General features: G+C 34.6%; 8 protein-coding genes across 8 annotated transcripts; 5 read left to right on the plus strand and 3 right to left on the minus strand.

The window, feature by feature from the left end:
* Positions 1–187: 187 nt before the first annotated feature.
* LOC143591012 (uncharacterized) lies at positions 188–2,049 on the plus strand. The gene is made up of 4 exons (XM_077071339.1): positions 188–244; positions 1,310–1,447; positions 1,561–1,733; positions 1,825–2,049. Exons 1-4 carry the CDS (start codon positions 223–225, stop codon positions 1,915–1,917), a joined length of 426 nt encoding a protein of 141 aa, XP_076927454.1. The 5' UTR covers positions 188–222; the 3' UTR covers positions 1,918–2,049.
* Positions 2,050–4,149: 2,100 nt separating this feature from the next.
* Positions 4,150–7,220, plus strand: LOC143591013 (small ribosomal subunit protein uS17-like). The gene is made up of 6 exons (XM_077071340.1): positions 4,150–4,251; positions 4,369–4,409; positions 5,103–5,203; positions 6,065–6,209; positions 6,798–6,887; positions 6,966–7,220. Exons 1-6 carry the CDS (start codon positions 4,240–4,242, stop codon positions 7,054–7,056), a joined length of 480 nt encoding a protein of 159 aa, XP_076927455.1. The 5' UTR covers positions 4,150–4,239; the 3' UTR covers positions 7,057–7,220.
* Positions 7,221–14,176: 6,956 nt separating this feature from the next.
* LOC143591008 (squalene monooxygenase SE1-like) lies at positions 14,177–18,732 on the minus strand. The gene is made up of 8 exons (XM_077071334.1): positions 18,384–18,732; positions 16,918–17,029; positions 16,634–16,808; positions 16,368–16,536; positions 15,943–16,161; positions 15,571–15,850; positions 14,499–14,773; positions 14,177–14,418 (listed from the first exon to the last, which is right to left on the minus strand). Exons 1-8 carry the CDS (start codon positions 18,630–18,632, stop codon positions 14,308–14,310), a joined length of 1,590 nt encoding a protein of 529 aa, XP_076927449.1. The 5' UTR covers positions 18,633–18,732; the 3' UTR covers positions 14,177–14,307.
* A 6,496-nt stretch (positions 18,733–25,228) lies between these two features.
* On the plus strand, positions 25,229–27,206 carry LOC143591014 (uncharacterized). The gene is made up of 4 exons (XM_077071341.1): positions 25,229–25,429; positions 26,406–26,470; positions 26,561–26,622; positions 26,715–27,206. The coding sequence occupies exons 1-4, from the start codon at positions 25,247–25,249 to the stop codon at positions 26,717–26,719; spliced, it is 315 nt and encodes a 104-aa protein (XP_076927456.1). The 5' UTR covers positions 25,229–25,246; the 3' UTR covers positions 26,720–27,206.
* LOC143591017 (uncharacterized) lies at positions 26,776–28,977 on the plus strand. Its single transcript, XM_077071343.1, has 5 exons — positions 26,776–27,935; positions 28,018–28,159; positions 28,245–28,355; positions 28,431–28,522; positions 28,611–28,977. Exons 1-5 carry the CDS (start codon positions 26,776–26,778, stop codon positions 28,807–28,809), a joined length of 1,704 nt encoding a protein of 567 aa, XP_076927458.1. The 3' UTR covers positions 28,810–28,977.
* A 2,967-nt stretch (positions 28,978–31,944) lies between these two features.
* Positions 31,945–35,879, plus strand: LOC143591009 (heat shock 70 kDa protein, mitochondrial-like). Its single transcript, XM_077071335.1, has 6 exons — positions 31,945–32,150; positions 33,501–33,574; positions 33,651–33,729; positions 33,817–34,383; positions 34,459–35,079; positions 35,150–35,879. Exons 1-6 carry the CDS (start codon positions 32,076–32,078, stop codon positions 35,762–35,764), a joined length of 2,031 nt encoding a protein of 676 aa, XP_076927450.1. The 5' UTR covers positions 31,945–32,075; the 3' UTR covers positions 35,765–35,879.
* A 366-nt stretch (positions 35,880–36,245) lies between these two features.
* On the minus strand, positions 36,246–39,726 carry LOC143591010 (glutamyl-tRNA reductase 2, chloroplastic-like). Its single transcript, XM_077071336.1, has 3 exons — positions 39,435–39,726; positions 38,047–38,288; positions 36,246–37,538 (listed from the first exon to the last, which is right to left on the minus strand). Exons 1-3 carry the CDS (start codon positions 39,676–39,678, stop codon positions 36,417–36,419), a joined length of 1,608 nt encoding a protein of 535 aa, XP_076927451.1. The 5' UTR covers positions 39,679–39,726; the 3' UTR covers positions 36,246–36,416.
* A 6,117-nt stretch (positions 39,727–45,843) lies between these two features.
* LOC143591011 (heat shock 70 kDa protein, mitochondrial-like) lies at positions 45,844–49,255 on the minus strand. The gene is made up of 6 exons (XM_077071338.1): positions 49,181–49,255; positions 48,180–48,250; positions 48,014–48,092; positions 47,349–47,915; positions 46,643–47,263; positions 45,844–46,560 (listed from the first exon to the last, which is right to left on the minus strand). Exons 1-6 carry the CDS (start codon positions 49,253–49,255, stop codon positions 45,943–45,945), a joined length of 2,031 nt encoding a protein of 676 aa, XP_076927453.1. The 3' UTR covers positions 45,844–45,942.
* Positions 49,256–71,252: the final 21,997 nt, after the last annotated feature.

Consider the following 71,252-nt stretch of genomic DNA (forward strand, 5'->3'; position numbering starts at 1 on the left):
ATAACGTGCACCTGATCTCTAACCAAACAATTTTCAAATATAAAAAAATCAAATTCAGACCTATCGTATTCCCCAAGTCACAAATAACACAACCTGATAAGCCCAACGTACAACCATACGAAGCAGCACATCTTTCTATTTAAAGACACCCACACTTAATCACAGTTTCACCTAATCCTATTTGTTGTCTAATCTCCTCTCTCTCTCTAGAAATCAATCAACATGCCTCGCAGAAGCTCCGGTGGTAAGCTTCTTAATGCCTTTTAATCTCATAACATTTAATACGTTTGTTTAATTTACGGATCTGAGTTACGTTACTGTTTCATTTCTAGGGTTTTTTTTTGTTATTTTACCCTGTATATGTTAATTGTAACTATTTGCTGTGTGATTGTTTGGAATTGTTATTGTTGACCTAAGATTATTATTATTAATATTGGGGTTTTTTTAGGGTTAGGGTTTTGGATTTTGATTTTTTTTAGATTTGTGGAGGTTTGTTGCTTGTGGTTGTTTAATTTATGGTTAATTTGTTGTTAAATAGCTATGGAATTGGTATTTAGGGTTTGTGAAATTAAGTTGTTTTGTAAGAGGAATGAAAGCTTAAGTTTTGAAGCTGGAAAACAATTATTATGCTGATATTTTGTGTTTATGTTAACGAGTAATGTTTTTTTTACTGTTGAATACTTGATTATCTAGGAGCTGGTGTAAATGAGCTGAGCTTAGACTAAGCTTGAGCTTGAGCTCGTGTGCAGCAGCAGCTTAAACGAGCCCGAGCTCGGTTAATGCTTGGTTATTTTTTAGTTTTTATTGATCCGATTTTGTGTAGTTTGCGAGTGGCGTGGCCTTTTCTTTTATTCTGATTGTTGATATCATTTTTAGTGCTTTGTTTATGCGTGCTGTTTTTATTGGGTTTTTAGTTCCAGTTATGCATGTGAACGAGTTTTTAAAATTGTAGTTGGTAGTTTGTGTTATTTTTTACCATGGGACTTACGTTTTTTTAAACGGATATCGTATCGTGGTAGTTAGTATGACACATTAATCTCAAAAAATAAAAAGAGTAAAGGGCTTTTAGGGTTGTTAACAATCAAGAGAATAAATTTGAGTTTAGGGAATAGGAAATGCAAGTAAGCTGTTAAAAGTAGTGAAACATTTCCATTAAATACCGGTGAATGCAAATACTTGAATCACTTTGTTTTTTGTATTTGTGGATGTTATGTTACAAAGGCATCACATTACATTTGTTTTGTTGTGTTCTTGTTATCTGTTTTGCCATTATCTATGTGGTGTGAAATGCTAACATTCAAAATTGCAGGAAGATCAGCCCGTGCACCTGCTCGTGCCCCAGCACGCAGCCCACCAGCACCTGTCAACCGTGCACCCCCTCCAGCCCCTGTTCAGAGCAACAGTGGTGGATCCATGCTCGGAGGCATTGGTTCAACCATAGCCCAAGGTACACTAACTTTACATTACTACATACAATATGCACTTGTTACTTGTTAGTTAACAGTAAGCCAACATACGCATGTTTCTTTGTTTCTTATTATGTAAATTTATGATTTGTAGGTATGGCTTTTGGTACTGGAAGTGCCGTTGCTCACAGGGCTGTTGATGCTGTTATGGGACCTCGTACTATCCAACATGAAACTGTTCCGGCTGCTGCTGGTCCTGAATCTGCTGTCCCAAACACCAGCTCTTTCTCTGATGCTTGTGGCATGCACTCCAAGGCATTCCAAGATGTATGCTTCATTTTTGTATATTTAAAGGTTTTATTTGATATGCATTGGATATTTATGGTTTGATTTGTTTTCGTTTTTGTTACTTTCGCAGTGCATTAACAGCTCTGGAAGCGACATCAGCAAGTGCCAATTTTACATGGATATGCTGGCTGAGTGCAAGAGGAACTCAGGTCTTGCGGTTTGAGTGCTGAAGTATTATTGATTCAACTTTTGGGTATTGATGCATTCGGTGCCTAGAATTTTATTGTTCGGTTGTTGGGAATTATGAACTTGAAATATTTTGATGGCCAGTAAAGATAATGGATGTTGATGATAATTATCTGTTTATTGGATGCTTTTAGCATGTGATGTATGTCATGTTCTCAAATACTTTTATCTGCAATATGGCATGTTATCTTTTTGTTTCATACTATGAATTGCTATCTTCAAACCCTACGGTAGCGAGTAAAATGTTTGGTTTGGTTTGGTTATTATTGGGAGCATTATGAGTTAAGTTTCCGGTAGGTGACTCGTTTACAGAACTCAAGAAACAATGAATACTTAATATGGTGTTTTATACAACCTTTTAAGGTTAGGTTATGAGTTGATGAGATGGGTCAGCAGCTGAATACTCCTTAGCTTAGTCCTTCCTACATTAGCAATTAATATAATTTTCTTATTTATATTGTTAAGAGATGGGTTTGTTTCCAACCATCTTTGAAGTTGTTAATTGATCATGAATCATTTTGTGTTTTGGCCATCAATACCGACTCTTATCTTTTTGAAAACCTAGATTAGATTATGAATTCGAGACAATTTTTTGTAAAAGAAATATTTTCTTGCACATTTTACTAACACATGGGAATATAATAACATTTGTTTTCTTTATATACGACTTATAAAAGGTTCACGATCATGTGTTAAAGTTTGAGTTTTAGAATAAATATAATGTTTTTCAAGTATCTTTCGCTCTCTTAAATCTTAAAAACCTTTTAATATGAGGGCTAATCTTTGGCTTATTATTCTAATTATTCCATATTATTTTTCGTGTAGTCAGGTTTCCTGTAAGCAGTCGGGTGATATTAATTTATACATGATTTGTATGGTAAAATATCAGGCAAAGCATGTTACAAATTGAATCAAAAGCTTAAAGTGCAACAACCACGTACCATAATTGAAAACAAATGTTGTTGAATAATTCCCATGGTTAATTGATACAAGTATATTGTCATGCCGACTTATGATAACGTATGGCTCAATTATTTTCTTACTTGTATTCCAGTGTTCGGTCGATCATTATTTAATTCCGTCTCTTAGAACTATAGCTCACCCTTCTCATTATTTCACTTAGGGTTGACGAAAACATACGTGACGAGTATCGGGCTGACGCGTGAGTTTGATAATTTTATTTGCCTGTTTGGGCACACGTATGATATTAGGCGATGCTCGACGCGATTACCTGAAACTATATACCTAATTGTTTTTAATCCTTATTTATATTTTTCCAAATTCTTCATTCTAATAGTTTTATTATGTGGAAAAGAAACTTATATATATTAGGATATGCATTTGTTTGAAATTATTCATATATTGTATGCTATTAAGTATGAACTTATTTTTTTTTAAATTTATCATATTTTAATTACTGTATTGTTAAGAAAATAAAATTCAATAAAAAAAACTAGAATAACAAGGGAAAGTTGTATTTGAAAATCTAAGCCGTCTTCTTCTTCTTCTTGTTTTTTTTAACAAACTATCGAGAATACATAATACCTATGAATATGTATAATACATGAGGGTATGTATACCTGATACCCAAGAGAAATAACCAGGGCGGCAGGGCCGTCTCCGAGAATTTAAATACCTCGGTCGAGCAAAAATAAATAGACCCGTATGCCTTAATGAAAATTTTTTATTTGTTATCGTACATGGATAAAACTTTTATCGACCATTTATTATAAGTAGAAACCATTCTGAGGATGTATATATCTCATAAATCATTGCAAATAACCTTATTTTCAACACCAAAAAACATACATATGTAATATGTATAAAAAAGTTTGTGCTCCCGAACCTTGTGTGCCCCGGCCGATGGTGTGACTCGCACACCCTCTGAGCCTCCCCTAGAAATAACACATATTAAATATGTTCAAACAATTCCAATCAAAAGGTACTAGCAAGTAGCTAGCCCATGTACCAGAAAAACATCACCAAACACGCCACAACATTAACAAACACCCTTAATACAATAATAATTTGTATAATTCACACCAATATAAATTTGAAAAAAGGTTTTTATGTGACTAAACATTAATAATGGTAATTAAGCATGAAACTTAAAAAAGCAATTAACAAAACCCCAGCCCAAAAGAATCACTCAGTCTAACAGAAGCCCATTAGGCCCATTTTAAATTCACAAAATCCTTAAACAAAATGAATCACTAGGGTTTACTTCACACTTGCAATCAATCAATTCATCGTCTTCTCATTTTGCCTCCGTAACTGAAACCCTAGGATCTCTGCAACTATGGCTGAACAGGTTAATCCATATATTAAGTCCTCAACTTCATCTATCTATCTATATATATATATACATATGTATATATACACCTTCAGATCTTAACATTTTGTTCTTAATTTCTGTTTCAATTGATAGACGGAGAAGGCGTTTTTGAAGCAACCGAAGGTCTTCTTATGGTAATATTAATAATAATAATAACTTTATGTATCTGTTCAAATTATTGAAATATGTTAGTCGAGTTTATTTATCATGTTGATTGATTGATTAGTTACGGTAGATTACGGTTATGTGATATTATATGAGTGTAAGTAAGTTGAGCCGACTGGAGCTCAGCTCCTACGAGAACTCGAGCTCGAGCTTGAGCTCGGCTTGTGAGTTGGTTTTTTTAAGCTATGGATTGGCTACATTATTATTTATTAATTATTAATTAAATTATACACTTGTTTAATTATATCAAGTCTAGGCTTGAGCTAGAGGTGCACAAACCGGTTCGGTTTGGTTAATAAAAGTCAAAACCGGTTTATGATTGGTTTTGGTTCGGGTTGAAACCGGTTTTTTTATCATGTTACCATCGGTTTCGGTTCGAGTGTTGACCGGTTTGGAACCGGTTTTGATGGGGAAACTTATAAACTTGATTTGAACCTACGGTTTCAATCGGTTCAAAACCGGTTTCTACATAATCGGTTTCAAACCGTTTTGGTGTCGGTTCGACTTTCGGGTCGGTTTATTTGCCCACCTCCAGCTTGAGCTTGTGTAGTGTGAAATTAATACATTTAATTTTAGAAGATTTTAAAGTTAATAATACTTGAGCCTAAACGAGCTATCCACACAAGGTCCGGGATAACTAAATGAGCTTTGTGGTGTTATAGTTCGAAGAAGAGTGGGAAGGGAAAGAGGCCCGGCAAAGGTGGGAACAGATTCTATAAGAGTGTTGGTCTTGGATTCAAGACACCGAGAGAGGCCATCGAAGGTAGTGATTACTAACCAATTATTCTTATTTTTTTTAATTAATTGTGTTATTCATCTTTAATTGTCTTGGCTTGTCTTATGAGAGATCGAGTAATTGTCTCGGCTCGAGCCACCTTAATGTAACTAAAGTTGGCTGGTGCTCGGCTGGGCAGTTTGAAGTTATTACACAAAATTTTAAAAGAGTTTACATTTCAAAGTACATTAGGTTTGACAAGCCTTAAGGATCTTTTCATACAAGGCCTGTGGCTGGATCAATAACTAAACAAGCATTATTTGAGTCCTGTGCTAGATAATGGTTAGCTTATTTCTAGCTTTTTATCGATCTGATATTTAATAGCTTGTGAGATTACTACTAGTCGACTTGTTTTTAACCCTTGGTGATTCTTAAGCTGTTCTTGTTTAAATGTTTAATGTTTGCTGTTTTTATTACAAACCTTAAGTGACTGGAACTTAAGTGACTGGAGTCTGTGAATTGTATTGATTTAGTTTCAACAAGTAATGAATTCGTTGATTTGTTGCTGCTTTGTTTTTGTGTTTATGAAGTTTTTTTAATCATGTATCATGTGAAACTTTTGCAATTGGTTATGCTGCTAACTTTTTTTTAGCTGTGGTATTTTGCAACATTTTGGAGTTCTGTGTGAGTTACTTGATTGTTTATGAAAAGTTTTTGGGACTTTTTTTACGAAGTGATTTTAAGAGTCTTGATTATTTGTTTTTTTATTTTGTTTTTTATAGTTTTAAACAGTTTATCTTAGGGTTGTTTTACTTTTTTGCATTTGATAGTATGATAGGATGCCACGTTTTTATGGTTTAATCTGGTTAATGATACTGAACTTGCTTTGGAATCCGTGACTATTATTAGGAACTTACATTGACAAGAAATGCCCTTTTACTGGTGATGTGTCAATTAGAGGACGTATTCTTGCGGGTACATGCCACAGTGCAAAAATGGTTAGGACCATCATTGTTCGCCGTGACTACCTTCACTACGTCAAGAAGTATCAACGGTAGTTTTCAGATCTTTAGTTGTAGTTTTGATATACTTTTTGTTAGGGGTGGGTTCAACCTAATTTTTTTAATAATTCACACATGGCAAGTTTATATCAACCAAGTCATTTTGTTCATCTTCTTATATTGCTTTTGTAGCCGTCATGGGTCCACATATACGCTCTTTAGTCCCACCAGACTAGTGTAATACATATGGATTTCTAACGGACCCAATACCATTCATATTGTTTATGCTAGTTTGGTGGGGTTAGGAATGTTGCTTTTGGTTCCGTAACGACTGTAAAAACGACATGTGAAGTAGAATGTGATTATTTAGTTGTTATACGCATCTCACGTGTAAATTTTCATGAGGATAACGTTTCAGTGTGTTTAAAAAGTAAAAACAAAAGAAATATTAAAATTCGGCAAAAAAAATTATAGTTAGAAAAAAATGTTAATAGGTTGATTGAAAAACACATTCATGGTTAAATATATTTCAAATTACCCATTTTGGTAAAAAATATTATTTCTTCATCAACACTTTTATGTAAAAAGGTCGTGAGATTGTCTATTTTTAATGTTCATGCTATGTTTTGTTGTTAACACAGGTACGAGAAGAGACACTCGAACATTCCAGCACACATTTCTCCATGTTTTCGTGTGAAAGAAGGCGATCATGTCACTATTGGACAGTGCAGGTATGTTCTATATTTTACAAGTTTTATAATATCTGGCACTTGATTTGATTTTGAGTTATTATTTACATATTTGTTTAGACCATTGTCCAAGACCGTGAGGTTCAACGTGTTGAAGGTGATCCCAGCTGGATCTTCTAGCGGAGGGAAGAAAGCGTTTACTGGCATATAAGGAGCGAAGCTTATTAGGTTTTGCAAAAAAACATTTCATTTTGATTTGCTGATTTTAAAGAGAATGTGGTTTGATTATGTTTTGTGGTTCATGTAGACTCTAGTCTTGTTTTACTTGTGACATGGAAATTTTTCATTTTATGCGACGGGTGACATTTCATCGAAAAGTGTAATGGTGGTTATTAGTTGCTTACATCTCATGGTGCGTATGTGGTGGCTAGATTCTTCGTGTGGCTTTTTCACATTCGAATACCATTAAACAAGATCGAGCTCTCCATTTCTAAAAATGTTTTCTACCTTATGAACCTCGAGACCACAAAGGATAAACCGTGAGATTTGTAGCGTACCAAAAAATAGTGAGACTTAAAACAATTGGTAGTATGAACCGAATTTTGTATTGAAAGCATCAGTTTGCTGCTGGTATCGTTAAAAATCTGAAACCATTAGATGGTCTTGATTAGAAAAGATGAAAACTAGATGGTCTTGATTAGAAAAGATGAAAACGACTACCAGTAGTCAATGTTCGGAATGGTAATGGTTTGAAACACTTTAGGGACTGCCGATACTAGGCACAAATCTGAAGCCGATACTGGTTCGGAATGGTACTGGTATGAAACACTTTAGGGACTACCTATTCAGTATATACATGTTATCATCCGATGAATCATAAACGTTGGATGATACAAACTATGACATTGCCGATTGTATTTTGTGTACTTGGAATTTGATGACACAATTCGACATTTGTTGCTATCAAAAGCCACACATCTGGACTTTTGTTGCTCTCCATTATTGGGTAACTTCTGATCATCGCCCACCATCGTCAAGCTCCCCTTTCGTGCATCAGCCACCATCGTCAACTACATCAACCGCCACTTTTTCATTAGACCAATATTTATGTTTATGTTTGGACGTTTATAAAAATCAACATCTTCGTGTTCAAATATCTTCGCTCGTTAAAAATATTAAAAAACTTACACATCTCAATTGAAAGAGCCCAAATGTTAAAAAATATAATGAGCGTAACCAATGATATATCGGTATTTAATCAAAACCATAGTTATTAAAATCGCAGCGCCTGGCCGCTTAAGCGTTTTCTTTGAGTGAAACGGTGGTTTACCACCTTCCTTAACTACATGCGTTAATTTAGGAGAAAAGTCGGCCCTTGCTTTTTTTTCTGCTTGATTTTTGATTTATTTGACTTTATCACTTAACCCATTTAAACAACTTACCTAAAATTAATTGGGTTAACATAATTAAAGAACACAATTAACAAATCTTGTGAACGATTCTCAATTTCTCATAAATTTAATTATTTGAAGATGCATCCTTTTCAATTTTCATAATTAAAAGTTTAATATAGTGTTTTATTTACTAACTAGGGTATAGACCCGCGTGACACGCGGATGGAATTACATGTGACTAATAAAAATCAATTTAAACATACGTTTAAGTTAACATACTACTTGTTAATATTTGTTACAAAAGTATTATAAAATTACATTAATGTCTTAAGATTCAAACTTCAAAATTACAATTACTTAAATTAAACCAAACCACCAAAAGACATTAACAAAAACACTAACCATGTTCTTTGATATCAAAACATCATCAAAGTCTTCAAAAGTTATACCAACATAAAGTCCCATTTTCTAAACACCTGAAAAGTTATAAAAACAACACAATATTCATTTAAATTAAACCGAACATAACAACATGTATAATAATTAATAAAATCTAAGCATTACAAAGTTGTTATGTCCGACCTACATATGTAAAGTTCATAAATATAGTTATTAGTTGGTATAAAAAGATGTTGACAATATACTGATATTTTTAAGTGTATAAACAATATCTAAAGCATTAATATATTACCTTCTCCATCATCGGACAACAAACTTTCGGGATAACCATCATAATCACTTTCATAGTTTGCACATTCGGCTAACCATTTAACCTTCAAACTCACCTCCCTTTCCAACTCAAGATGTGCAATTTGTTTTCTATGATTAGATAACTTCAACATATCTAGCTCTCTCAACAGGAACAAATCATCACATGACAATAGTTGGTGTTACCGAATCTATAGTTTTGATATCATAGAAATCTAAGTGTAAAAAAAATATTTAATAAAAGGCCTATTATAGAAAATGTGCAAAAATGATAATATAACTAAGGTGTTACCGAAAAAGAAACCTAAAAAGCACAAAACTATATCTTTTTAGATATCACCCAACCTATACTTTTCATATCATAGAAAGCAAAGGTTATTGTAAACAAAATTTAATTTGGAATATGAATTCGGTTTGTGACACATAGAAAATGCATGGCAGTCTCATTATTAAGAGATTATATATACAACAAAAACAACAATAATGAAAAATAAATCCAAACAGAAATATAACCAAACATTCAAATAAGGATAAATGAAACTAAACAACCAAGTTGCAAAGATAGTCACTCCAAAAAACACATGTTTAAAAAACCAAACATAAATTATCCAAAAGTAAGAATAATACTTAAGATGTCAAACCAAACCGAATCAATTTCAAACCAAAGTTTAACCGCTCACTTAGCATCCTTCTCCAACTTAGGAGTTAAAATAGTTGCACCATCACATGCTTCATTGGTCTTCCCAATCTCTTCACAAGTCTTTGGCTTAACCTTAGTGAAAGACATGCTAGGTTGATCGTCAACTTCAAAAACCTCAACCAACTTTCTCTTAAGTTTATCGTCAGAAGACGTTGAAATTCCTTTTTGCTCATTTGCCACATCCTCACCATCAACATTTGAATTTGGAGTCTGGTTATCCCCAATATCTGAAATCTGTTATTAAAAAAGTAATCAACATCAAAAATTCATGTCACAAATGTTAACTCTTACCTATATATATAAGTTTGAAGTATCATATTTAAGAAACATATATACCTTAACGGAAACCGAATCGGATGATTGAAATTCTGACATAGATGCTCCCAATGAAACAGAATTAGAATCGGTTTGCTGAAAATTATAAGGGAAACAAAACTTTGTGTTAATGGAAATAACCTTAACTATAAAATGAATCATGAATTAAATAATTACCAAACGACTATGCTGCCTTTTCTGCAATTCAGTGAGAATATTAGTGTCATCAGTAAGCTTGTTTATACCATAATCCTCCACACTGTTTGTGAAATTGAACTCTGCCACATCGACAAAGCAGATTTCTTTTCTAAAAGACAATCCAACTCAGGAGGGAATCCAACATTTTCAACCTCATTCTATAAAAAAATATAAGTGACAAATATTGTTAGTAATTCAAATTGTGAACAATTATATATAATAATAAAAAAATTATAGTAATTGAAAATAAACCTGCTTTTGAGAGTCAATCAATTCAGCTGCAGTTTTGTTGATCAGCATCTTAGCATCTCTATCGAAGAGAGTCAACGACACAACACCAGTAGAATCTTGAACCCTTATCTTTATCTTGAATCTATATAATTTGTAAAATAGGTTAATAGCAAGCAAAACATAATATTGAATATTTTGTAAAAAAAAATTGAATTTGTTTTAAGTAAGTACCTAGGTGTAGGAAGAACACCTAACACATTGCATCTTTCTGTTTTGTATTCATATTCAGTTACACCTTAACCAATATTTTCCATTAGTTTACGGCTACAAGTATTACAGCCAATGTAATACCACTCTGTATCTGGACATATGGCCTTAATTGTACCAAGGATAATTATATTATTAGGCTGCAAATAAGTAAAAAAAAAGGTTATATAATATAATCGTTTAAATAGTTAATTTAATAATTAACTTGCAAATATAATGGTACAAATATCACAAATGTTAAACAAATCTGTAGCTTTCAAAAACTCATCATCAACAGAAGAGAGCATCTTGACTGGAATCGGTTTACGAATAGCGACATCATTGGCAATGAGCAAATCAAACAAACTACATATTAAAAAATTAGACATTTAATAAAAAGTAAAAGGGCTAAAATTTAAATAAAATAAACTAATGTAGTAAACAGAATAAAGAAAATAAAGAAAACAAAATAATATACCGGTTTTTGTATTCTTCTATCTCAAACAAATAGTCGTTAATGAACAAACAGCTAACATTAAAACCAAAAGAACTAGACACATAGACTTTCTCTACAAAAATTGAATATTAATGAGTGATTAATTAGATTAACATGATATACTTATCTTTCAATTAACTTAAAAATAGTAAACATAATTACCTTTACCATCAGAACCGGTGTAATACTTAACCCTACCAAACTGGAGAACAATAACGGCATGTGGTTGATCAAAATGATCAACAACATATTAGAGAGCTCGGATGCATAATGATCCCAAAGCGTGAGATACACACAATTTCCACTACAAAAAAATAAGTGTTCAGAATGAAGATAAAGTCGTTTATTTAATTTTTTTTATTAAACTATATAAAAAAAGTGGTACCTTAAATCACATAACTCCATTGTACGTTTGTTTTTGTCTTTGACATTTGAAACATTCGTCTTGAAGACATGAACCACATGACCAATTATATCTAAAATAAAGAAATTAAATAAATTAAGTAATAAATCAACTGGAAATCTAAAGAAACTAAATAAATTACCAATCGTGGACTTCAAAGAAATTTCCTTCTTGATTACGGATTCAAATGAAATCATCTTAAATCCAAACAGGCGACCTTCAAACTCATTACATGGATTAACATGAGTGTTTGGTCCAAACACTAATTTATTTGAACAATCAATAATTCTGTAGTTTGATCCATTTAAACCAACGCTCGGATTAACTATAGTAAGAGTTGAACTTTCCTTGAGGAATATTTTGAATCGGTAGATATCCTGTTTGTAAACTGTGGCTTGGATACGATTCTCCTGTCAATAAAGAAACAAGAAATTATTGAATAATAAAAACTGCAGAAACTATAACATATATACAGATTAATAAATACACACTTACCTCTTCATCCATTAAAACCATTTCGATCAAAAAATCCCCATTCACATTTTTGTTATCTTTTATGCTCCAAAGTCTCAGAACTCTAACTTTAAGAGTTGATGTTGATGTTTTGAGAACATCAATCTGATTCAGCATGGTAAAGTTCTGAGCTTCCATTGTCATATGCTTAAAATGAAAATATAAAACTTTTAAATAAAGTGGCCGAAAACTAAACACAATTATCAAAACTGTTAAAGCTTACATGTCAGAAAATAAGAAAGGGGATATGATTATGAAAAATGAATATGTGTTTAGACATTATACAGTAGAATGTAGAGAATTTTAATTTTGTTAAACGTATTATGATTAGAAAGTTTCTTAAAATAAAATGGAATATAATCAATGGGTTTATTATAAATATAATATCCAAAAATAACCTATTGTTATATACGGGATATTGAAGCAAATTTGAATATAATCATTTTTGAAATTTTATTGTAAATTCTAATTTCAAAAAATAACATAGTGTTTCCTAATTTAATCAACCGATTTCTTGTATTTCTTTTAAATTTTAAATTTCAAATTTCAAAAAGTTAAAATGGAAGCCTCGACAGATTAGAATTTCTTAAAATTATAATTACTTAAAATAAGTTTTACTATAATCAACCGATTTCTAAAAAAACAACCTTACTAATTAAAATATTTCCTTAAATATAGTCATTTTAGTCAAAACTTTCAATATTGTGAATAATAATTTGAATTTGAATTTGAATTTACATTGAAGTCAAAACGTAAACTAATCATGGAAACAGTTAGGTAAATTAATTTTTCTAATAAATCATCGAATAAATTATATTTGGAACATGAATGTTATAATTTAATATGAAATTTGAAATTTAATAGTAATTTAATAGTAAATTGGCCTAAAAAAATAAAAACGTGAACGGAAATTGGTCGAGAAAAAATAAATAAATTAGGACAACAATTAACAAGTCAATTATGAAGAAAATATTTAAATTCCATATTAAATTATAATATTGCCCGGAAATTTTAATTTAACAGTTTGGCTGGATAAAAGTCAATGATGAAAAAATTTAAAAAATGGCCGGAGAATATCATTAAACATAAAATTACGTTTATAACAGTTTGGCAGGATAGATGTCAATTATGATAATCTAGATCTATAAATAACAATTATAAAATCCATTCGAATATTCATCGGATCTTATTCCGGTAAGATTAAGTATCTAAAGGTTAAAAAATCGTATGTTAATTACCTTTATTATGTTGACCGGATAATCGATCTGTTATACGAACCATCAATTGCGAGCAAAAAACCTTATCACATCTCGTATGACAAAAGATGATTTGACCGGAATCGAAACGATTGTAGACCTTTCCACAGATGAAATTGAAGTATAACATGGTCAATAATTGAGAAGTCGGAATATGAAGGCCGGAACTTTAGTGGAAGAGTAGCGGCGAGTTAAGTTTGGTATGTTCGTATAGAGAGTAGAGAGAAAAATTACTGCTTGAATGGTTTCTGGGTTCTGGAAAATGGACCGGATTTCTTTTTTTGGGTTTTGTGTTTCACTTGACACATGGCAGCATAATAGAGTGTTAGGAATGGAAATGTGGTGACATGGAATCATAGGTGGACAGCCTAGTAGGACATGTGGAACATTGTATTGATTTAATAGATTAGTAAGAGTGGCAGCATGCAACATGTTAACATGTTTTTTTAACTTAATTTAATTTAGATTGTTGTTGAATAAACTGTCATTGCTTTTGATGGAAAACGCTCAGATCGTTCATTTTTTAATAAATTGTCTGCTTTGATAACATATGTTGGTTATTTTGAGATTTTAGATGATTTTGGTAGTTTATGTTAAAGGATTATGGCTTGAAATATACTGGAATTTGAAAAAAGTGGTATTTTCCATTACAAAATATGTTTGAAAAAATTTTATTTAGTGTTTTTTTTCCTCGAGACCCATGTTTTTTTTTGCGCCTAGCGCCTATACCCCCGGAGAGGCCTTTGCGACTTGAGTACGCCTAACACATTTGATAAGTACGATCAAAATATCAATATCAAGTTCATAAATAGAAATCCCAAATTAATTGGTGAAAAAGCAGAGCATTGATTACAACTATATAGTTGCACATTAATGAGTGTGGTCCGGTCCAACTGTCCATATGATACGCCACCACAAATCAAACACGTGGAGAATCCAACGTGTAATGTCTATACACCAATAAAAACAATTAGCCACAACAATATCCAACATGACAACCTGTTATTGTGACACCACTTGACGACCTTTGTAATATGCTGGTACTGTTACAGGAAAGAACATTTGTCTAACACCTTCTGACTTTATAATAGGAAAGATAATCCCAGATGCACCCTACAAACATTTTTCATCAAAATATATTAAATGTTAACAACTTAACTTATGAAATAAACATTTAGAATTTAGATGCTAACAGAGATGAGACGAGCGCTGAGCCATAGGCGTTTTGGTGAGGGGAACGGGAAGATCAAACGGCCGACACCGTATATAGCTACGGCAAAGAAATGTAGAAACAAGACCAGTGGGCGCGGGTTGAGTCCCGAGAGTAAAGATATTGGTCCCTCTGAGCACATGCCTCCGAGGCTTAGATAATCGAAACATGCGTTACGCATTTCTTTTCGGGCTGGATCGGGTGATGCGCAAAAGACCTTGTATAGAGCTCCCGCTAACGTGTTTATCGTAGATGACACTGGCTGCAAAACAAAAAACAGGTGTTTAGTTGGAGCTCATTATATAAAATTATAAACCCGGAAGCTCGCGAGCCTAAACAAGCCTACTTATTTATAAAAATATTATAATTTTATTAATTACAATTACAATAAATACATGTTATATATGGAGAGGGTTTTAAGTAGAAGACATTTTTTTGCGAGATCAAATGTTTTCAAATTTTAAAAGTACAACAAAATGATGTTTATTCATCTCTTTTAAATTTAAACAATATATAAACAAAAATCATTTATATATATAACCTATGCATGTGTAGGTAAACGTTTAAAAGTGGAAAAAACATATGAAAAATTTAGTTTAATGGTTTTTTTTATGTATATAACATACACATTTGTATGTGAGAAGTAAAAGTTTTTAAAAATATAAACCATTGATAGTAAAAGTTAAAACATTTTATGTTTGTTCTTTTTATTCTCGCAATAATTTAGTCCTCTGTAATGAACGTCTCCCGATTATACATAGTTATGATTAGAAAAATAACAATAGACAAAATAAATAATATATATAGTTATAATTATATAGAACTATAAATATGTACAAAAATAAAATAATCAAATAATTACTAAATTACAAATCAGCCAAGATCGAGCTTGAAAAATTACTCACGAACCGAGCTCGAGCTTTAGATATAGAGCTAACTTGAGCCCTTTCAAGTAAAACAGGCCGGACCCGAGCTTACGTGTCTCGAACCAAAGCTTGGGCTCGGCTCGTTGAATATACATTAATAATTTAATATTAGTCAAAACTTCTCTTGACTTGCCTTTCTAAGAGTGTAGAAGCACTCAAGATAATTTCTAAGTGTCGTTGCATCGTTAAGATCGCGTAGCGGTCTAAGAAGGTCACGAAGTAAGACAATATCTGACAAAGCAACTGTCATCCCTCCTCCGGTTAACGGGTGTCGCATATTAAACGCGTCTCCCATTAAAAGTGCACCTGGAGTCGGCTGAGGATCAGCCGGCATGCTTCGGTTCGGCATTGTTCTTATATTTCCTTTATCTACCGCTGCTACAAATGCGTCATATAACTCATGTGGAATCTGAAAGTTTTTTTTTATAAAATTTTAGCATATATTGGTTAACACTTAATTAAAACACATATTATTATTATTAGCAAATTATTAATTAATACCTGTGGAGCAATAACTGTTTTGAGATATTTGGCCATTTCACCACTGGCAATGGAAGGTACCTTTTGTCCCGGGACATCAACTAAACAACGAACCTCGGTGTTACTAATGGGATAAAACAAGATCGGTGACGGGTCCGCGAGGATAACGTGTCCATGGTTTGCATATGGAAGATCAATATTCTCCAAAACAAGGCCCACAAAGGAAGAAGGTACCTCCACCTGTTATATAAAAAAGTTAAGTTGTTAAACTATAATTATTACTAATTATTATTAGGGTTATTAGTTTATGGCCTGTAGGCCCAAGTTAGGTTAGTCTTCCTCCATTCTAATGACAGATTTCAGAATATTATTATTTCAGTCTCCTTTAAAATAAACAAATTCAAACTTATTTAAAAAGTGATAAATAAAGTGACATGTAAACATACCTTAGGCTTGCAGAGAGCGCGACGCAGATTAGAAAAACAACCATCACAGACAATGGTGAGAGGCGCGTGTGCGGTCATTATCTGTCCGTCTTTGGTCTTGTAATACACTCCTTTAACTTTTCCATTTTCCTCAAGTAATGAAGTTACAGTCCCTTGTTCTAGTTTAACACTGGTAAGTAAAAAATTACCAAATTACCCAAAGGCTTTGATCAGTAAACTTGATATTGAAATGCATCTTGATTGAAAATATAAGAAAGAAACTATACTTTGGAAGAGATGCAGCTTTCTCCCTCATCCGTTGAATAAACCGCCCGTTGTGAAAACTTCTTCCGGATATATCAGACTCAAATTTTTCCAAAGGATAGGATAGTTTTGTGTTTCTACCATCCATATAAATTGCATAACCAAAAACTTGTTGAGCTTCAATTCCATCCACACAATCTGCACCGATAGAGAGTATAGAAAAAGATGTCACTGATATGATATGACTGACATGACACTTTCAAATTAAAGATTGTAATTACTGATTAGGAAATTATTGGAATCATACCCTCAAGACCCAACTCGATCAGTTTTAAATAACCACCGGGCTGTAGAAGCTCACCCACAATTCGATCCGGTTCGGTCAAGTCCCTTTCAATTACATGCACTCTGCGTCCATCCTGTTTAAGATAAGAAATCCGTAAGTATAGTGGGACAGTCAATGATGTTGAAATTAGCCAAAAAGAGTATGTATCCAAGATATACATTATACAATTTGTATACATATACTGGAATCCACTTTCTACACAAAAGGAACGAATAAGATCAGTTGGTTTGAAATTTGAAACTTTGAATATCATATTAAAGTGAATTTAAATCTTCTTTATTAACAACTTTTGTCTTGTTCTAATCAAACAGTAACAATTGACCAAAGAAGCTGCTTTTTCATGTGTGATGTATAATCTATGAATTAGTTTGCTTATGGAGTTATGGTCAAGAATATCATACCTTACAAATATTCTACTTTGCCATCTTCTTATGCAATCAGGAATAACAACATTTTACTTACAAATAAATTTATATAATCAAGTCAAGTACTCGACATCTACATCGAACACTTCAAAGTTTAGATAACTCAAATGCAGCAATTTTTTAGAAAAAATACGCATCTTAAAATCCTATCCTATAAAGCTTAGCTTTGTGACATTAGGTTTCTTTAATACTATCAAGCCATCAGCAATGCATTTTTTCATAAAAAATATTAATCTACGCTAAAAAAACTCCCAGTAATCCATTAATATCTGTACACAGCTATAGGAAAATGCTTTGATACCTAATAATACATTCATACTGAACATATTTCAATTTTCTAGGTTAAACATGAAATTAAAAGTGCAATGATGCAAAATCAAGACGCCAAAATACTTGAATCCGAACTAAAATCAACGAAATATCCAGAATCGCATATATATCCTTACGTTAGAAACTGCATAACTCTAACTACATATATCTACCTAGTGTAAGGATCAAATACAAACAACTTTTAGCGTGAGAAACGCACAAACAACACTAGGTTAATTATTTCAAATTTCATAATGTAATTAATCTAGTTCAAAACTATATAATAATAATAATAAAAACAATAATAATAATAATAATAATAATAATAATAATAATAATAATAATAATTAATCTAGTTATTTGTATGATCAGTACGTTAATTTCATTTGCAACAGATCGACATCTGTATACCTAATTAGATCAAACACAACTAACTCTTCGCGTGAAAGAGCACAAATAACACTAGCTTAATTATTACATTTTCCGTAACGTAATTAATCTAGTTCAAAACTGCTAAGTAATACTAATATTAATAATAATAACAATATAATAATAATTAATCTAGTTATTTGTACGTCTAGTATATTAATTTCATTTGTACCGGATCCGGTCACTATATACCTAATTAGAAGCGTAGAAGCAATAATGTTTCTGTTAAGTGAACAAGATGTACAAGTAGAGAATACACCGAACCTTCGCGAGAGTACAAGCAAGAGCAGCACCAGCAACACCGGCTCCAACGATAATGACGTCAGTAGTTCCGTCAGTCGCCGTCAAGCGCAAACCACCGGTACTCAATTTCCGGTCAATCTCCTTGGATTTACGACGCCGTTTCACGTTCGACCGCAAAATGTACAACAGATTGAAACCTAATAATAATAACGCAACGGCGGTAATAAGAAGATGATAGTTGTGGTGATTAATAAGTGATTCAAGCTCCATGAAATGATAAAGGATTTGAGTTTTGTGTTTGCGTTGTGTATAAGTTTGTTTAACCGAGTGAGTGAGTCGGCCAGCTTTTAAAGTGTAAAGCTAAAGCATGTGGCCTACGCTACGAACGACTACCTGTTTTTTCTTTACCACAATTTATTTATTACGTCGACTTTCTCGTGTTTAAAAACACCAACTTCTTAAATTGAAGAGTTATCCTATTATGGTCAAACTATATTAGTTTAATCAGATCCATGTCGTCGGCTGCCATTTGACAATATTCGTGCTACTATGAAAGCGACTCACTGGCGTAACTATGGGTGCAAACGAGTCGAGCTGCTCGCGAGCTACTCGAGATCGGCTTGTTAAAAAGCTTGATCGAGTCGAGTTTAATCGAGCCCGAGCCTAAAAATAAGTTCGTTTAATTAACGAGTCCGAACTCAAACTGACTCGCGAGCCTAAACGAGGTCATTTATATAATTTTATAAATATAAATATATATATATATATATATATATATATAATGTTATGAAAAATAAATAAAAATAAATAAATAATATTAATTATTTTATTCATAAAATTATAACAGAAAAAATATATAAAAATATTTATAATTATATAAATAGTAAACGAGCCGAGCTCGAGCTTCAAAATCCGCTGACAAGCCGAGCTCAAGCTTTGAAAATAGAGCTCGAACGCGAGCTATGTGTAAGTTAAACGAGCCTAGTCGAGCTCGGGCTCAGCTTGGCTCGTTTGCACCCCTAGGCGTAACACACGGTGGGATGCAAACCCGAGTGAGCTCGGGATTTGATCTGACAAACTTGTACAAGGCCTGACTCAAATATTTCATTCCCTTAATCTACCAAAGTGACACAAGTGAGAATCAAACTTTAGTCTCCACATGATTTAGGGTTTGAGTCCCATTATAATTAATTTTCTTTTTAGGTTTCATAACATTTAACAAAATAAATACTTATAACAAAACTTACGAATTTAGTCAGTATCAATTAAGTCTATTATATCATTAAAAAAGTTAAATTTGTAAACACCCAAAACAAATATATAATCCTACACCACTCTCTTTCTAACTTTCATTTTATCAATGAATCCCTATATATAAGTATATTTTACCACGTAATTTATCAAACCATATTAAAAACATCATTTCAAACGGCTTTAAAGTCCACATATTGAAATCTACCTGTGGGGAATGAGGATTGAAATATTGAATCTTCATCTTATAGTCTGTTTTAAAACAATGATGCATTATTTTCATAATAAAACAATGATTTAAAACATGTAAATTAGTCTGTTTTATTTTTGCTATAAATGCCTTAATTTGGTTGTGTGTATTGCAAGTTTTTATGAGACAAGACCTATTCTATTTTAGATATTTGACAATATTTTTCTTATAAGTTATAATCATATATATTTTATTACCAAAAGAGTATATGATTTGTTATTTAAAGTAATTTTTGTCTAGTATACGTAAAGATTTTACTTGATAAATAATAGACCAAAACTATTATCGATCACATATAGCCTCTTTTTCTAGTGGCACGTCGTGTTTATCTTCATTAAATTGTTGTGTGTGTGTGTTCGTCGTTATAAATAAAAGGTTCTACACGACCACCCCACAATTTGAAGTGTTCCACGAACCATCCTTCCATTTTCCAGTCTTCTCAAAAAACCCGTAAACATTACTCACGTACGCTTAGCGGTTTTAGACGATGACTTATCTCTCATGCTCCTCAACATCCGAAGTCTTCCGTCCGTATTGCTTTCCCATTTGCGACTTTAGAGGTTAAAAAACTCACATATACTTTTACGAGTTAAAGCCATAAGTAGGACCTAATTTGAAGGGCAAGTAATGAAATGAAAAATATTGAAATCAAGAGAAAAACATTTGTGAACAACTATAGTATACTTGGGTGTGTGAGAGTGATTTATACAACTTAAAAATGTAAAAGGGACTTGTATATTTATCCTTATATCAAAACAAAAGAAAATATTATAAATAATTTTCAACGGATATACAAATCACATCTCTTGGTCAAATCCTATGCTATCTAATAGCATACACTTGGTGTCTCTTTCTTAACCAAGAACAAATTATGTATCGTTCCTAAACCAATAGAGTTTAAGCTCAAGTCCTAAATTAATGTTACGATTTAGTCATTAGGATATTCATGGTTTCATATAGAAAACATTTAATATTTTCTTTTATTTCACCAGACTATCCATTTTTAATATCTAGATCTTATTATAATATAAATAAGGAGTTCTGTTTGATTAAACCAATATGATTCCTTCTCACCCGCATTTAAGTTATAATCACAAAAGCAGACTACCGTAATTGTTATAACCGTCTAAATAAGTCAAACTGACGATACAACATTTTTTTATTTAAATAGGTTGGGAGTGATGCTAGTTTATTCTTTCTAATGTGTGATATTTGTATAAGACAATCATGTACTTTGACGGTAAAAGAGATGTGAGGGGATGATCAAGTTGTTTTAAGCTTTGCATCGTAAGTTAAATTGGGAAATGGTTTATATGATTACCAATATGCGTATTCTATGAACTCGTACCGCTAAATGTTGTAATCAGTCTCCAACATGTTTTAAATAATGTCAATCGAACAAGGCTACATTTTGACATAAAATTAGGTTTGCATAACTACGAGCCACCTACTCAAATAATGATTAGACCGTCTCATTAAATTACACAACCCATTTGAATCGAAAATATCCAAAGAACACAACATTAAAAAAAAAACATGTGGAAACCAATTGAGCTTACTAGGGGCCGGATACTACATTGTGTCTCTCTCCGTATGTCATAGGTATGAATAACGTGTGCACCTTCCGACCACATACATGCATCGATACATATATACCACTTCTTCAAAACAAATATCAACAATAAAAGTTTAATATTGTAATGAAGAAGAATACAAGTTATAAACTTACAATTAGTAGTTTCTAGTGACAATGTATATTTTATTATTTTTATACTGCCTACTCATTTCATGTGTACAAAATAAAAAGTTTTGTCATGATAAACGACAAGCACGTTTACTTTTTGCTCGGCATTCTTCTAGAAGTTTCATGAGATGTTTTTACAAATTTACCCAATTGCTACAATACTGAGCCATTAAGTGCTGAACCAGTAAAAGGTCTGAATGATTAAGAGAATCTGAACCAGTAAGTGCTGAACCAGCAAAGTGTTGTTTGTTTGGACCTCTGAATGTTTATCAGAATGACTATATTACCCTCTAAACTATTTCGTAGTGAATGATATATATCTGTTTAGTCATAGCTCCTAATAACGGTACTGAATGACCAAAGCTTTCATTATAACCAATTAAAATACATCTCAAAACAAACTTTCATTATAACAAACCAAAATACATTTTAAAAATAGTTCACCAAGTCACTAAACTTAACACTAAACAAACTTTCATTATTGGTTTTGTTAGTTACTATTAATATCTTGAGAAAACATACACACCTAACGTTTGCATACATACTATGTCATGGAGAAAACATACTGCTAACTTCTTGGTTATGATTTACATAATTTAGTTACATAATGTATGAAAAAAACTTCATTACAAAAGGTTAAGGTTGGCAGTTAACCACGTTTGCTTGTTTGTCCAAAAAGTTTGGCGAACCCTTAGCTGCGTTTTGATTAGATTATATGATAGGGCCTGTGGATGTCCAAAAAGAGTGGCAATATTTAGTAACGACAAAAGAGTCAAGAAAGTCTAAAGCTAACGTAATGCCAAACATGTAATATCTAAAGACCACTACTGATCGTAATTCACTAACGAAGACTTTGACATAACAAAAGACACTTTAAAGGCAAAATACCTTGTCAAAAGACGAAGTCATCCTGGAAGCAAAACTTAAGTACAGATGGAAGACCTGCAAAAGAACACCAATAATGAATTTTGAATAACTACATACTTGTTATGTAGTTGATACTATTCAAAAATGTATAGACAATGTAAAAGTTGAACCAACATAACCTAATTACCTGAGCAGGTGAACAGCTCGCAAAAGAACTTCACAGTTGACCAACAATTTGACTGGATGACCCTGAGAGAAATACGCGTAACAAACACAAATCAAAAGGCAGACATAGACAGCCTATATTATAATAACAGACACATTAGACAAATACATAAATCAAACAACACGTCTTCTTTCAGAAAAACACAAACCGGCCAACTAAACCATAATAAGTACATGGTGAGAAACTCACACTCTCCAACCATTGGAGTGAATTCCAATCATCAAACATGCAACCATCATAAACTAAACTATAATAAGTTAAAAAAAAGAATAATAAGATAGTAAAAATGAGTAATACCTTTTTTGGTACTGATATACGTGTGATAGGAAACTGTCAGTAGGTATGACCTATTATTCCTTCTTGTTAGCTCCACTTAGCGTGAACTATCACACAGAGAAACATGAACAACCCAGCTTATATGCGAACCTAAAATTTTAAGCGAACATAAATATACTTTTTGGGATGTTGGTGTTTACCTTCAATTTCTAAATGTGCCACGCTTCTCCATTGATGAATTTTGAAAATTAAGGTTATGTATGCTAGAACGAAGAAGAACGCCGGTGCAGCCGTATTTGTTACGAGTCTGCCTGCCTCAACATGTATCTCTGTTTGTTTTAATCAAAAAGCAATAAGAGAAACACGCAATAACATTATGTGAGTAATCATAACTTTTGAATTAATGTATATATATATATATATATATATATATATATATAATTGGAAGGACATGAAACTCTAGGTTTCAAATCAGGTATAAAATGCATCAGACCAAATCGCGGAACCAAACCGACCCCTTAATATAAAAACAAACACAATATACATGGTCAGTCCCACTTTATTTCATTTTGATGAAAAATAGAATTGAAGCCCTAATCTCTAACATAATCATATCAATCTGATTAATCAATTCTATAAACTAAAAACACACAAACAATATACAAGCATAGCAGATGGGAGAACAAAGAACGAACCAAATGGTTCATCAATTTTGGAAATCACAAATTACTATTGCATAAAAATAATTACCAGGGTAGAAGATGTGTTTGAAGGGCTGATTACCTCGCTAGCAAAGTAGCAGATTTGCGATTTGGGATTAGAAGGAGGAAGCGCTGTTGGTTGATAAGGAGAAGGAACGTTAGGGTATTCTGGTCCTTTTTTTATTCAGATCTCATTCAGCTACATTTTATCACTTACCGAATCAGATGTTTAGAATCTCATTCAGGTGTATCATTTAGAAGAGCCAAACAGTCTGAATAGCTCTTATATCTGAGCGAATCAGATGTATTTGTCTGAATGACTCAATTAAGTGGTTTACCAAACAGCCCCTAAATCTTTTTTGACAGCGACTAAAGTCGTTTAGTACTTACACATAGTATTTTAATTGTATTTATTTAGTTGGTTAAATTTTAAATAATATTTTATTAAAATCTGTTGAAAATGAGTGAAAAAAATGTGATATACACCACAATAGTTATATTTACACGTGTCTAATAACAATAATTTTCAATAATTTTTTTAAATTATTTTATGCTCTAGTATTCCTTTGGATAGAGGTACGGTGTGCCTACATCCCACCCTCCCAGACCCTACTTATAGCTTTGCTACTGGGCATGATTGATTGATTGATTGATTTTATGCTCTAGTATATGAGAGCTTGATATGGATGAAACGTGCCTCATACAATAGTTGGCACAAAGAAACATATGAGCTTCACACCCTAGCTTGCACACGCACGTGTGGCGCAAACACGGCATTACAGTTTTATGGTGCATTTTGTACTTAACCATTTTTATCAACATGAGTTGCCCTTTTAATTTTAAATTTTGGCTTCGTCACGGTCTTGGGTGTACCAAGTTACCCATCCTCTTGATAGATCCTAACACGAATTACTGACATGTGGTTTAGTACATAGGGTGCAAGTTATCACTATTAGGAAAATAAAAAGTACACATATTTTTTTTTTGTAAAGTAAAAGTTATACAACTCAAGTTTGAATATGATTAACCGGGTCCATTTTTTGTTGAAAATTTATATAATAAAATTTGATCCAAAATCAAATACTAAACTTTAGAAAAAAATAACCCTCCCTGCTGCATTTGTTGTTAGAGGTGTATAAAACCGGTTTTAAAATCAGTGTAATAGTTCAAGAAGGGGAACTTGTGATGAACCGTCGGACAAGGTCGGTTTAGGAACCAGTATTTTTTGTTAGAGCGGTTAGGTTCGGTTTCCAACGAACCTGTTCCAGACCGGTTTTTTCGAACAATGGGCTTAGAAGCGGTTTGTTTTCTAATTGTCTTTGTATATGACCTTTAAAACCCAATGGGCTTAGAACCTAACCGGGTTCGGGCTTCGTAATGAAACTGGGCCTAGCAGAATCAATTACCAAATGCAACGAATCCCAACGGCTAGTTACAAGTAGTCGTCAAGTTCAAATAATCATCAGATCTCTCTCACAAACACACAGAACTCAACACACAACAATCATCCAACGGCTACATTTCTCTTTCAATCGTGTCTGAAGAATGGAGGACCAGACGATTCAGCCGATGCCCGAACCGATGGACCGCAGCTCGGTAGAGGAAACTGAGATTAAACCAGAAGAAGAAGTTAGGGTTGAGGATGATAACGATGAGGAGTTTTATGAGAGGATTGAAGCTCCTAAGTTTGTCGATTTTACGAAACCTATACCGTTCGCACCGATGATCGGTACTGGTTCTGCTCTAGGGTTGGTATGTGATTCAAAATTCTCAGTTCATATTGTTGTTAGAATTTAAGATATGATGACTTTGGATACTTTAAATTAGGATGTATTGTACTTGTTACTTGTTAATTCAAAGTTATTAATCAATCGTGAATTGATGCTTTATTCATAATCATAATATACTGAAATTTTAGAATAAATTAGGGCAACAACAGAAACCTTGTCCCTGATCTAGATAATTGAAGATTTGGCTGCTAATTTTGTTTATGGATTGATATTATCATAAGGGTGCAAACGAGCCGAGCCCGAGCTCAACTAGGCTTGAGCTCGGCTCGTTTTGACTTACGAGAGCTCAAGGGCTAGAGCTCGGCTTGTTTTGACTTAAGAGAGCTCGAGCTCTTTTTTTAAAGATCGAGCTTGGCGTGTGAGACGTTTTTTCAAGCTTGAGCTTGGCTCAGGCTCGACTCGTTTCTCGTTTAGTATTTGTTAATTAATTCATAAACATTTTAAATTATTTTTTAATTATATATATATATATATATATTATACATTTTTAATTAATTCATAAACTTAATATATATAAATATTTTTAAACCATAATATATATTTAATTATTTTTTAATTAAATTATAAACATTTTTAATTACTTTTTAATTATTGTTTTGTTATAGATTATAATATATATTATTTAGTTATATTTATCATAATTTTATATATAATAAAAGTTATATAAATATATATTTAACACATTAAATAAAGATTATATAAATAATAGGCTGGTTTAGGCTTGCGAGCTGGCTCAAGCTCGATAAGTGAAGCTCGGGTTCATGCTTGTTTATTAAACAAACTTTTTTTAAGGCTCAAGCTTGGGATCGCTCGGATCAACTGGAGCTTTTAACGAGCCGATCTCGAGTAGCTCACGAGCCGGCTTGGCTCATTTGCACCCCTGATTATCCTGATTAGAGTCTGGTACATTTTGTTAACATGATCAAAATTGTGCTCAGGGTGTGACCGAAAGCACGAGGAGGAGATCAACCCTGAAGAGATCTCTAAAAACTTTGTTCTTAGAGTGAGTATTTGTTCTTCTATTACAATAACAATATTTTCCAACATTCAAATGTAAGAATAACTTGTTAATGTACTTATGAATGTCCAATAGGTTATGGCAGCAAGAAGTCCCAATATCAAGCTTAGAAGAGCATTATGCAGGGAACACTCCAGGTACATACTTTATGACAGTAATTATCTTCTTAGTAACAGAAAAACCTTAATCAGATACCAAGTTGCTAACACTTCATGTTCTTGTGCTTTAGTATAAAATGTCCACTTTCAGCTCCTGCAAAGCCATCCAAGCCCAGGATACCAAAGTTTAACATGGCTTCTTCTTTGACTTCTCACAAGAATGGGGACCCACAAAACAAAACCGGACCATGTTCAAAAGTTGGTTCCACACCAGTGGCGAGAACGAGGCAAGTTGCTGCCAAATATATGACAACACCAAGGAACAAAATGTGTCAACCGAATCCCAACTCGTTTAGAAGTGTTCAAAATCCAAAAACAACCACTGTTGATGTGGTTAAAAGTCGAGCGGTTGCAAAGGCTCTGGTTTTTCGTTCTCCAAAGAAGGCTATTGTTCTTAAAAAGTCTGTTGAATTGCATACTCCTTTAACAAAGATTTGTGAAGGGATGAAGAGGCTTGGATTAGCAAGTCAAAAGAAGACAGTAAAGGGTAGTGTTAGCAAGCCCAAGAAAACAGAAACCGAAGATTCATCAAGAAAACAATTAAAGATTTGCAGGAGTGAGAAAAAGTCTTTGGCATCTGCAAAGTCTACAAAGACTGAGAACAAGAAGACTTTCACTGAAAAATGTCAATCTGTGCATGAGCAAGTGGTTGATGTGAAACCGAACGATGGTTTCACATCTGAAGTTAGCAAGAAAGAAGATATGATTCATCATGAAACTTCTGCCACTTCAAATTCACATGCTTTGAAAGCTGAATATAATGATTTGTCGAGTATAGAAGACAAAGAGAACATTATATGTGCTGAAGATCATTCAAATGAAGCGAAAGGAAAGTCTTCAATTCCCCATGAAACTTCTGAAGCTTCAAATTTGCATGCTTTGAGAGCTGAAATCAAAGATTTGTCGAATATAGAAGATAAAGAAAACATGGTGAACGCTGAAGATCATTCAAAAATCAAAGATGTGTCGAATATAGAAGATAAAGAAAGCATGGTGAGTGCTGAAGATCATTCAAAAATCAAAGATATGTCGAATATAGAAGATAAAGAAAACATGGTGAGTGCTGAAGATCATTCAAATGAAGTGGAAGAAAAGGCTTTAATTCCCCATGAAACTTCTGAAGCTTCAAATTCACATCCTTTGGGAGCTGAAATCAAAGGTTTGTCAAATATAGAAGAAGATAAAGAGAATATGGTAACTGAAGATCATTCAAATGAAGTGAATGTTGGATTTGAAAATGAGCAGATGGATGATGGTAAAGAAAATGCTTTAAATCCTCAAGATAATAACAGGTATGATATTGGTTGATTTTAAAATTTGATATTTCATGTCATGTGCTTTAATTTCTAGCTAATAACACCTATATGCACACAGATCTAACCAGCCATTGGGCGATAAGATGCTCAATAAGGAGATACATAAAAAGAACAAGGTTGTTCAAACTGCGGGTCCTGGTGTTATGAAATGCAAAAAACCAAAGCCTACAAGCATCAAGCCTTTTAGGCTAAGAACTGATGTAAGAAGCCGTAATTGCAGTATATCTAATGATTTTTTGACTTTCACAAACATGTATAGCAATCAAGTTATTGGTTTGTTTGTAGGAAAGAGGGATTCTTAAAGAAGCTAATCTAGAGAAAAAGCTTCATCTTCCTGCTCCTAAAAAGGAGGTTGCAAAAGATACAAGCGTAATAAAGAGAACATATCGAGTTCCAGTACGTATATATTGCATATAAACAAATCCTGATGTTATACAACTTTTATTCATATGTTACAATTTATGTTTCCAGAAAAACGAAAACTTTTCAAATGACACTGCACGAAAACGCCCTGAATCAACACTTCAAAGACCCATGACCAGCTTAAAGACAAGATCTCAAAGGTAGTCCTTGTTTGGTATCTATATGGTTGATTGGTTTCTTGAATTAGCAAGAAAACTAAAGCAAGTTATTACTGGATTGAATATGCAGGATTCCAGGTCAGCAACTCGGTGTAATAAAGGAAAAATCTTCTAAATTATTAAGTGATGTTACGGTGGGGGCAAACAAAAGTAGAGCTGTTTCTGCTGCAAGATCCACGTCAAGGGGAAAACAACCCGTGACTATTGCTAAAGAACCAAACTTTCACACCTCACATCTGCCAAGAACTTGCTCAAAGATAGTTGCTTAAGGTGCTGGTGGTTTATGTTTAATGTTAGTTTTTGTTTTGTCAATCATTCATTGAGTTTCATGATTATTTCTATGTTAGCTTAGAACGATTTTTTATGTAGTCATTTGTTTGATTGTGTTGCTACAAAAGTTTTGTAGCCCTTTATCAGATTGATTTTGTGAGGAATGATAAGTCCTGTGTATCTAAACTTATGACTTCAAAGTCATTCAGCTTCATTTGTTGCTACAAGTTCTGTTGGTATGCAATAATATTCTGTGAAAAACTGAAGCAAATTCTATTTTGGATGTTACTAATTGCAACTTCACTTCCCAGTTTTACATCAAAGAGCTTGATAACCGGTTGATGGGTTGGGTAACGGGTTGAAATGGACTAGTTCTAACTGCTAACTTTTTTTTATAGGGACTGAAACGAGTTACACAACAAATTAAGTTCTTTTTAATAAGTGTGTTCAATTCTAATTGGTTGGGTAACGCGGGACAAAATGGACTTAGAAGAGTTGTGCAACAAATAGAGCTTTTTTAATACTGTGTGTTAAATATGTAATGGATTGGACTCAAATGAGATGTATTATTTGAGTACTTATCATTTTTAATCTCTTAGACTTTTCAGGTATAACATGTAAGACTTTTCAGGTACATGATAAATGACAAATGGCTACTCATGGGACAAAATGGACTTAGAAGAGTTGTGCAACAAATAGAGCTTTTTTAATACTGTGTGTTAAATATGTAATGGATTGGACTCAAATGAGATGTATTACTTGAGTACTTATCATTTTTAATCTCTTAGACTTTTCAGGTATAACATGTAAGACTTTTCAGGTACATGATAAATGACAAATGGCTACTCATGGAGAAAAATTTATAAAATTTAAAATGCTGAACGTATATAATTAATTAACTCAAAATGTAAAATAGTCTTTTATAAAAATTTAGAAAATTTGAAAAGTTAATGTATGTAATTAATTCAAAATGTAAAATAGTCTTTTATAAAAAACCTACAAAGAATCAGCCAAACAAATCATACAATGGTGTGTTTGTCATATAACAAACATTTTAAGAATGTTCAACACATTTATCTTACTTCAAACAAACACTATTAAAACTTTTGTAAGCCACTTTCTAATCATCCCAAAAATAAAGTGACTTTGTAAACAATCTTTTCCATTCCCATTTTAAACAACAAATTTTTTTCACCTTCTCACTAAATGATGTCTGGAATTATGAAAATTGTTCAGGCCATAATCCAAAACAAACAAAGCTACTTCAAGTGATTTTCCCGGTTACAATGTGGTGTATACGGAGAGCAAGGAATAACAAGATCTTTAACGAGACAAATACTAGTCCGACACAAGTTATGGAGAACATAAAGATACTAAGCTTTCTATGGATGGTCTCAAGATCGAAGAAATTTGGAGTTGGTTGGGACAATTGGTGCAAATTTTGTTAGGATCAGACGGGTCAAACACACGAACACAAATCACACACCACTCAGCTCACAATCAATAACAACACAAAGAGTTATAGTGGTTCGGTCCGGCTCTGACCTACGTCCACTCTCAGTAACTAGGAGGTTTTTATTTCTTGTTGATGATATAAACAGATACAAGATCAGTCTCTTATATAGAGATTATATAGGATTTTTTCAAACAAAGAAATTAATGTTGCAGAAGAAATGGATAACACACAGTTGTCTTCAGCCACTTCTTTTGACAGGCTGCAAACATGGTTGCAGTTTTCACACACGTTTTTCTGCCTTTGTTTTTTGACAAACCACAAGAGTGGCTTCACACTCAACAAATTTAACATCTAATCATGTAATTTTGTTTGTACCTTTATGGTATATTGGTGGTTATTTGTTGTGAATAGAATACCGGCCTTTAAAAAAAATCAACATTTTAAAGAATAACACTTTTTCTGCCTCCACAAGAGTGGCTTTACACTCAACAAATTTAACATCTAATCATGTAATTTTGTTTGTACATTTACGGTATCTTAGTGGTTATTTGTTGTGAATAGAATACCGTCTTTAAAAAAAATCAACATTTTAAAGAATAACACTTTTTCTGCATCTGTTTTTTTTGACAAACCACAAGAGTGGCTTCACACTCAACAAATTTAACATCTAATCATGTAATTTTGTTTGTACCTTTATGGTATCTTGGTGGTTATTTGTTGTGAATAAAATACCGTCTTTAAAATAAATCAACATTTTAAAGAATAACACTTTCCACATATTGGTTAGATGATCTTATGCTGATCACATCCATCACAAAATCAAGATTTAGGTAGCAAGAGTTACGAAATATCAAGTAACATTGTAAGCATTAAGGACTCGTCTATATCCAAACTTGATGCGGCAAGCACTTAAAATTTCTAACCATTTTCAAATTGTTATAAGTAATTTGTAAAATATAAATACCTAACTATTGTTGGAAAATTCGATCAAACAACCAAAATATTATTAACAAACAAAAAAGTACCCGATAAACTCAAACGACCTAAACGTATATAAACTCAAACAGTTATCTCATAACATTTAAGCTAAATTTAAACTAATCTAGACTAATCTGATAGATATAACTAAATAAACTAAAACAAATTTTATCTCCTTTTAATCAAGATTAACATCTTCAACTTTTATGACGTTATGATTTAAGAGAAAAGAAAAAGATCTAGAAGTGAACTCATTCCGGTTCTATTCGAGATGAACCAATCGCAAAAGAAATAATATGAAGGAGGAATATACGATGGGACAAACTGATTTCTGCCTTTCATTATAAAAACCAAAAGAATTTAAATACACCAATTTAGCAAATACCAATATGGAAATGCAACCTACGGCCAATTTACCTAAAAAAACAAGCGAGCCTGGTGGTGTCATGTCTGGGTTTGGCCTGTTTTACTCACATGGTTCGTATCAGAACTATAATAAAAAAAAATTAGAATTACGAACTAACATAAACGTATATTAGTAACAATAATAATAATAATAATAGTAGTAGTAGTTAAAAACTTAAAACGTAAAGGAGGTGGTAGGGGCAACTAGAAGCTTCAAAAAAACCTAACACATCCAATTTATATTAGTGGAACGGTCATAATAATAATAATAATAATAATAATAACAGCCCATCCGTCCTCCAAGTAGCCCAATATCTGACCACACAACACAAGTTCCGTGACCAATTCATTTCGTTAATTTATTTCCGTTCAAAAACCCTAAACCCTAATATAACAGACTACCAGATTCATACACTCTCAACCGTCATGGCTACTTCGGCGTTACTGAGATCTCTTCGCCGACGTGACATCTCTTCTGCTTCTCTCAACGCCTTCAAATCCGTATGCATCTTATTTACACTTTATTAGTTTTAATTTGTTCAGTTTATGTATGTTTGTGAAAACGATGTGTTTATTACGTTTAGCTTGTTTAGTTTTCATTTGTACGGAGCAGGATACGTGTAACGGTTATTGAATTGATGTTTAATAATAATAATATTCACTTGTTATTGTTCTGTGTTAGACTGTTAGTGATTTAATAGATCCCTGGATAATTAGTTTTGAATGTAAATGTATGAATTATAATACAGTTAAGTGGAGCTAAATCATTATTGATTTGACTGTGTAACATTGACTGTTTATTGTGTGCCGTTTTACGGATGAGTGATTTGATACACACAGAGAAAACGAGGTGTTTATCACGCTTAGCTTTATTTTTTGTTTTTATACGTATAATCATATGGGGCAGGATATATGTATTAGTGATTGAATTGATCGTTAGTAATATATCACTTGTTATTGTTATGTGTTAAGATGGCAGTGCTTTGATAAGTCTCTGGATAATTAGTTTTGAATTTATCAATATGAATTTTAATGCATTTAAGTGAAGCTAATTATCATTGATTGACTGTGTATCATTGAATGTTTATTTTAAGCCGGTTTAGTGGATGAATGATTTGATAAACTATGTGAAAATGAGGTGTTTATTACGCTTCGCTTTTTTAGTTTTCATTCGTGCAATTGTATCGAGCATGACATGTTTATTAGTAGTTGAAATGATCTTCAGTAATATGTCACTTGTTATTGTTTTGTGTTGGACTGTTCTAGTATTGAATATTTGAATGCAACAGTTTGAATTATAATACAGTTTTAAGTGAAGCTAAATCATCACTGATTGACTGTTTATTGTATGCTGGTTTTGTGTTGATAAACTCGGTGAAAACGAGGTGTTTATTTAGGTTTTTTAGTTTTCAGTCAAGCAATCGAATGGAACAGGGTGTTTGTATCAGTGAATGAAATGATCTTTAATAGTGTCTCACCTGTTATTGCTTGTGTTTGACAGTAAGTGATTTGTTAATTAAACTATGTTTGAGTGCAACAATATGAATCTTCATGCAGTTAAGTTGAGCTAAACCGTCATTGACTGCGACATTTACCGTTAAATGTATGCGTGTTATGTGGATGAATGTTCCGATAAACTCGGAAAAACAAGGTTTATATCATACCTGGCTTCTTTAATTTTCATTCATACAAGCGATACAATTTGTATGAAGCAGGAGATATGTATGAGTATATCAATGATTAAAATGTTCTTTTATAATTCTCACCTGCTATTGTCGTGTGTTAGGCTGTTAGTGCTTTTATAACTATCTAAAAACTACTTTTGAATGTAACAATTGAATCTTCATGCAGTTTAATGGAGCTAATCCATCATTGAATGGGTCACATTTGAGTCACAAATTTGGCGTAATTGCTAGGCCCTTCAGGTATCACACGTCTACTATTCAGCAGATTATGATTTTGTCTTCTTTAATAGTAACTAATACATGCCTTTTGATGCAGTTCAAGACCTCTTGGAAATGAAGTTATTGGGATTGATTTGGGTACTACAAACTCATGTGTTGCAGTCATGGAGGGCAAGGTAAGATCCATATCTAATATGTTTGAAGGACTTTTATATTTGATTTATGAATATTTACTAAACAACTGTTGATGCTCTTCTACTCAGACTGCAAAAGTTATTGAGAATGCTGAAGGAGCACGTACAACTCCGTCAGTTGTGGCCTTTAACCAGAAAGGGGAGTTGATTGTGGGCACTCCTGCAAAACGTCAAGCGGTTACCAACCCAACAAACACAGTATTTGGGACCAAACGTTTGATTGGAAGACGATATGATGACCCCCAGACACAAAAAGAAATGGGAATGGTTCCATATAAGATTGTCAAGGCGCCAAATGGAGATGCTTGGGTTGAGGCCAATGGACAGAAGTATTCTCCCAGCCAGATTGGTGCTTTTGTTCTTACAAAAATGAAGGAAACCGCTGAAGCATATCTTGGAAAGACCATTAATAAAGCTGTTATTACCGTACCAGCTTACTTCAATGATGCACAAAGACAAGCCACTAAAGATGCTGGAAAAATTGCTGGTTTAGACGTGCAGAGAATCATCAACGAGCCAACAGCTGCTGCACTTTCGTATGGGTTGAATAACAAAGAAGGTCTTATTGCAGTTTTTGATCTTGGTGGTGGAACTTTTGATGTTTCTATATTGGAGATATCAAATGGTGTCTTTGAGGTATCCAGCATTTTCATTTCTCTGTTAAGTTGATATCCTATATATTGTATATACTAATTCTTTTTGTTTATACAGGTGAAAGCAACAAATGGTGACACGTTTCTTGGAGGAGAAGACTTTGATAATGCCTTGTTGGATTTCTTGGTTGGTGAGTTCAAGAAAACAGAGGGCATTGACTTGACAAAAGACAGGCTCGCTCTTCAGAGACTTAGGGAAGCTGCTGAGAAGGCTAAAATTGAACTTTCATCCACAACTCAAACCGATATTAACTTGCCGTTCATCACAGCTGACACATCTGGTGCTAAGCATTTGAACATCACTCTAACAAGGTCTAAATTTGAGGCTTTAGTTAATCACCTGATTGAGAGAACCAAGAGTCCATGCAAAAACTGTGTGAAGGATGCAGGTGTAACAACCAAGGAGGTTGATGAAGTCCTTCTCGTTGGTGGGATGACACGTGTCCCCAAAGTTCAGGAAGTTGTTACGGAAATCTTCGGGAAGACACCAAGCAAAGGAGTGAACCCCGATGAGGCAGTTGCGATGGGAGCAGCTATTCAAGGTGGCATTCTTCGTGGTGATGTTAAAGAACTTCTTTTACTTGATGTCACACCTTTATCACTCGGTATTGAAACGCTCGGTGGCATCTTCACCAAACTCATTACCAGGAACACCACAATCCCAACCAAGAAAAGTCAGGTGAGTCTAAACGCGTCACTAGTCATCAATCAGTTGTTTTGACATTGTTACATTGCGTTTTTGTTTGCAGACGTTTTCAACAGCAGCCGACAACCAGACTCAAGTGGGGATTAAAGTTCTCCAAGGAGAACGAGAAATGGCATCTGATAATAAGTTACTGGGAGAGTTTGACCTCATGGGTATTCCTCCTGCGCCAAGAGGCATGCCTCAAATTGAGGTGACGTTTGATATCGATGCAAACGGGATTGTGACAGTTTCAGCTAAAGATAAGTCGACCGGGAAAGAACAACAAATTACAATTAGGTCCTCAGGTGGTCTGTCAGATGCCGATATTGAGAAGATGGTTAAGGATGCAGAGCTTCATGCACAAAAGGATGCTGAAAGGAAGGCGTTGATTGATGCCAAGAACAATGCTGACACCACTATCTACAGTGTTGAGAAGAATCTGAACGAGTACAGAGACAAGCTTCCTAGTGAAGTGGTGGCTGAAATCGAGGGTGCGGTTTCTGATTTAAGGAAAGCTTCTACCGGTGAGGATGCTGCTGAGATTCAGGCCAAGATTGATGCTGCAAATAAGGCACAATCAAAGATTGGACAGCATATGCAAGGCGGTTCTGGGTCTGGAGGATCGCAAGATGGTGGTGAACAAGCCCCGGAAGCAGAGTATGAGGAGGTAAAGAAGTAGAATTCTTGTTTCCTATGATTTGATTTCATTTTTAACAAAATACGGCGGTTTTTGTATCGGAGATTACTGGTAGAAATAATCAATAATTATATGGCTTGGTCCGCTAGAATTCGATTTCTTTAATTAAAGTGTTCGAAGAAGTTATTGTTTGTAAGGTGAGCGAATTCGACTGTGGAAGTTCTTTGTAGGTCCATACTCCATAGTGTTGCCGTGTACTTCCGATGAGTTGATGTTTTACTTTATTCGGACTTGTGTTTATTTGTGAGTGTTGATCTTTACCTGGATAAAAGAGTTTGTTTTTTTCAATCGCTAGATTGTAGTGATCCATACCATTACCCCATAGGCCCATATCAAACATACCTTAAGTAAGTGATAATACAGATCTTTATAAGAATCTGGACCAGCTATAATAGTCATGCTATTATAAAAACATCGAAAAAAAATAAAAGAAAATAAGTCATTTTAGAAGAAAAAATATTTAACAATGTTATAAAAAACACTCATTACAAACCCTTGGAAGACCCCCAATTGGGAAAGTCATCTCACTTTATTACCGTATAAATAAATCAGTATAAAACTCAACTTGTTACCTCTAAAACAAATGGATCCCTACTAGGATACTATGAATCATATGATTCTCACAAAATCATAGTTAACTTTTCACCTTCTCCATCTTAGACCGAATCTTTTCCTCTAAAATAGAGATCTCGGTATCAAGCCCGAAGATCCTGTTCAACGCGTGCATGTTCTCAAGAATCTCATCCAACGTTCGACCTTCTGTTTCATCTGACCTTAAATGCTGCATCGGACCCTCGAGTAACTTATTAACTATACCTTTACTTAACCCATGAATCGCGATCTTTTGCTTTTTCGTTAAATCACCCATTTTCTCTATACATTTGTCAAACTCACTTGCTCGAATCCGTTCAGCATACGCCCTCAGTTTCTTTAACGTTGGAACCGTCTCTAACGAGTCTTTCCACGCTTCAAATTCGTGCACTTCTTCTGATATTATTTGTTGCGCTTCTAACGCCTTACGTGAACGATCCTCTTTATTCGCTTCCACAACTTCCTTCAAATCATCAACGTTATACACACGTGTGGTTTTAAGATCCGACACGCACGACTCCACGTTTCTTGGAATGGATATGTCAATAAACATCCGTTGACTTTGTGAAGTTGAAGTAGGAAACGTCTCGACTTGTTCTTTAAAAAATAACGGTGTTTCAGAAGCCGTGCACGTGAAGATAACATCAGACTCCGAAGCACAAGATGATAACTCGGAAAACGATTGATAAACGATGTCAATGTTCTCACACTCGCCACGTATCACGTTGACTTTATCTTCAGTTCGATTAACAACCACCATTTTTGTGCAGCCTTTAGCAACCAGATGTTTGATCACGAGTTTTCCCATTTTTCCTGCACCGACTACTAATACTCTCACGGAATCAAACGAAGATTCTGGAATCTTCATTTGTGCGAGTTCTACAGCGGCTGAGCTAACGGACACTGACCCGGAAGAGATTCTGGTCTCGGTTCTGACCCGTTTGCCTACTGTGATTGCGTGCTTGAATAGCCCGCTGATCTTCCTATCAAAACCGGGGACTCCTTGTGCTACTTTGACCACGTGTTTGACCTGAGAAAGAATTTGACCTTCGCCTAGAATGAGAGAATCGAGACCCGCGGATACTTCAAATAAGTGTTTCGTGGCGTCTTTGTTATGAAGCAAGAATTGATGCTGAGAAATCTCTGAAACCGAAACACCACTAACCTGCAATACAAAAAAATAAAAAAAAAACAAAAAACAATCACTTCCAAAATCACAATATTATTTGTGTACCCACAATGCTAATTGCTAAGATTTGAGTATTGAAAGTATCTATGTGGTTTTTGATGATCAGAATCCAATAATTAGCAATGGCAAAAACAGACTGCAAATAGTGGTTAAGAATTTATAATGTAATAAAAGAATATTCATATTTAAAAGAAATAAAACACTTTTTTGTGAGATAGAAATACCAAAGGGGTAATCAAGTAATTTACTTTACCCTTTGATAAGTAATTCTGTTGCAGTTAGAATGAATCTGACTATCAAAAACTAATTACTTCACATCCTAACTAACAAGGTAATAAACAACCGAACATGATTATCCAAATTCCAACCATTAAACTGCAAGTCACAATAATCAGATAAATCAATTTCTAAATGAACATCCAAACAAAGTCAACTGCCAACCATGAGGTCAGGAATCTACATTTTATTAGAAGATTATTAGTACCTTGGACATCCACTCAGTCACTTCCTTAACTCCACGATGTTGGGAGAGAGCCACGACATAGATCTCCATCCTGTTACAAGTACTAAGAACAGCAGCCTCTTCTATATGGTTCAATGCACATAACTCACTAATTGCTTGTGGCAATTGTGCTTCTGGAATCGAAAGCTTCTCACGGATATCAACTGGTGCTGTATGAAAACTAAGCCCAATCACCATAAGACTGCTCCTTTCTTTCGTATACCCTATCAAGTTCACCAAAACACAAAATCAATATACGATAACAATCATTGCTTTCCATGTAAATCCATCAATTTTTATTTAGAAGTACACATAATTATGACAACATAAGCACATATATTCTCGTAAAATCAGTTTCAAAACTTCAATGTTAAATCTAGATGATCTGTTCAAAAAAGTACCAAACTTTGGCATTTTGCAATCTCAAAACCTTAAAAAACTTCCAAAATAGAACCATATGAGTATATATTAGTGCATATATTTCTTAATTTTGTGTCCTTATAAACATGGTTGCAGAAGGCGCTATGCGCAGCCAGGTTGGTTGACTGGAGAGTTGCGAGTACTCAGCTCAGGCGTCAAGTACTTGCCACTTGGATATGGTAAATTACTAAGAAATTAATTCGGGAAATTATATATATGTCATATACCATAAGTTTATTGTTAATATTTATAACAAAATATGTGAATATCAATATAAATTAAAAAGGATACATGTTCAAAAATTGATATTCAATTTTTAATATTATAGACATAGCAATCATTTAATTCTCGTCTTCCAAGCTTTCCCTGTGAAAAACAGCTAAAATCGGTAAAAAAGCAGCTAATCCAATCAGTTTGACCGATTCTGCGTAAGGTTGGCCGAGCTGAAGAAACTCGCCTCGACATCCTAGGGGTATGCAAGAAACCAAAAAAACCAATCTGAAACAAAAAACAAAGGTTTGGTTTTATGCTTTCGTGATAACCAAACTAACGGTTTGGTTTTGGTTTTGGTTTTGTATGTAATAAAAACCGAAAAAATTGAACTGAACCGAATTTCTAGATTTTTATTTATTTTAAGTAATTTATAAAGAATTTAATAAATAGGTAACTCAAATACTTTAGGCCAAATGTATAATAGCCTATTCGTTAACAATTAAGAAATTATTTATACCTAAATACAGTATTTTCGGACTAAAATTTTCAAGCTCAAATGCCAAAAACCAAAACAAAAACCCAAAATCCAAAAACCGAAGTTTTGGTTTTCGATTTGGTTTTATCCCAAAACCACACTAGTTCAATTCAAATATAATAATAATAATAATAATAATAATAATAATAATAACAATAATAATAATAATAAAAATGAATAATAATCTGAAATGAAAACTGACTGTCTCCAGCGGAGTATTTGAGAGCTTGAAGAGCTGAAACGCTTGATGACGATCTCACAACGTCGTCGTCGTTGTTCCGATCCAACGCAAATTCACACCTAGGGTTTACCGGACCCGACGCCCTAACAGAAATCAATCTCCTGACGCCAACCGGATTATTAACATCCCGACGGATATTACAAGGAAGATTATTATGAAGAACACCGCCACCGGAGTTACTTAAACCACTCGAAACCACCACCATTGATGATGATGATAATAATAATAATAATAAAGAGAGCTCCAGAAATACAGGAGATTGGATGATTAATCTATCAAATGATAATAATACTTTGGAATTGAATCGATGATTGATGCGTTGAATTGAAGCAATTAATTTAATAATTTTAGGGGTGGGTGGGTGGTCGTTTAGCCCCCACACGCCTACTATCCACACCGGCAGCTTCCGTTAGTCCACGACTGGGCCTGCTGGATAATACAATAATTATATATGATCAAGGGTGTATATACATAATACATGTATACATATTACACAACTCGTCCTTCTACTATCTACATGTCACTACCTACTTATAAATGTTTCATTCCGACTAAAGGATATGTGCAACTTACTATTAACTGGCAATTTACCCGCGCTTTGCGTGGCTTCTGGGTGTTAAGGCGTTAACTCGACATGAATTCGGTCATTTTTGGTCATATTCAATACACTACTAGAACATAAATAAAAACAACAAAAACAAAAAAATATAAAAATCAAAGATGACTAATGGGGTGATGTTACAAGCGGTGTCGGTCCCGTGCGTTAAGACGGTAAGTCTATGCAAATTTGGTGTGTTTCCGGCATGTTCATTACGCTTTTGGTTACATTTGTTACGGTGACGGAACAAAAACAAACACAAACAATATAAATATTGATGCAGGCCAATAAGGTGGTGTCGGGTAAAATCGAGTGTTGGTAAAACCTGAGCAACGTCGGTCTCGGGCGTTGATGCGGGTGAGTGTACGTGAAGATTTCGATTTCCATGATCTTCGTTACGGTACCATAACTAAAACCAAAAAATTCGTTCGGTTACGTTGGTTATGGTACCAGAAGTAAAACAAAAAATATATATAAATTGAGGTAGGCCAATGGGTGACGTTGGTCAAACTTAGGCGTTGAGGCAGTTAGTCTACGCAAATTTGGTCGGTTCCATCACATTCATTCGGTACCGAAACCAAAACAAAAGAGTTCAGTCGTTTAGCATTACGTGGTTGGTTCCGTCACATTCATTATGTTACCGAACCTAAAACAAAGAGTTCTATCGATTAGCGTTACGTTTTTTATTATACCTAAAAAAGAATCCGAAATGACCGGTGCAGCGCCAGCCATCACTTTTACTTCTATTAGATAATAAAATGTTGTGGCGATGTAGCTTGTTTCAAACTTATCCAACTCTCTATTGTAGTTGGATTCTTTTATCTAATATTTCAAATAAATGTTTAAAAATAAAAATAATAATAATAATAAATAGGAAAATGAGACTTTGAAAGAATAAAAGTTAAAAGTAAGTTTGGTCTAACCATCTTGTCTGGTTTGTGATTTCAACTGATCGGTTCAAATGGATTCAATCAGATTGATTATGCAGCCGGTTTTAATTGATCCGGGGTTAATTTGTACATGCTTGTGTGACTCAATGTGGTGATCAAAATCTATAAGGTATGATTTTCCATGTTGTGGAACTACAAGTTTAGAGGTTTGATGATGTTCACTTTCATAAGTCAAACGTTGTAACATATATCTTCCACATTGTTGTTATAAAGGTGCCTCAACTCGTTTTGACACTATGAACTTGTGATTTGAGACAAAACAGTTAGCCTCGTTCGGGGTGAGGGTTTCGAGTCGCAAGCTTAAATTTATGATCGATTTAATAAACAGTTTGGAACTCATTAAGCAATAAGGATGACTTAATTACAAATTTACATGACAGGAACTTTGATCATCCAAGGTCAAAAGTAGAAATTTTACAAAATGTTATCGTAAACCTTGTTAAAATCTAGTCGAATTTTAAAACCAAATCAAGCATTTTGTTTTCATAGTTTAAGCTCACTGTACATACATACCCGGTGGATGAATTATTGAATTACACGAAAATAGATTTTTTTAACAACCAAATATTTATATTTTATAGCGTTTGAAATCATGGTCTCCAATTTTATACTTTGAACACCTTAATATCTCGCTAGAATGGGAATCACAATTGCATGGAAATAGATCATGAATGCTAGTGTTGCCAAGAGGGTGGTGTTTTATAATTTATTATAAACATATATTTGTGATTAGAAGGATTAAAAAATAACAATAAACATATCACAAAAGATGAAAATGTATACAAATATGAAATATCAACCTAGTTTGCTTACGTGTCAGTTTTTGACACATATATTTTTCATGACAAAATAGTATATTCTACATGTATGTCACATAACATAAACACAATTATAAGTCATGTTACATCTTTGTTTAAATTTAGCATGTGGACTGTGGAGGGACTTTAACGTACAAAATATTGTTGAACGGCTTTTATGAGAATAAAACAGAAAGTATTTTGGTTTGTATGGTATTTGCCCGAAAAAATAATACATAAACATCATTAATAACATTACTTATTTGCTATATAACTTCAAATATATCAGTTTGTTAATTAATAACTAATACGTAATTCCAATCATATTTTATCACAGAATATCGTTTTATGATCATAAAATCTCTATTACTAACTATTAATAAACCTTTTATTCAACTCGTGTTATATACATGTTTCTAATGTAAATAATATATGCCATGAGTTTTATAGAGTACATTTAAATTTCTATATAATTTATGACTCGACGTTGACAAAACACAAATATAAACCAATCTAAGGAACAAAAATCAATGGCATAAGAAGTTAAGGAGCTAAAATGAATAGTTGAAGACTTGAAGGATCATTTCTGTAGTTGTCACTCTTGGAAGGTTCGAATTTGACCTTTACATGATATTTGACAACATGGTTTTTAAATTTCACGTGCTAAGCACAATGACGGTTCTAGATATACAAATATGAAATATGTACAAGAGTTATTTTATGTTTTGGTAACTCAAATTGTGTACACAATTATATTTAAATTATAAGTTATTTTATGTTTTGGTAACTCAAAATTTTTATACATATAACACTCAACCATATGACACATAACACAATTTATAAAAAATTAAAACCGGGTCAAGTGAGTTAATTCGTCAAAACCTTTCAAATTTCAACTGGATGTTTATAATTACATAATATTATATATTTTTACAAACAAGAACCATATTATACATACTATTTAAATCTCTCTACATCATAAAAACATGTATATAATTATATATTTCATAAAAGAACATAAACAATAAACAAATCTCGAAACAAATAAAGTGACAACGTGGTTATAAACTAATATAAAACTTAAATATTTATTTAAACCGAGTAAATATACTAATACAAAAATTTGGAACTTACATTAAGATATATAATATAAGGGTTAAATAGTTCACAATAGTCAACTAAACTATGCAGAATAGAAATTTGTTGTAGCATGCAATCATATGCATTATTCATGCGGCCTTTTTATAATGTCCTAGTGCTTTAGTTTAAAAAGCCGATCAATACCCCGTATACTTGTTTCTTCTTTATTTTTCTCGTCTTACTTCAACTATGAAAAAGCAGCAATCTTCGCTATTTATCGGTTTGGTTTCTTTGTCAGTTGTTTTCCCTTGTCTATTTTAGTATAATAGGTATAATTGTGCCAATTTTAAGAGTAAAAACTACAGAAGAGAGAAATTTGTCATTCATCTTTTAGTTGTCAATTATTTACTACGATATATTGCATTCTCAATCCGTTCCCTAAAATAATATGAGGGATATTTGTAAATTAAATGGTATGGTTATGAGTGAGGAAAGAGAAAATGTTATATGGGAAAGTTAAATTTGGGAATTCACCGTACATACCGTATAATTTTTTAATATTTTTTGAAAGTGGTTGTGGGTAGAAATGAGGGAAAATATAATGATAAAGGTATAAAATGCATTATTTAATTAAGCATGAGAGAGAAAATGCAGTGGTTTATAATGAAATTATATAATATATATGAATATACGGTAGGGAATGAGCTGTGAATGCTCTAAGCCTCTAAGTATGTATAATTTGTGTTTAATCATATTCATGTATGACATTAAACATTGAAAAGATGACTTAATGTTTGATGCTACTGTTTTGTAAACAAAACGTATCATTAGATATTGCTGATATGCTTTATATTATAAGGCAAAAATAATACTCCGTTACTAATAACATATTCCATGATAATCGTGTGATACAAATTGAGGGTACATTTAGCAATAATGTTTTCGTCAATTGGTCTCATTAGATTATTTGTTAATAAGAAAAGAAATATCATGTACTGAATAATTTTATTCACTTACTCATAGATTTAGCCAGGGCCGTCTCCGAGACGAGTAAAAAATGGGTCCCTTAAATCACGTTCTCAGTTATGTAATAGATAATTTGACAATTTTATCAATAATATTGTCTTTCAAAAACCCAAAACAAACAAATAATAATAAGCATGTTACTAAAATGACTCATAGAAAACACAAATACAAATTTTTCTTTAATAAAAAAAGTATACTAATTGTGGAACTTGAACAGATAACCTTTATTTTCATAGTCTAGAACATTTTTCATGCAACCAAATAATCATGTTGTAGTTCTTTGTGTTAAAACAAAACTACATATAAAATTTAAATTTTATTTTTTAACAATTGTGGGCATCTCGGGAGAGTAGCAGGGGGGGGGGGGCTTGGATTTAGCTCGTGATCTTTTGTTATGTAGTTTACATCATGGTCTACTTTTATACTATGGTTGATGTCCTTAAAGTTATGGTTAAATATATCCGGTTGGTTAAAGTTAGGGTAGAATATGTAACTATAGTAGATAATAGTAGCCCATGTTGTAATGAGTTTCGAACCGGCGCGTCGAAACGAGTGAAAGTATAAGCCGAATACCGTATTAGTTTTATCGGTTCGGTAAATGTACCATTTTCAATGAATCTTTTACACTGTGTTCCAGAGTCTCATTTAACGAGGGGAGGGGAGGGGAAGGAAATTAGGAGAGAAAAGAAAGGAGACGAAAATCCTTTTTTTTGTGTTCCCGAGTTTAATGAGAAGGAAAGGAAAATCAAGGAATTTACATATTTCATGTGTTCCTGAGTTGAGAGGAAAAGAAAAGAAAGTTATGGTTTTACTATCATACCCTTTAAGTAAAACTAAAATAAAATTAGTTTTAAGGGTAATTTAGTAATTAAAAAGATTTTCTCTCCTAATCTCTCCAATATGGGATGATGAATATATGTTTAAATTTTCTTGTATTTTCCCTCTCCTCCCCTCCCATTCTCTCCTTAAAAAAACTCTCGAACATGATATTTTAACATTTTCTCCTCCTTCCCCTCCCCTCCCCTCGTTAAATGAGACTCTGGAACACAGTGTTAGGTATCAATTTCAATTTCTAAAAGTGATATACAAATACCAAATGCTTGTATACATTTTTTTTACTTGAAACATGTCTTTCAGTTTTGTGGGTCCTTTTACGTGATTTTCAAACATCACTGGTTAGTGAATTGTCAATGAGACATGAATGAAATTTGATGTCGATAATGGCGTGAACAAGGGTTCTTTGGTGTGTCGTGTCTTAGGGAGCCATCTCTATGATGAGGTTAGCGTTGACGTAGGAGAAGTTACCAGTGATGTAAGACGGGGTTAACCATTCTAAGGGCCTAAAGCGATGTTAAAACCCGGGTCTTTATCCAATTTTGTTATCTTTCATACCTAATCAAGCCGTGCCGAATAGCATACCTAATCAAGCCGTGTCGAATAGGATACTTACTGTAGTCTCATCACATTTGACTTTAGTAAGAAAAACCAAGGCACCGAATACGAATAATCAAGTCTCGCCAAATTTAATTTAATCGATTATCATACAACGATAATCAGTTCGCACATTCTCAGGTCTCACCAACTGTCTGATTGTAGGATTGATGAACACACTCACTAAATAGATTCTGAATTCACATAAATAATAATCAGTCACATAGTAGACAATCTATTTACCCAGATTAAATAAACATGACCGAAGAAACACAGGATATATTATCTGTTTATGACAAATTTATATGACTTGTTAGTGTAACTTCAACAATATTTGACTTTGCCAAATTTGGTGTTGTGATAACTTTTGCCAGGCATAGTTTCCAAGTTTAACATTAAAACCACCACAGATAAGACCAAACTGTTTCATTTCAGTCGATCAAAACAACAAACAAATCCAGCCGAGCAACCCGTTTAAGGCTTTAACATCCATATAATCGTTTGATTATTTCTATTGCTAGTCATGGTAGATTTAGATACAAAAAACCGTCGCATTCATGAAACAAAACATCAAATGGAGGATTCTTCTACTTCTTTACATCCTCATACTCCGCCTCTGGAGCTTGTTCACCACCACCTTGTGATCCCCCTGACCCCCCTGAACCGCCTTGCATGTGCTGTCCAATCTTCGACTGTGCCTTGTTTGCAGCATCAATCTTGGCCTGAATCTCCGCAGCATCCTCACCACTAGAAGCCTTCCTCAAATCAGCAATTGCACCCTCGATCTCAGCCACAACGTCACTAGGAAGCTTATCTCTGTACTCGTTTAGGTTCTTCTCAACACTGTAAATAGTGGTATCAGCATTGTTCTTAGCGTCAATCAACGCCTTCCTTTCAGCATCCTTTTGTGCATGAAGCTCTGCGTCCTTAACCATCTTCTCAATATCAGCATCTGACAGACCTCCCGAGGACCTAATTGTAATTTGCTGTTCTTTTCCAGTCGCCTTATCTTTAGCTGAAACGGTCACAATCCCGTTTGCATCGATATCAAACGTCACCTCAATTTGAGGCATGCCTCTTGGAGCTGGAGGGATACCCATGAGTTCAAACTCTCCCAGTAACTTGTTATCAGATGCCATTTCACGTTCTCCTTGGAGAACTTTAATCCCCACTTGAGTCTGGTTGTCGGCTGCTGTCGAAAACGTCTGCAAACAAAAACACAATTTAACATGTCAAAACAAAAGATTGATGCATATCAAACAACACTAGTTACGCGTTTAGACTCACCTGACTTTTCTTGGTTGGGATTGTGGTGTTCCTGGTAATGAGTTTGGTAAAGATGCCACCAAGTGTTTCAATACCGAGTGATAAAGGTGTGACATCAAGTAAAAGAAGTTCTTTAACATCACCACGAAGAATGCCACCTTGAATAGCTGCTCCCATTGCAACTGCTTCATCAGGGTTCACTCCTTTGCTTGGCGTCTTCCCGAAGATTTCTGTAACAACTTCCTGAACTTTGGGGACACGTGTCATCCCACCAACAAGGAGAACTTCATCGACCTCCTTGGTTGTAACACCTGCATCCTTCACACAGTTTTTGCATGGACTCTTGGTTCTCTCAATCAGGTGATTAACTAAAGCCTCAAATTTAGACCTTGTTAGAGTGATGTTCAAATGCTTTGCACCAGATGTGTCAGCTGTAATGAACGGCAAGTTAATATCGGTTTGAGTTGTGGATGAGAGTTCAATTTTAGCCTTCTCAGCAGCTTCCCTAAGTCTCTGAAGGGCGAGTCTGTCTTTTGTCAAGTCAATGCCCTCTGTTCTCTTGAACTCACCAACCAAGAAGTCCAACAACGCGTTATCAAAGTCTTCTCCTCCAAGAAACGTATCACCGTTTGTTGCTTTCACCTGCACAAACAAAAACAATCATTAGTATATATAATATATGATATATGAGAAACGCACTCAACAGAGGAAATAAATCACTAGATACCTCAAAAACACCATTTGAAATCTCCAAGATTGAAACATCAAACGTCCCACCACCAAGATCGAAAACTGCAATGAGACCTTCTTTGTTGTTTAACCCGTAAGAAAGTGCAGCAGCTGTCGGCTCGTTGATGATCCTCTGCACATCTAAACCAGCAATTTTCCCAGCATCTTTAGTGGCTTGCCTCTGTGCATCATTAAAGTAAGCTGGCACAGTGATAACAGCTTTATTAATGGTTTTTCCAAGATATGCTTCAGCAGTTTCCTTCATTTTTGTAAGAACAAAAGCACCAATCTGGCTGGGAGAATACTTCTGGCCGTTGGCCTCAACCCAAGCATCTCCATTTGGAGCTTTGACAATCTTATACGGAACCATTCCCATTTCTTTCTGTGTCTGGGGATCATCAAAACGTCTTCCAATCAAACGTTTTGTCCCAAACACAGTGTTTGTTGGATTGGTAACCGCTTGACGTTTGGCAGGAGTGCCCACGATTAACTCTCCTTTCTGGTTAAAAGCCACAACTGATGGAGTTGTACGCGCTCCTTCAGCGTTTTCAATAACTTTTGCAGTCTGGGGTAGAAGACCATCAACAATTGCACTTTAATAAATATTCAGAAGATAAATATAGAATACCTTAGAAGTTTGAACAGACAAAATATAGAGCTTACCTTGCCCTCCATGACTGCAACACATGAGTTTGTGGTACCCAAGTCAATCCCAATAACTTCATTTCCAACAGGCCTTGAACTGTATCAAAAACATTTATTAGCTAAAAATGAATAATAAAATAAACACATACAGATGAAGAATAGCATAGACATTGTAGTATGGTACCTGAAAGGCCTAGCAATTACGCCTAATTTGTGGCTCAACGGTGACACAGTCGATGTTTTGGCTCCATTTAACTGCATTAAGATCCATAATGTAACATTCAAAACTAGTTATTTAGCAAACTATTAACTATTAAAGTACTGACATAAAATGATAACATGTAGGAAACCATTCAAGTTAATTCCACATTTATGACCCTGCACAACTCAAATTCATATAATCATAAATCATAATCTATCCAGTCAATATCAGTGGTATCTCTGTTATCGGTCCTAGTGTAAAATATCCGTACCAATAATATCGGCCATATTGACCGATATTTCACCGAAATCAGTGTTTAATGTTAGTGTTTTGAGTCTTAATCAGTTCCTACTTGCTACAATTGTTTGTGTTTTGCAAGTTGCAAAAGGTTAACTTGTTAATAGTAGGAAGCGTATACTGAATTGTTAGTTATATAAAAATTCTGCATGATATTAAAATAACCAATATCCGATATTCTTCCGCATATACTGCTTAGATCCTAAGTAACTTTCAAACAACTGTCAAAACAATAGCACTCATATCATGCTCCATACACTAAGAGCTCGTGTATGAATGAAAACTAAAGAGTCCTCACAGCATATTTTCACAATAAGTAGAATATATCACATTTCGGTAAATCATGTACTAACAAAAACTGATAAATCAGACTAAAATTATGAACAATCCAACACTTTAGCTAGCAAAATCTTATATCTTATATCCTGAAGCAGAGTCCTAATTTAAAATAAACTAGAAGTGGAGCTTAACTTGAGCATATATATATATATATATGTTGATAATAACTAAATTCATACAAAATCTACACGTGATACCAACAACGAGCTGAAAATTATAAAATAAAAGTCCAGATTTGTTCAATATATGAAGCATCTAAACGTGAAATAGAGCTCGTTTAGTCTGATTTCAACTAATAATCAATCATCCACAAATCGAAAGGATAAAGGTATAGAATAGAATCGTACGAATTTGAAGGCGGAAAGAGAAGCAGATGAGATGTCTCGTCGGCGAAGAGATCTCAGCAACGCTGCAGTCGCCATGGTTGACGGTTGAGAGTATATTAGGGTTTAGGGTTTTTAAGAAATGAAATAGAAATGGATGATGAGATGAAATAGATAAATTTTAGGGCTTTCTAGATGCTCCTAGTAGACCGCTTTGTTTGGATTTTGTTTAACTCACTAAATTGGATTTGATTTGGTTTCAACTAGTCACTAAATAAATTCGTTTATGCACCCTAACCCAAGCCACAACAAAACCCTTAGTTCTATTCTTTATGTAATGGGTAATGGGTGGAAATATGACTTGCTTCCAAGTTTATTACATTGTGTTCATACTTGGTACAGAGGGCAGAGATATACTAGCACATTTTTTGCTGGTCCAAATATTAAACCGACGTGAGTGATGTTATATTATGAGGGGTGTGAACATGTGTGCCCTAACCGGAAACAAAGTATACTCGTTTGGGTGGTTCCATAGTTTTAAATTGTAACATCAAATTATTTGGCGGGTTATCAACCTTGACAGTGTCAGTTCTTGGGAATTGGGTATGACCTTATACCTTACTAGTATTAATCGTGGTAATTGATGAATCATAGATTTGGATGTATGTGTTACATGAGAGTTTGCTTGAGGGCAAGCAAAAGATAAGTGTGGGGATGTGATGGTCGGGTAAAAGTCATGTATAGTATTATATTATTTGATTACTTTAGTTTAAATATTATGTTAACTTTGGTACTTCAAGCGTATTTATGTGTTTTAGTATACTTGGCGTTAAGGACGCTTATCGGGATGGATTATGGGCTTGGATCGAAGAAGTAGAAGACTCATGATGAGTGGCACGTTTTTCTATGCAAAATAAAAGAATAAAATAAAGAAAATTGTGTCAGACACCCTTAGCGTGGTGCTAAGAGGCCCTAAGTGTGACCTTAGAGCTACTCTAAGGTCAAAGTTAAGAAATCAGGAGATTAGACCTTAGTGCGGCGCTAAGGTCTCACCCCCTGGTTGTTAGTGTCGCGCTAAACTCCCTCATGACGGTAAAATTAACCTAACTTTGATATAATTAGTTTTGAGCCCCTATTTTGACCTAAACTTCATTCCAGCAACCAAGTACAAGCCCTATGACGGTTTTGCACCATCCTGAAGCCTCCGGTGTTCATCGCATGCTTTTGTCCTCTCATTAGATAAGTGAATCCTTCGTGATGTCGATGTCAGGCTAAACCATTGTATTCACTTTAGGCTAGGGTTTTGTGTAAACTAACTTTGATCAGATTCTATGTTTTGAATGAGTATGAACTTGATTGAATGTCTTTAATCTTGTTTTACATTATGAATTGATTGTTAAACAGTTTATGATTTTGATTATCAAACATTGCATCACTTTTCTGGTTGTGTTCATCACATGTAGGGTTTTCACTTATTTCATTGAACCATTAATCGGTAGTCATTGCTTAAAGTTGGTTTTCATACATTAAACTGGTAATTAGGTAAACCGGGGTTTAGTTGTGTTAACAATTCGGTTAGGGTATCGTTTGTCATCACAACCCAATTGTTAGGTTTAGTAATTACCGCGCAATTAATTCCTATGAATATGTGATTACTCGGTCATCACATTACATGAACCTGAAGTGAATCGTTTTCCCATAATTGTTTACAACCTTTAAGTTATAATGGTGTGTTTTCTTAAATCAACTTTTATAAACGATTGACATCGTCTGTCCACCTTAGTTAATTAATTAATAATTATGAACTTTACTTACACTTTTCACTGATTCCCTGTGGAGACGACATTACTTACCCATACTAGTTATAGGTATTTAAGTCTTACAAATACTTGTTTTTTATTAGAGCACGACATCTACGTCATCCTTGTAACATTTTTTTCCACTTAATAGTCTCCATTACATATATCAAATTTAAAACTATTAAGTTATTACTATTAATTTATTTTTTTAGTATTATTATTGTAAATATTTATAATATATAATATATTTTTAAAAAATTTAATAGTATCAATATATATACAGTGGAGAGATAATTTGATAACTTTTTGAGTTTTATGAACTTCATTTTTAACCACACATTTAATTAAATAGGTTATATTATATGATTGAGATTAAATCTGATTAAAAAATTAAGTTTGAGAGAGAATAATGATGTACGGTGATTACACTACTTTAAACGTCCGTTACATCTATATAATAATTTGACTCAGTACGTAAAAAATGTTATAATTTTTCTACGAACATGTAACCTACATATATTACATATATGTAAAAAAATTCAAAAAAAAAAAAAAATTGTTGCGTTGAGTACCTTCAAATTCTTAAAACTCAAAATGGTTCTTAAATGAAAACAACTCTCTCATTCTTTAATAAATATATTATTACATCGATAATGATAATAATAAATATTATTATTATGATCAAGTACAATAAACATAAAAAAGTGAGAAAAAAAGCTTTACAATTTTTAATTTAGCATTTTAAAGAGAGACCATAAAATAAAAAAAATGTTACATGAAAGTAATGATGTAAATTAAAATTCTTAAAGGAAATGAAATTTAAGAGGAGATAAAAAAACAAAAAATAAATTTTTTTATAGTTTTTAATTTAATATTTTCAATGGACATCATAAAATGCAATAAAATGTTATATGAGAGTAATATGTCAAATAAAATACTTAAAGAAAATAAAAGTTTAAGGAAGGGGGTATGACAAGTAAAGAATGGAGTACTCTTAGCCTAAACCAAAATTAAATAACTCATGCTTAATAACCAGCTGCGCTTCCTTCATTGTTGCCTGGATTTCGCCCAGCTGCGCGTCCTTCATCTCCTGTGTTGGAAGCTGTTTCTACCGAAGGTTGTTGGACACGACGAGGCCTGCCACGACGTCCAGTGCGGCCTCCTGCTCCAACAACTGCCCTAGATCCAGCCATCGTATTCTGGAAAGGAAAACACAAACGTCATCACTCAAGGAACTATTTAGTACAAGGATAGTAAGGCTAACAGGTAATAACATTGGCCAACTGTAATTAGCTGATCACGTTACTTTCCGTGTCCTAAACATTTCCTCTTATGAGTCTATTTGTGCTAATTCTACTTCTAACAATTAGACAATCTAACAGTTCATATCATCACATACTCCTATCCCTAGCGATTAAGCTAGCATTCATACATTCTTTATTCAGCAATTACGCAAACATTCATTCATCATTCTACTTTACGTGTGAATTTAATCACATACTTTACCTTTACTTAGCTTGCTTGAGTGGCACATGGCATTCTCGTACTGTCATCTTCTTTCTTTTCTTACTTAAATCTCATTCTCTGTTCGAGTCTAAGCATGTAGGATGCTTAAATCTCTCGAACTTTGCTCTGATACCAACTTGTAAGGCCCCGTTACCGGTGCCCTACTTTGGACGTTGGATTTGCTCATAAAAGCAGTTCTAAATATCAAATTTAATTAAAACCTTCGCGGAATAATATAAAACATCAACCATTCGTTACAAATATCCATAATTTGTCTTTTAAAACATAACATAAATATAACATTCAAAACATCATGACAATCTTCAGATGCCAGCCTCTTCAATACTGCCATGTGTCCATCTCAAACCAGCTGTCTTAATCTGTTAACCTGCGTGCATACTAAAAGTCAGCTACGCTGAGTGAGTTCTAGTTAATCACATAACTTACTTTACATACACATATACGTGCCTGAAGGTACGCATTGCATACATATCCTGTTCATCATTCGTCCCTACACATTCATAATTAACCATACATTATAAAGGGCATTTCACCATACATACCTCGGATATTAATAGGTTCTGGTACCCTCCATGTAAGGCCCCGAACCCGGTGACCCTACTTTAGCGTCGGATTTACTCATAAACACAGTTCTTCAAATCAGAGTTTATTAAAACTTTTCGCGGAATATAAAACATCAATCATTTGTTACAAAACATTAAATCTTTTCTTTGATACCATAACATAAAACTTTATATTTAAAACATCTTTACTTCTTTCTTCAGATGCCAGCCGTTCAATTCATGCCGTGTGTCATCCTCATGCTAACTCTATAATCAGCTCACCTGCGTGCATACTAAAAGTCAGCTACGCTGAGTGAGTTCTAGTTAATCGAACGCCATACAATACATACACATACATACATATATGTAGATACATATCCATACTTCACTAGTTACCCTTCTGTTCTACATACATACTTGCTACCATACATACATACATATCTACAATCACTAACCTCAGTCTACCGAGAGTACGTTCATAGTTCACCGTCTATACCTGTACTCAAGGTCGTGAACACGTACAAGGTTCGCAGTCCTTACCTATGTTCACCATTTATGGTACGTACAAGGATCGCGGTCCTTCCCTATACCATAGTACATCCACAACACGTACAAGGTTCGCAGTCCTTCCCTATGTTGCAACCTAATTCATAGCACGTACGAGGTTCGCAGTCCTCCCCTATGCTACAAAATCAGCACGTATAAGGTTCACAGTCCTTTTCTATGCTGAAATACATCCACAACACGTACAAGGTTCACAGTCCTTCCCTATGTTGCAACCTAATTCATAGCACGTACGAGGTTCGCAGTCCTCCCCTATGCTACAAATACAGCACGTATAAGGTTCACAGTCCTTTCCTATGCTGACGCCTATCTACATTACGTATAAGGTTCGCAGTCCTTATCTACGTTTACATATATCATCTACTTCACGTATAAGGCTCGCAGTCCTTAACTACGCCATTACCAGCCGAGTCTATGTCCGACAGAAGCTAGAGGGATTTGCCATCCTAACTTACTATGTCGAACGTAGAACTCACATGCCATTCGTGTACCTATATACACATACTTACATTATAACATAAGAACACTCTAGGCATTCTTTACCTCATTCATTTAACAACCATACCCCTTGTCGTTACGTGCAATATCCGAAGATCGTTCACGCCCCGACAAGTATTCATTTGAAATATTCATACATCTTCGATATATAATATTCGTACCTTTATTTTTAACCTGACAGTACGCGCAATATCCGAAGATCGTTCGCGTACCGACAAACAATCATTCATATCTATCACACATATCACATATGACATACACTTATCACTTAGGATAAATGTATTAACAACACATCGAGTATGCACACAGCCCCGAAAACATAACAAGGAATGGGGCTAGAAACTCACCTGAACACGGTTACGTTCACCGTTAATCGTAATCCCTTTCTTCAGCTGTGCACGGCTGACTGTATAACAAGTACACGTATCAAACAACTATCACTACTCATATCATCTTTCCAGTCTTAACTACTACCCACAACGAACGGGGGTCCGGGGGCAGCGCCCCTGGCAGCGGGGTGTAGGGGCGGCAGCCCCTAGCAGGGTCCAAGGGGCAGAGCCCCTGGCTGGGGTCGAGCTGCCAGGTCAGCTTGGAAAAATTTTATTTACATTAACTGTCTTAACACATTTTCCATTAGGTTTTTAATTTATTTTCTAACGAACTTAACTTTAGGCGAAGTTAAACCTCAGGCGAACTTGGCATCAGGCGAAGTTAAACCTTAGGCGAACTTGGCTTCAGGCGAAGTTAAACCTTAGGCGAACTTGGCTTCAGGCGAAGTTAAACCTTAGGCGAACTTGGCTTCAGGCGAAGTTAAACCTTAGGCGAACTTGGCTTCAGGCGAAGTTAAACCTTAGGCGAACTTAACTTTACAGCGAAGTTGCCATCAGGCGAACTTAGCTTGCAGGCGAAGTTCATCAGGCGAACTTAGCTTGCAGGCGAAGTTCGTCGCGTTGAAGGCGAAGTTGCCCAGATGAAGGCGAAGTTGCCCAGACAGCCGCTGTTCGGTTTCTTTCCAGCATTTTGAGCGATTTTAACACCCTTGCTATGGTTCAATCTCACCCACTACGCTTCCCGACCATTTTCGGTCGCTTATACACTAAAAAAAGCTTGGATCTTTAAACTTCAAAGATCAAGAATCATACCTTTGAGCTTGTTGGATCTCGTTAACCTGCTAGCACACTAATCTTTTTCTCTTGGACCTGCCCGATTCTTCCCTTGGCTCGGCCCGGTTCCGGCGAAGTTAGTGTGTGGTGTGTGTGTTAGGGAGTTTGGTGAAAAATGAAAGATATTTTGGGTTTAGGGGATATTTATATCCCTGAAATCCCATGGACCTAAGGCCCATTCTCATTTAACCCATCTCTATTAATCCAAGTCCATAACCCACATCCATTACCCGACACTAGCCCGACCCATACCAACTCCTATTCTTTTATTTATTTCCTGATAACCCGAGTAAACTTTCCCTCTATTATTAAGTAACATAATTAATATTATCTTGAAATTTCGGGATGTTACACTCCATCCTCGGATATTATTAGGTTCCGGTCTCCCTTCATCCTCGGATATTATTAGGGTCCGGCACCCTCCATCCTCGGATATTATTAGGGTCTGGTACCCTCCATCCTCGGATATTATTAGGGTCCGGTCACCCTTTCTTCCATGTCTCCATACCATACTTTTCTATATACATAATTGTAAGTTTCATACGTACATACATCATTCATTCTTCGTCTACAGCATATATATCATCAAACATTACCTGGAAGTACATGCAATATCCGAAGATCGTTCACGTACCGACAAGAATCATTCATACATTTCTCATAGTACACATATGGCATACACTTATCACTTAGGATAAGTGTATTAACTAATCACATCGAGTATGCACACAGCCCCGAAAACTTCCTTTCTTTAGTTGTGCGCGACTAACTGTATAACAATTACACGTGTCAATTATCTATCGCTACCCATATCGCGTTTCTAGTTTAATTATTACCCTCAATGAATGGGGTCCAAGGGGCAAAGCCCCTGGCTGGGGTTAAGTCATTCCTTTTTAAGTTCAAGGGCTATTTTGTAATTAAATCATTCCTTTTTAAGTCCAGGAACTGTTCTGTCATTTATCAAACTTCTACTTCGTTACTTGGTTCATAACGAATTGGGTTATCATAACGAACTGGTCCTTGTAACGAATTGGACCCTCAAACGAACTGGTCCTTTGACGAAGGTAACGAATTGGACCTTCTAATTCGTTATCGAATGGTCATAGAGATTCGGGGGTAATTCGTTATCCTTTACCATAGCGAACTGGGACACGAACTAAGGCTAGTTCGTTATAATTTAATTAACGAATCACTTGACGAATCACCCCTAGTTCGTTAACTCCCCGTTAACGAATTAAGGTTAGGTAAGAGAATGTCAGAACATTCTCTAATATCTCTTAACCTCGTACCACTTTCCGGCGCCGTCACCGAAAAAACACGGTTTTGACTCGTTTTTCACCGTTTTCGCCCCGTTCGATCCAGATCTGAGCTAGGGTGACCCCTAAGCTCATCTTAAGTTCGGTTTATACCCGATTCCACCCAGATCTTATGACTCAAACGGTTTAACGGTGTCGGTTCGTCGGTTCGTGACCATATCTAACGGGTTTAAGCTCATGAAGCATCATACTATCATTACCTTGGGTCGGGATCGGTTCTTCTTCTATGTTTCGGCTAGAGAGAGAATTAGAGAGAGAGAGAGTGAGCTTAAGTGTGTGTTTTGGTGATGTATGGAACATGTGTGAAGTGAATGACTAAATAGGAAATAAATGTTTATATAATTATAGATCTTGGGCTTAAGCCCATGGTATTTCCTTCTTTCCTTCATAACCCAAATCCATAACCCATATCCATTTAACCCAACACTAACCCGACTCATAATAACTCGTATTTCCATTTATTAACCGAAACTAGAAAACGAGATGTTACAAGGGACCTATGTTGTCATATATGAAATTGATACTAGCCATTCATGCATCCATACGTGTAAGAAGCAGACACAAAATGGTGTCCCATTTTCTTGCTACTTGTCAAAAATCTAGGAATTTCCTTTAGTATAATTATTCCTTTTGTGTAAACATATCAACACATTCAAATTTATATGGGAAAATTCCCAAAAAAGCATTATGAATACGTATTTCAGGTTTTAGGTGTCATTTCCAATAAATTCTCAAAATATGTATTATAAACTAGTCATGATGAATAGTTTATGATTATCCACGAGTAGTTTGTATAACCAATTAAAAATTGCCATGTGTCTATAAACTAACTGACCAGTTTCACTAATCATCTACTCGTAAATATTAGATAAGTTTAAAGCCTCGTAATCAACGCCCACGAGTAAAGAAGATATCCTTTAGTCGAGACGAGCAAATTCTAAAACCTTAAAAGTCGCGAGAAGTTTATCAAACTAACTACGACGATGAGTTTGATTACCAAATGCATATAACCGGTTTGTTTTACAAAACACTAACCGGAATGGTTAGTTTGATTGGTCAACTAGTCGTTACAAGTACATATTGGTTAAAGACTACTTTACATTCACCATACGAGTATTTTATTGGTAATTAACTCGTCTCGATAAGTTTACCTGTTAAACATTACGCATACGAGTAGTTTATATGTAGTTAACTTGTCTTGACTAGTTTACACTATTTACATTACTAATATGAGTATTTTATTAGTAATTAACTCATTCTGTTAAGTTTACATGATTTACATTACCCATACGAGTAATTTATTGGTAGTTAACTCGTCATGTCTAGTTTACTTTGTTTACATTCCTATACGAGTAGTTAATCAGTAACTAACTCGTATTGGCTAGTTTAACATAACAATCTACTCGCTCCTTACTTTATAGTCTAAACTAGTCGTTACAATGTTGTTTAGGAGTTTTTGGGTTTATATAAATGTCATGTTCTTGTTGTTTTGAACCTACACATTTTTGGTCAATATTTTACTTTATGTCACTTTCGGTAGCGATATTTAGTTTAAATTTAAATTATTCAAGCGGTCCTTACACCCTATATATAATAATGAAAATAAAATTTACATTATACATTTAAATAATAACAAAACGTCAGTACGACACTTAAGCAATAAATTACACATATTTGGAAACATGCTTGAACTAAATGTAAGCAAAATGCCTGTGATATATGAATTGAAGAAATTTACATACATGCTAAGTGCTTAATATTACATATTAAAATTATCATTTGAACTGAAACATTAAAGGTTCATTCAAAATAAGTATGCATAACACTTGTAATGATTAATATGATTTTAAGAATCTCATAACACATAACTTTAAATCAACTGAAATGTGTTCATATATCTACATAGATTAAAGATAATCACGTATATGCAAATTGACTGATTAAACAATTACGATTGCTCGTTGAGATGTCTTGTGTACTTAATAAACGAATGTTTATGATCTAGATAAAATGTGATATATATCCTAAAACATATTTTCAAATTTCATTATGCTTAAAATTATTTATCATATGTGATCTACCCTTAAATGAAATTCATAATATGCAACATTATCATATATCTAAGGTATTGGATGGATGGTTTTTTGGAAAAAGAATTAAAGGAATTGAGAAGTTTGGTTAAGTCTTTTGCAACAGGCAGTGTTGGAACAGCTGTTGTCAAATTATTGGTAAGTGGTCCTTTTTGTTAAAGTGTGTGAATGCATATTGTACATATAATGGAATATTTTTGCAATTTCGTCCTCGTTTTTTTAGTAGAATAAATATCCCTTAATTAGTTTTGTTGTGTAGCTTTTTTACTAATTATATCAAGTGTGAAATGATTTGAGATTAAGTTTGAATTCAAAATAAAAAATTGGAGATAAAAAAGCTTTCAAAAGATAAAGAGAATAGTTTTTGTCAAAATAAATGATATACTGTTTTGATTTCATTTTTAGTAAAACCATCATTATTTGAAATCCCCATGTGTAGCAATTCCAATAACAATATAAAAAACAAACTAATTTATTTGAAATTGCTACTAGTTTTTGTTCTAATATTGGATCTGTAATTGTTGCCTCACCATGTATGTTTATAAATACTACTTTAAATTTAACAAAATATGAGTTTTGTAGTTAAATCAGTGATTCATTCGGTATATGTTAACCATTTAATACACAAATTTGGATATGATTAAAAGAAACAAAGTATGCTATATAATTTGAATAAAGAACAAGTAAAATATAATAGTTTTGTATCAAATAAAAGTTAATACAAAAATGTTTAAACGTGATTACACTAAACATTTGAACAAAAATGTGGTTGTCAATGCATTAATTGTAACAACCCGAAAATTCTAGAATAATATTTAATATAATATTTGCGTCGGGTGAAGTATTCGAGTTAGTGGGTTAATGATAATAATATGATAATAAAGCTTAAGGGTTTCGGGCTTGGTTAATAAAATTAAAGATGGACCAAAAAAGGAAAGATGGGCCTTAGGTCCATGGGTTTAAGGAAGTATAAAAACCCCTTAAACCCTAATCCTTTCCATTTTTATCACTACACCATAGCCTACACCTTGATAAACACACACAAACACTATTCTCTAACCCGAGTCAAGATCCGAAGGCGAAAATCCGAGATTATCGGTGCTAGAACGTTGTGACGAACCAAGACAACATCAAAGACCAGCTCGTGTTCGTAGTTCGACTCGTTTACGGTACGTTTATATCGAGAACTTGTTCGTTTAGGTTCGGATTTAGTCTAGAAATCATAGATCTGTTTTAGTATGGTAAAAACGAATCCAAAGAGGCTAAACTTACTGAAATTGATTACAGATTGGTAGGTTAATCGTTAGTATGAAAAACCCGTATGTATATACATAAATCGCACCCTATAAACCCGATGTTTTGAACGATTGAATGGTTAGGGTTTATAGGCGCCGATTAGACTATTCCAATGATACCTAAATCATTATTTTTCGTTAAGAAATGAAGGTTTAATCGCAGATCTAATATAGTTTGACTGTTGGGTGTTCTTGACGATTTTGACTTTGACCCTAAGTCAAAGTCTGGATAAGAACAGAGATGATTCGTTATGATTGACCAATTCTTTACGCGTTCATAATGAATGGGACTCAATTCGTGAGACTTGATAACGAATGAGCTCTTAGTTCGTTATCAATCCATTCGTTAGATAGGATAACAAATCTGGTAATTCGTTATATGCTCATTCGCTATGCTAAGGTAATGAAGCAGATGATGATCAGACAACGAATTAGCATAATGAATAGAGTAACGAATCAGGTGATTCGTTACTTGCCAATTCGTTATGTGAGGATAACGAACCAGATGGCGAATCAAGTCATGCTGAGATAACGAACCAGAATAGCGAATTAGACCACGAATCAGGCTTAATTCGTTATAAAGATTTAGTTAGCGAATTAAATAATAATTTAATTTTCTAATGGAAAATGTGTTAAGACAGTTAATAGAAATAAAATTTTTCCAAGCTGACCTGGGCTCTGCCCCTTGGACCCAGCCAGGGGCTCTGCCCCTTGGACCCTGCTAGGGGCTGCCGCCCCTAGAACCCCGCTGTCAGGGGCGCTGCCCCCGAACCCCCGTTCATTGAGGGTTGTAAATAGACTAGAAACGCGATATAGATAATAATAGTTAATTGATATGTGTAATCGCTATACAGTTAGTCGTGCCAGCTAAAGAAAGGATTAACTACTATCGGTGAACGTAGCAGGATTCAGGTGAGTTTCTAGCCCCACTTCCTTGTTATGTTTTCGGGGCTGTGTGCATACTCGACGTGATAGTTAATACACTTACCTTAAGTGGTAAGTGTATGCCTTGTATGATTTATGTATGGTGCTTGTTTGACGGTGCGGGAACGATCTTCGGATATTGCATCTACCGTCAGGTAGTAGCTAAAGATAAGATTGATATATATGATGTATGAATGATGTATGTATGTTACGTTGATAGTACGTGAACTATATTCGGATATTGTGCGCACTGTCAGGTTATAAATAAAGATATGAATGTTATATGTAATGTATGGATGATGTATGAACATTATAAATGAACACTTGTCGGGACGTGAACGATCTTCGGATATTGCACGAATCGACAAGGGGTATGACCGTTAAGTGAATGATGTGAAGAACGCCTAGAGTGTTCTTATGCTACAATGTAATTATTGTATATGTAAAGTATGTGTGTACATGTACAGAAATGGAATTTAAGTTCTACGTCAGACGTAGCAAGTTAGGATGGTGAATCCCTCTAACTTCTGTTGGACCCAGACTTGGCAGGTGATGGCGTAGTTAAGGACTGCGGGCCTTATACGTGATATAGCTGGTTGATGTGAACGTAGATAGGGACGGCGGGCCTTATACGTGTTATAGGTGATAGACGTCAACGTAGATAAGGACTGTGGACCTTATACGTATTATATATGGGCGTCAACGTAGATAAGGACTGCGGATCTTATACGTATTGTAAATAGGCGTCGGCATAGGAAAGGACTGCGGACCTTATGCGTGCTGAAATTGTTGTGTTAGCATGGGGGAGGACTGCGGACCTCGTACGTGCTATGATATAGGTTGCAACATACGGAAGGACGGTGGACCTTGTACGTGTTGTTAACATAGGATGGTATAGGGAAGGACTGTGGACCTTGCACGTACCATAAATGGTGAACATAGGTAAGGACTGCGGACCTTTTACGTGTTCACGACCTTGAGTATAGGTATAGGGTAGGCTGAGATAGGTAATAGTATGTGTGCATAAATGTATGGTAGCATGGTAACTGGTTAAGTATGGAGTTGTGTCTTCGGTTATATATGTATGTAGGATATGTGTAGGTATTGTATGTCGCCTGATTATCTAGAACTCACTCAGCGTAGCTGACTTTTAGTATGCACGCAGGTAAATAGGTTTAACAAGCTAGCATGAGGATGGCAAATGGCATGGATTGAACGGCTGGCATCTGAAGATGGAAGAAATGATGTTTTAATATGGCGATTTATGTTATGGTTTTAAAGAAAATATTAAATGTTTTGTAATGAATGACTGAAGTTAACGTTTCCGCGAAGGTTTTAATTAACTCTGATTTGTAGAGCTGTGTTTGTGAGTAAATCCAACGACCAAATGTAGGGCACCGGTAACGGGGCCTTACATTAATGTATGAGCTTCCCTTATACATACCCGTGTACAACCAGGAGGAAACCCATACATTAGTGCATTGATGGCTACCGTGCCACCTAATTCCGGAGAAAACCCACACAACTTGTGTAAACCAATAGATATACAACATCTAGAAGCATCATCAATAAAAGCAATAGCGTACTTTTTATTTCCAAATAAGGGGACTATGAAAGTTACATAAATCAAGATGAATCAATATTAATATCTTAGAATCCCGTTTAACATTCTTAAAACAATTTTTCTTGTAATTTTAGTTAATTCGCTAGTATCATTTATTTAGATGTATATCAAAAGCCGATATTTAATCATCTTAGACATCTTTCATTCTAATTAATTCACATGATCTAATATAGCATGCCATAGTTTAGAAACATAATATACCATGCTTCGAGAAGATGTCATACAAACATATTAAATAGAAAATGAGACATTAATATCAAATTTAAACATTCCATTACACAATTATCAAAAACCAAAAAAGTTACATGTGAATATAACATCAACTTATCCGACAAAATGATATGTTTAAGACCATAGTCATTTAAAACAATCTCATATAAGAGATTATTTCGAGACCAGGTACATACAACACATAATCCAACAACAATTATTTTCCAGACGTAAATACAAGTCTAACTTTTCCTATTCATTTGATAGGAAGTTCCATCTTCAACTTTGTTTTTAAGAACCATTGATCTTTTTGAGTTCAAGACCAAACCCGAAGAACGAGTTTCATTTATTTCACAATCCCGACTTGTACACATGCAATGGGCTGATTATAACCCGGATCATGGTCCATCGACCCCATGCGATTACCATCACACCCGGCGGGTTCCGACTTATATGGATAAACATTTTTGTATTAACTTTTATTTGATACAAAACTATTATATTTTACTTGTTCTTTATTCAAATTATATAGCATACTTTGTTTCTTTTAATCATATCCAAATTTGTGTATTAAATGGTTAACATATACCGAATGAATCACTGATTTAACTACAAAACTCATATTTTTGTTAAATTTAAAGTAGTATTGGTAAACCTACATGGTGAAGCAACAATTACAGATCCAATATTAGAATAAAAACTAGTAGCAATTTCAAATAAATTAGTGTGTTTCTTATATTGTTATTGGAATTGCTATATATGGGGGTTTCAAATAATGATGGTTTTACCAAAAATGAAATCATAACAGTATATCATTTATTTTGTCGAAAACTATTCTCTTTATCTTTTGAAAGCTTTTTTATCTCCAATTTTTTATTTTGAATTCAAACTTAATCTCAAATCATTTCACACTTGATATAATTAATGAAATAGCTACACAACAAAACTAATTAAGGGATATTTATTCTACTAAAAAAAAGGACGAAATTGCAAAAATGTTCCGTTATATATACAATATGCTTTCACAAACTTTAATAAAAAGGACCACTTATCAAAAATTTGACAACAGCTGTTCCAACACTGCCTGTTGCAAAAGACTTAACCAAACTTTTCAATTCCTCTAATTCTTTTTCCACAAATCCATCCATCCAATACCTTAGATATATGATAATGTTGCATATTACGAATTTCATTTAAGGGTAGTTCACATATGATAAATAATTTTAAGCATAATGAAATATGAAAATATGTTTTAGGATATATATCACATTTTATCTAGATCATAAACATTCGTTGATTAAGTACACAAGACATCTCAACGAGCAATCGTAATTGTTTAATCAGTCAATTTGCATATACGTGATTATCTTTATTCTATGTAGATATATGAACACATTTCAGTTAATTTAAAGTTATGTATTCTGAAATTCTTAAAATCATATTAATCATTACAAGCTTTATGCATACTTATTTTGAATGAACCTTTAATGTTTCAGTTCAAATGATAATTTTAATATGTAATATTAAGAACTTAGAATGTATGTAAATTTCTTCAATTCATATATCACAGGCATTTTGCTTACATTTAGTTCAAGCATGTTTCCAAAGATGTGTAATTTATTGCTCAAGTGCCGTACTGACGTTTTGTTATTAGTTAAATGTATAATGTAAATTTTATTTTCTTTATTATATATAGGGTGTAAGGACCGCTTGAATAATTTAAATTTGAACTAAATATCACTACCGAAAGTGACATAACGTAAAATATTGACCAAAAATGTGTAGGTTCAAAACAACAAGAAAATGACATTTATATAAAAATATTTATAGAAATTTACTATAAAACGATTACAATAAAGTGGCAGGCAAACGGGCAACAAGTTGCGCCGCAACCCCCTTTTGAATAGCAAAGCCAATCCTGCTAAAAACGAAGCTTTGGGACCTAGAAGCTGAAGAGGTTCCGTGTACGACGCGCTGAACCCTACTAAAAAATTTCACAGCCTCTGGAGCCAGAAAACCAAATGTATCAAAGGCAAATGGTAGAAAGACATGTTGATTATCTAAACAAGCTTTCTCGTATTTAACTTTGCCCGATTCAGCCTTCAACGCAGCCTGACCCACAACAAACACACGGTCCCTGAGGCCAACAAAAGGAGACACTCCTGTAAGATCCACACAGGCGTGTTTCCCCCCTGCCCACCCGAACACAAGAATATCAGCTGGTCGTAAAGTAGACCTCCCTTCAAGAGGATCCGTGAGAAAGTTAACAGGGGCCTCCTTTTTAGCAGAAATCCCTGCCCGTTTAAGAACATCACACAGAACATCCCTAACCAGATCATGTCTGTATTTAAAGCCAGGCAATTCTTTGCAATGCACCGCATGGTCACCAAAAGAATCCAAACAGACCTTGCGACAAATTGGGCAAGGTTCATCCGTCGGGAACATAGGGATCATTAACCGGTACTTAAGGATAGCCCGATACTCCAAACCCGACATACGTTGGCCTAATCCTTCAATGGGGATGGCCTTTAGAAAATCCTGAGCCCGAGGAGCCTGAAGGCATTCAAACACCGCCTTTTGGCGAGGGGATAGATCAAACTTCACTTCTAAACTCTTGACGATTCCACTAAATAAGGCACTCGCCACAACATGTTGGGCTTTAGGGGGGGGGGGGGGCGGTGTCCTTATTAGAGAACCCGCTAAGATCAAAATCTGGAAGTGAAGTACGTAAACGATCCATCGCACACCCATAATCAGTGTCCAACCCATAAATATCACAACCCCGAAGAATATGGTCTTGCAAACACCACGACTGTGCTCTCGAAGCCACAAAAGCATATGTAGATACATCCTCGGCCGAACAGAGACCCAACCCCCCATAACGGGTCGGAAGTGATGCCAACCTCCATTGTAGATCCCCAAAGAACGGACCTCCACAAACCACGATGTCCTCAATCGCCTTTCGAAGACCATTGTCAAATATAGAAACAGCTTCCCCCACATACATAGGTTGGCACGTTCTCAAACCGATCAAAAGCTTGGCGACTCCCATACATGAGCGAAACAAAAGAAGCTCGCATTGAGGATCCCGAAGTCTTGGGAGACAGCTCATCAGTTCCAAAGCGCTAGATGCCCTTTTCATAGCCAAACTGCTGATAAACCCCGCATCCTGGCTTACAGCACCACCAAGGAGTTTCACGCCAAGCACCGGCCTTCCAATCCCGCAAGGGAACAACCCCTCCTGTGCCTTCACCCAATTGCATGTTGGCCAAAATAACTCTGTTTTCTTAACGTTTAATTCAAGACCCAAACGAGGCCCCTCAGACCTGATAATATCTAATGCTTTGGCTACCTCTCTAGTATCCCCGATAATCGTGCCATCATCCAAGTACCAAGCATGAAAGAGAAGCTTGCACCGATCTCTGATTTGGTGAACAAGTGGGTGCAAAGCTAAGGCAAAAAGGAGAGGCCCAAGAGGGTCCCCCTATTGAACCCCAGTGGTGGATTTAATGAAAGTATCACCCACATATAACCTAGCCGACTGTCCATATAAAAAATCCACCCAAAGAGAAATGGAAGGACATAAACTCCAGACCTCATGTAGAAGGGTCGTCCTATCTACTAAGTTGAAGGCATTGGAGAAATCAACAGTAAGCATAGCCAATGACCCATCCGAATGAAACTGATTTAGAAACCTGTTCACGCTATGAAGCACGGCCTCTGCCCCACTGGGGACTCCCACCCCAAATTGAAAGTCACCGAGGTATTTAGCCATCTCCTTCCCGACACCCCTCATAGCCACCTTAGAGACCAACCGCCTCCAAATGGCCCCAACGGCAATAGGTCTAATCCCATTGTCCGGTTTAAGCAACGGCGTAAGTGTAAGGCCCCGTTACCGGTAGCCCTACTTTCGTGTTGGATTTACTCATAAATGCAGTTCTAAATATCAGAGTTAATTAAAAACATTCGCGGAATATAAAAGCTTTCATAAAACATTTCATAACAAAACACATCTTTTCTTAAAACAACATCTTGTCTTTCAAAATAAACAAAACGTTACACTTAAACGTCTTGAGTCTTCCGATGCCAGCCTCTTATTCAGTGCCACGTGTCCCCTCAAGCGAGCTGCCTCATCCTACTCACCTGCGTGCATACTAAAAGTCAGCTACGCTGAGTGAGTTCTAGTTAATCATACATTATACAATACACACAAACTTATATTCTTTCATTCATACTTTCATACTTTCTTTTGTATTAACTTGCTTTCATATCTTACGTTATAAAGAGAATTACGCCCTACATTCCTCGAGTATTATTAGGGCTCGGTACCCTCCTTCCTCGAGTATTATTAGGGCTCGGTACCCTCCTTCCTCGAGTATTATTAGGGCTCGGTACCCTCTTTCCTCGAGTATTATTAGGGCTCGGTACCCTCTTTCCTCGAATATTAGTAGGGTTCGGTTCCCTAGTTCTCGAATATTAGTAGGGTTCGATTCCCTCTTCGTTACCGTACAACCATACATCATACCTCGAGTATTATTAGGGCCCGGTACCCTCTTCGTGACCATACAACCATACAACCATCCTTTCCTTCTTTTATTAACTTTATCACATTCATACACATAAGCATACATATCATACTTACCTTATACATAGCGTTACAACCTGACAGTACGTACAATATCCGAAGATCGTTCACGTACCATCAAGCAATCATTCATGCATTTCACATTATTCACGTAAGGCATACACTTATCTCTTAGGATAAGCGTATTAACAAACATATTGAGTATGCACACAGCCCCGAAAACATAACACATAAATGGGGCTAGAAACTCACCTGAATCCTGTTACGCTCTCCGTTAACTGTTATTCCCTTCCTGAGTTGTGCACGGCTAACTGTATAATATTTACATGTATCAATTAACTACTACAACTCATGTTGTATTTCTATCTTTATATAACCCACAACGAATGGAGGTCCGGGGGCAGCGCCCCTGGCAACGGGGTCTAGGGGCGGCAGCCCCTAGCAGGGTCCAAGGGGCAGAGCCCCTGGCTGGGGTCGAGCTGCCAGGTCAGCTTGGAAAAATTTTATTTCCATTAACCGTCTTAACACATTTTTCATTAGGTTTTTAATTTATTTTCTCATTTGCTAACTCCAGCGAACTTATCATTAAGCGAACTTAACAATAAGCGAACTTAACATTAAGCGAACTTAAGCATAGGCGAAGTTAGTGATCGGCGAAGTTAACCCTAGGCGAACATATGCCAACCGAAGTTATCATGGGCGAACTTATCACCAGGCGAAGTTATCAGTTAGGCGAACTTGGCCTTAGGCGAAGTTATCAGTTAGGCGAACTTGGCCTTAGGCGAAGTTATCAGTTAGGCGAACTTGGCCTTAGGCAAAGTTATCAGCTAGGAGAACTTGACCTTAGGCGAAGTTATCAGCTAGGCGAACTTGCTTGCAAGCGAACTTGCTTGCAGGCGAAGTTCGCTTGTAGGCGAAGTTGTCAGCAACCGCCGCTGTTCATCTTTAATCCCCAAAATCCTTATCGTTTTACCGAGAAATCCATGGGTATGGTATTTGACTAACCCGCGATCATTCCTATGGTCGTTTTTTGATAAGGTTTGACCCGAAAACACGTAAAGTTGGACCTTTAGGCTTAAAACGTTCAATAAGGTTTTCTTTAACGGGCCGCTCATAATCGCAGATTCGTTAGGTTCATTTTAATGATGTGCGAAAATATATATAAATAAAACACAAGTCGCAACTAAGCTTTAAAAACCAAACAATCTATCCTAGTTCACACAAACGGCAAGTGTACCGATCGCGTATAGCACAGATGAGGAAAGTCCGGATATCGAACTCGAAGACACGTGAAAATGTTTATAATTACGAAACTCTAACCAAGACTCACCAAAATATTTAATTAATTTATTTTATAATTTATTTAACTACTTAACTTAACTGAATGAAAACTTTTAACAAAACTTTGAAAACTTTGATTTAAATTCAATGAATAAAGACGTCTACCTAGGAATGAATCATGTTGATAGAAATAACAAGACAACGGATTGAAAATATTCACGACACCGGTTATAAAAGATGACACAACTAAAACTTGTTTAAGAAAGTCAAATTACCTCTCAGTCTCTCTAACAAACTCCAACTTATTTAATTGATTTTAAAGAATAAACCGGAAAAACAATTATTAACGTGTTCAAATGACGACTCTCCTCTCGGTCTCACCGACACACTAGCCTAATGGAAACGAATACTACGCAACCAAGGATAGAGGAACAATTTAACTTAACCCAAATTAAACCAACTAATTGCACAAAAACACTCAAACTTGACAAGACAAAAACCCGCTCTCGCGCGGTCTTAATTCTAACAAGTAAAAGCAACGAGACAATATTACTTCTTATCACCTCTCGGTCTCAAAGAAGGTGTATTTTAACTGATTTTAGATGATTATATTACCCACTTATCCCTACGGTTGTACACCCCGCAAATAAACCCTAAACACCAAGTCAAGAGTCTAACAAACAATCAATTAATCAAAACTAATTCAATTAACTAATGCAAGAGGATTATAAGTAATAACAAATAAAACACAGCCATCACACACAATCTAATTTATGGTTTAGTTAAACTTTACATCAATAATTTAAGTCTTGAACATTAACAATCCATTATATAAGTCTAAACTACTCAACAATCATCTATCCTAGGTAGAACAAACAAGTTTAGCTACTCATTGATTTTGGACAGCAGCAAACACTTAAAATAACAACCATAATACTCATCCAAATCATAATAAAACTCAATCCAAAATCAAGTATAATCAAACACACTTCAATCCTTAACTTAATGGAAAAACAATTAACTTTAAAGATCAAAATCAATATAGTTAAGAACATAAACAAGAAAGCAAAGTTTATGAGTGTTATACTATCAAATATGGCTGAGATTTGTGATGAATATTGATCCCTAGTTGCTGCCCCGATGTCCTCCTTCTTCTCCAGCCGCCACAATAGCTTCAGCCGCCGGTTTTCTTTTTTTTTTCTTGCTGTTACTGTAGCTGCGATCGGCAGCTTTGCTGAAGTTAGGGTTTTAGGTTTTTTTACTTTGTATTTCGGGATTATTGATTAGATTATGGTTGGAAACTCTTATAATTAACTTAATATAATATTATAAAAGGCTTTTAAGATGTGGGCTTGGGTCGGGCCTTGACTTATAAGTTTGAAAGTTGCACAATTAAGCCCCTAAACTCTTCAAATTTAACTCTTTTTTCCACCAAACTTCAAAACCTACAAGAAAACAATCATCTTTGTAATATTAAGCATAAACAAACCATAAAACTTAATAATTATACTAAAAAGTAATTAAAACATGATAAAAATGATACGGAAAGTAAATGTGTTTTACAACACATCAAGCATCCCCACACTTAAACCTTTTTCGTCCCTGAAAAAGTCTAATGCAGTTGGTTCAGAATCGGAAAATCAAAGTTAAATCAAACATATAGGTTAGATTTTAAAGCTCAGAAAAAAGCAAAAACCGCGATCATCGATATTGTTGTCCACCTAAACCCATGCCTTAATCTTTACCGGGACAAATAAGATCCGACAATAATATTACTTAGTGGTTTACACAATTAAGACCCGCTTATTTTCTGCTTTTACCGGACCAGACCACCCCAACTTGACTTAAACCTCAAAGTTAGCAGAATTAAAACTTTGTTGCTCAATATTTATGAATAGTTAAGACGATCAAGGGTATTGTTTATCCACCTAAGCTTAAGCATCAAAGTCTACAAAGCAGCCATTAGATATGATTAAGGTTCAATTATTTATAGCTAGTGCTCCCCACAACATGACATACCCCTGTTATCAAGTAATACCCCAAATCCATAACCATAGGTGAGTATGCAAAATTTTATCTGTAGGGCTTACATGTAGCGTGTCCCTTGTGGTCCGTTTCTTAATGGTAATGAGACGCGAGCAAGGGGACCCCACATGACTAACAGCGTGGATGATCAAGTCTGTAGTGTATTTGTACTTTCGTACTTTTGTGATAATGTTTATAGACTTATAAGGGTTTGCTCTTTGGCTTTATTTTAAATATCCACAACCCCACTTAGGAATTGTGAATACCCAGCTAAATAGATTGCATACAGACCCATGGTCTCCGGACCCGAAGCATCCCATCAATACAGGATTTAAGGTTATAAAACCATACGCCGATGAGGTGTAAAACACTAACTAGCATTTTAAGATTTATATCACAGGCTACACGGCATACTCTAACGTTAAACCTACCCAAGCATCATATGATAACGTATTCAGATTTTTAAAAACTCATGATATTTCCACTTTTTCATACCAAAATTTGAGGCTTGAGTATGGCCCGACCTTTCATTGCTTATTTTCCACGGACAAAACGCTTTACCCATAAAAGATTTCCATTTAACCGTTTTATCAAATTTGCCCTTTCATTTTCAAGGCTGAGCCTACCGACACATCCCAAGTTAAGTGCGTTTT

This window comes from Bidens hawaiensis, unplaced genomic scaffold (genome assembly GCF_021521415.1).
Source record: "Bidens hawaiensis isolate Kalapana, Puna unplaced genomic scaffold, B.hawaiensis_p1.1 tig00039121_1, whole genome shotgun sequence".
Taxonomy (NCBI): Eukaryota; Viridiplantae; Streptophyta; class Magnoliopsida; order Asterales; family Asteraceae; genus Bidens; species Bidens hawaiensis.

What these genes read in the sequence shown, in the direction of transcription:
- LOC143591012 (XM_077071339.1), top strand. Translation starts at nt 223, where the DNA reads ATGCCTCGCAGAAGCTCCGGTG. An exon ending in GCCTCGCAGAAGCTCCGGTG is followed by an intron (nt 245 to 1,309) that starts GTAAGCTTCTTA and finishes TCAAAATTGCAG; the next exon opens with GAAGATCAGCCCGTGCACCT. An exon ending in ACTCCAAGGCATTCCAAGAT is followed by an intron (nt 1,734 to 1,824) that starts GTATGCTTCATT and finishes TTACTTTCGCAG; the next exon opens with TGCATTAACAGCTCTGGAAG.
- LOC143591013 (XM_077071340.1), top strand. An exon ending in ACCGAGAGAGGCCATCGAAG is followed by an intron (nt 5,204 to 6,064) that starts GTAGTGATTACT and finishes GACTATTATTAG; the next exon opens with GAACTTACATTGACAAGAAA. An exon ending in GTCACTATTGGACAGTGCAG is followed by an intron (nt 6,888 to 6,965) that starts GTATGTTCTATA and finishes ATATTTGTTTAG; the next exon opens with ACCATTGTCCAAGACCGTGA.
- LOC143591008 (XM_077071334.1), bottom strand. Translation starts at nt 18,632, where the DNA reads ATGGAGCTTGAATCACTTATTAATCACCACAACTATCATCTTCTTATT. An exon ending in GATCGAGTTGGGTCTTGAGG is followed by an intron (nt 16,809 to 16,917) that starts GTATGATTCCAA and finishes CTATCGGTGCAG; the next exon opens with ATTGTGTGGATGGAATTGAA. An exon ending in AAACAGTTATTGCTCCACAG is followed by an intron (nt 15,851 to 15,942) that starts GTATTAATTAAT and finishes AAAAACTTTCAG; the next exon opens with ATTCCACATGAGTTATATGA.
- LOC143591014 (XM_077071341.1), top strand. Translation starts at nt 25,247, where the DNA reads ATGCCCGAACCGATGGACCGCAGCTCGGTAGAGGAAACTGAGATTAAA. An exon ending in CTGGTTCTGCTCTAGGGTTG is followed by an intron (nt 25,430 to 26,405) that starts GTATGTGATTCA and finishes AATTGTGCTCAG; the next exon opens with GGTGTGACCGAAAGCACGAG. An exon ending in CTAAAAACTTTGTTCTTAGA is followed by an intron (nt 26,471 to 26,560) that starts GTGAGTATTTGT and finishes AATGTCCAATAG; the next exon opens with GTTATGGCAGCAAGAAGTCC.
- LOC143591017 (XM_077071343.1), top strand. Translation starts at nt 26,776, where the DNA reads ATGGCTTCTTCTTTGACTTCTCACAAGAATGGGGACCCACAAAACAAA. An exon ending in AGAGAACATATCGAGTTCCA is followed by an intron (nt 28,356 to 28,430) that starts GTACGTATATAT and finishes TTATGTTTCCAG; the next exon opens with AAAAACGAAAACTTTTCAAA. An exon ending in TTAAAGACAAGATCTCAAAG is followed by an intron (nt 28,523 to 28,610) that starts GTAGTCCTTGTT and finishes TTGAATATGCAG; the next exon opens with GATTCCAGGTCAGCAACTCG.
- LOC143591009 (XM_077071335.1), top strand. Translation starts at nt 32,076, where the DNA reads ATGGCTACTTCGGCGTTACTGAGATCTCTTCGCCGACGTGACATCTCT. An exon ending in CTCTCAACGCCTTCAAATCC is followed by an intron (nt 32,151 to 33,500) that starts GTATGCATCTTA and finishes ATCTTCATGCAG; the next exon opens with TTTAATGGAGCTAATCCATC. An exon ending in GTAATTGCTAGGCCCTTCAG is followed by an intron (nt 33,575 to 33,650) that starts GTATCACACGTC and finishes CTTTTGATGCAG; the next exon opens with TTCAAGACCTCTTGGAAATG.
- LOC143591010 (XM_077071336.1), bottom strand. Translation starts at nt 39,678, where the DNA reads ATGGTGGTGGTTTCGAGTGGTTTAAGTAACTCCGGTGGCGGTGTTCTT. An exon ending in CAAATACTCCGCTGGAGACA is followed by an intron (nt 38,289 to 39,434) that starts GTCAGTTTTCAT and finishes TGAACTTGATAG; the next exon opens with GGTATACGAAAGAAAGGAGC. An exon ending in TGACTGAGTGGATGTCCAAG is followed by an intron (nt 37,539 to 38,046) that starts GTACTAATAATC and finishes TTTGTATTGCAG; the next exon opens with GTTAGTGGTGTTTCGGTTTC.
- LOC143591011 (XM_077071338.1), bottom strand. Translation starts at nt 49,255, where the DNA reads ATGGCGACTGCAGCGTTGCTGAGATCTCTTCGCCGACGAGACATCTCA. An exon ending in CTCTTTCCGCCTTCAAATTC is followed by an intron (nt 48,251 to 49,180) that starts GTACGATTCTAT and finishes ATCTTAATGCAG; the next exon opens with TTAAATGGAGCCAAAACATC. An exon ending in TTTCAAATGGTGTTTTTGAG is followed by an intron (nt 47,264 to 47,348) that starts GTATCTAGTGAT and finishes TTGTTTGTGCAG; the next exon opens with GTGAAAGCAACAAACGGTGA.